The following is a 72,089-nucleotide window of genomic DNA, read 5'->3' as shown; positions in this document are numbered from 1 at the left end:
CCATTTGAGCAAGATCAACGTGATGCCCCTTCAATTGTGGAAGCAGACCCAAGTAATCACAGTGCTACCTGGAAGCTGACTGACCACTCTGGGACATGGTGCCATATTGGGGACTCAGTGTTGGTCTCTGCTGCTGGCAGATTGAATAGTGAGCAGTGGCTGTAGTGAGATGGACCTGGTAAATGAAAGTTCATGTTGCCAAACCCACAAATAATCTTTATCTCAGCCACCATAATCATGATGCACCATTACTGCTTAGAAGATAGAGGGGTGCACCCAAGGAGGTATGGAGGTGTCTCAGGTAGCTTAGAGTGGCCTCAGCCAAGACCGCAAGTATACGGCTACCTCAGTTCCACAACTTTAAGAAGTTAGACCTGCCTGTAACCCAAATGAGCTTGAAAACAGTTTCTCTCTGAGTCCTCAGTCAGCAGCCTGGTTAATACCTTAAGTTTGATTTCGTGAGATCCTAAGCAGAGAAGCCAATCCAGGCTGCATGGATTTCTGATCTACAGAACTGCTTATATATTTGTGTTGTTTTAAGCTGCTAAATTGGGGATAATTTGTTTTGCAGCATTAACAAACTAATACATGTTGTGCCTGCGTATTCTGAAGTAACAAATGAAAATCAGGCATGATGTTCTTGTATTTTCTAGTCAACTGGTCACAGGAAACTCCACATGAGACCACATGTGCAGGATCAGAGAAGTTTCTCTGTTTCTGGGCCCCGATCCATGCTAGCAGGGTTTCAGTCACTTGTCAATGGGTCATGGTACTGCACAACATTGAGGTATACGCGAAAACAAGCATCTATTACACAATGCGTTTTTGCGTTCCTTATTTAGTGGTAAGAAAGGCAAGATGTAAGAACTTGCTGTTCACCTTATAAGCACCATCTTGACATGCCAGACTACTAGATTGTTAAACGTTTCACTCAGTTAGAAGGCCCCTGATTTTGTGTGGGAATTATTTATCACAGAATGTCTTGCAAGTGTGTTGCTAATGCGACTGGATTAGTTGCTATCTCCCGCTCAGTCAGCATAGTGTCATCCGTGCAAAGATGGTGTCACATCTGGTATAAGGGAACAGTGGTCAAGGTCCCTTAAGGACTCGTTTAGGATATAAGCCTAAAGCATTGATATAAGCTTGAAATAGGAGGCCATAGTACATTGCTGACCTTTCCAGCCGAACCCAAACTTGTCTGTGATAATGACTGAAAGAGAAAAAAACATTCACCTAATTGATATTATGTATCAGGTTCCCAGGGATGTCACAGTTACCAAAGCAACAAAACCACCTGGAGCACAGCAGCTGCAGTACCTCCCAGGTCCAAGCAATTCTCCTGCCTCAACCTCCTGAGCAGCTGGGACTGTAGTTGTGCACCATCACACCTTGCTAATTGTTTGTATTTTTTAGTAGAGACAGGGATTCACCATGTTGGCCAGGCTGGTCTTGAACTCCTGACCTCAAGTGATCCACCTGCCTCGGCTTCCCAAAGTGCTGGGATTATAGGCGTGAGCCACCGTGCCTGGCCACAAATCCATATATTTCTGCACAGGACAAACAGTTCAGTTGAAAGGGATGGCTGAAGAATCACCAGCCTGTGTCCTTCAAATGCTTGGTGTTACCACCAGTTACTGCAGTCCCTCCAGGAAAGTAGTGTTGCTTGTGGATTATGATTTTTATAATTAGGGCAGTTCTAGTGGCTTCAACTTGGCCTCTCCATCCATAGCATCCCTCACTCCACAGGTCAGGGAACCAATGTGGGGATTCTGCCAGTCACCGTGTATGTCCCCAACTATGCATTCTGAAGCTGGGAGACAACCAGAGGGTGGATTCATGGACCAACTTAGTCCACTGTACATTGGACCTGATGTAAAGCCACATGGATTACCTGATGAAAAACCACATGACTAACAGAACAGCTCTTATTGGAAGAGCATAGTGACATTTTGGATATCCTGGAATTAGTACCAGTTCAGAACTTTTATCAAGTAATCCCTGAGAATTCTGATTACTTTTTCCACCATGCACTACCACAGTAAGAATTGGGCGCAGATCTGTTGAGGAAGGTCGGGACAACGATTAACAGCATAGTTATTAGGCAGTGCGGCGTGATCTTTCCTCAAGGGCAAGCCTGCAGTAATGTCTGACTAAAGAAGAGAGCCACCACAAACTCCTCACAGATTTCTGGGCTCCGTATCCAAAGTAATTTCTTGCAGCCTTGGTGAAAATCACGTCCTCTGGACCTACCAGCATGGCTGAGCAGTTCTTCCAGGATAAATTCACTCTAACATTCCAGTGTCCTTAAGCCTTTGGAGTACACCAAGGAAGTCCTTGAATTTCTCCTTAATTAAGGATAGTCAACATTTGCTTCCTTATTTTAGTCAACCAACCAAGCAAACTGCTAGAGCCATCCTTATCCTCTCAAAGAAAAACACTGAATCCAGAACCTTGGCTTAATGACTCTATATTGATAAATTTGGTGTGTATCAATTTAGTTTTTTCTACCTTCATACCCCACCCTCGAGAAGCATTTTCACACAATGTCCCTAGGTTTCTGCCTATTAGCATTGGAAAAAAATATCAGTAGTTGTTACAGTAAATTCTACCCCTACTAATGGGTCACACTATGCACCCTCTAGTTTGGGGCTGGTGGAAACTTGAGTCTTACAGGGTTTTAAAGGAAGTAAAGGTGGTAGGTGCAGTTTCTCAGGAGGATTAACAGTGTCCTGCAAGGCCACTACTTCAGACGAGACTATTGCAGGTTCTTCAGGCAGAGGAGAAATAAACTCCTCAGGCGGGAGTGAAGGTGCTTTTTTACTTTTTTACACCTTTCTTCAGGTGTCTGAAAGACATATCTCACAGAATTTAGGGGTTCAAAGTACCCAGCTTCATCAAAGTCTGCATATATATGTCACATTAAAATGTTCAAGATCCCATTCATTCCCAATCAGTGCTCTAACGTGAACAGAAGAGACCTTGAGAGATTAGGAATTGCATTCGTGTTGTAATTCAGCCAACTGCAAGATTCAGCTTTGGATATGGTTTTCCCAAATATCAGATCTGTGGCTATGGGAGATAATGGGTTCTTTCATGGATGCTTTCTAGTTCTTTATGTGGATCTTGGTATGGATAAGGCTTTAAGGACCTAAGGTCATAATTTTCTTTTCCTATGTTCTCCAGCACATTTAGAGGAAACCAGTCATCTCCATTATACTCCTCATTTTCACTGCAATGTTATTTTTTTAACTTTATTTACTTATCCATTTATTTAAATTTTGAGAAAAGGTGTCTCTCTGTTGCCCAGGCTGGAGTGCAGTGACATGATCCCGGCCCACTGCAACCTCCGCCTCTTGAGCTGTGGGCGGCAAGCCACCCAGGTGCCGAGGCAAGAGACCAAAGGCACAAGCTGTTTCAGTATAATAAAGGAAATATATACAGTAAGAATATTCTAGAAATAGATTATAGATATGATTACATAGGAATATTACTAATCATTAGTTTTTAGCATTACTCTTTATTCCAATATTATAATAATCTTTGTTCTACAATGATAACCTAGGAAAACCCAGGCCATACAGAGATAGGAGTTGAAGGGACCCGGTGAGAAGTGACCAGAAGACGAGTGTGAGCCCTCTGTTACACCTGGATAGGGCCACTAGAGGGCTCCCTGGTCTAGCGGTAACCCAGTGCCTGGGCCTTACCCTGCCCCCTTACCTTGTATCCAATAAATAATAGCGCAGCCAGGCATTCCGGGCCACTACCGGTCTCCGCGTCTGAGTGGTAGTGGTACCCCGGGACCAGCTGTCTTTTCTTCTCTTTGTCTTGTGTCTTTATTTCTACGATCTCTCGTCTCCGCAAACGAGGAGAAAAACCCACAGGCCCAGTAGGGCTGGACCCTACACTAAGCCCAAGTGACCTTCCCACCTCAGCCCCTAGAGTAGCTGGGACTATAGGCCTGCGCCACCATACTAGGCTTTTTTTGTACTTTTTTAAATTTCTATTTTATTTTACGTTCTGGGATACTTCTTTACAGAAATCACCTACTTGATCACCTAGACCCTGGCATTCTTATAGGTGCTTGAGTGCAAGTCACTAAAAGTGATAATTTAAGAAAATCCCTTGCCACTTCTTGCTGTAGACTACCAGTGCACTTTTACCATTAGAAACAGGGCCATGAAGGCCTTTAAATCAAATTAGATAAAAGAGAGAACTCCAGAAACCCAGAATAATTTCAGAGAATTTCTTCTTAAAATTCTGTTCCTCTGAAATCACACTTAATACCAAAATCTATATCAATCAAACTTCAACCAGCAAAGCAGAAGCAGTAGGTGATAATATCTGTGTGTACAGATTTTTCATAATGAAAGGGCCTTCTGCAATGGTAGGAGCTCATTAAGCAGTCTCTGTAAGATTGCTGTCTCCTCATCTGGTGCTGGAGCAGGGCAGACATGCAGAAGAAAAGATTACATGCAGACGGCACCCAAAGATATGAGCTGGAAACCCTTAGGAAGACTTACTAAAATCCGTGTCCCTCCTTTTTCTCTGACCTTGGAGGAGAGGGGACTCTGTCTCAGGTTAGATGTCTCTTTCTCAGAGAGGCCTTCCTTGACTACCAAGTTCAAAGTACCATCCACTTTTGTACCATCTCTTCACCTGATTTCTGCTTTTGGCGAATAACACGTTCTGTAGTTGCTCTGGTTGTTTAGTGCATTTGCCCTCCACTGGAATGTAAGATCCACAAGAACAGTTTAGTTCACTGTTTTTTTTTTCATGCCAATATTAGTGCCTGGCACTTAGAGGGTTTTTAGTCAATATAGAATAAATGAATTAATTCTTTTACTGTTTGCAACAATCCTAGGGAATAGCTGCTGTTATCATCCTCTGTTTACAGAAGAGGATATGGAAACACAGAGAGGTTAAGTAAGTAGTGCCAGATCATAGGCACATAAGTGCATAGCTGTAGCAGCACCTCATCTCCAGCTCTGTCTTGAACCCAAAGCACTTTCCACTCATCCAATGCAGCCTCATCATACTCTCCAGCTTTAGGCTCCTCCTGACCCACAGCCTCCCATTGTGTTCTACTCATGACATGACGCTGACTCCAGAACTTTCTCTACTCACTTGTCGTCTCTTACGGGGTCTCTCAGGAGAATGAGGGCTTAGTTCCCATCTTCTGCTTCTGCCTCTGCCTCAGCCTGTCAGCTCTGAGTACTCCTAGGAAGCTCCCTCCTGTCAGGGCCCAATTACCCTCACTCAGCTTATTGCTGGCCTTCCGGGCTAGTCTTCACTCTGTGTACCCCAGAACAGATCACTGAAAATCAGCAAATGACCCACCTTGAACTTCGCTCTGCCCCAGAGCTGCAACATCTACTAGGTACTTGGCCATGTCCGCTTCCCGTATGCCGTACCAACCCAGGAAGGACATCGCATGAGCAATGAAAACATGCTGGGCATTGCCTATGACTTCTTACATTCATGCTCACCTTCAGTCCCCACACAACCTTTTGAGACAGGAACTATGGTTTCTACATAACCCCTGAGGAGACTAAGCCTTAAGAGATTAAGTCACTTGCCCAAGGTCAGACAACTAGCTGGTAGCTAAACCCAGATTCAAACCCAGGTGTTTCTAACTCCACTGCCAATGCTCTAAGAACTCTACTGCAATGTGACTGCACTACACAAAAGGGCGACTAGATTCCTCAGTAAACTGAGATCCCCAAACTAAAATGTGCGAAGATTTTGCCTTGCCAAGTGGAGAAGTCCATGGCAAAATCCCCTTTCATCTTAAAATATGATGCAACTCTGTATCAGGTTTAAGAGCCCATAATACAAGGCTAAGTGGCCCTTGGCAGACACTTGATATTCCTGCAACGTGGAGCTTGTATAAAAAGGGACGTCCTTTCTTTTGAAAACCTGCACCTAGAACAACGTCTCTTTTCTTGGAGAGATACTCAGAAAATCAATTCACACTAGACAGTGGAGATTTTGCTTAAAGCTCATGCAGAACATCTTAAATCGGGCTATCTTCCTCCCTCCAAATTGCATGTTTCCCTGTCCACAGGTTGTGCTCCATGGCGGACATCTTGGTACCTTTTCAGTTTCTCCTGGGGGTTAGGGGTCACCAGAGTCTGTCTCCCTGTAGGTGTCACGCAGCACCGATGAGCCCAGCCAGTATCATTCATCCTTGCCCTCATTGTTAGCCCACACATTTTCTGACTATGCCCTGGCATGCTACAGACACTTGCAATGTTACACCTCTTTCACTCCTGTTGAGGATTCCAGGGAGTAGAAATTGCTCACCTCATTTTACTGGTGAGGACGTTCAGGCCACAGAAGATGAGGGGACGACCCAAGTCCCACTGTCAGTAAATGGCAAATCCAAATCTTGACGGTTGAGGACATCCAGACAGGGCCACCGGAGCCAGCCAATGTTTTTAGGGGCCTTGGTGAGGGGGGAATGACAATAACTTGTGTTCTAATGTCCCTGCCCCTGCTGCCATGCCAAAGACAACCTAAGGATTCCCAAAAGAGCTTTTGCTTTAAAGTAGGTCTTCTCTGATGGTGGAAAAGCATGGTTCCCACAAGGTTTTGCCCACAGATGTGTAGGGGGTCCATGAATATACTTGATATTCTGCTTAAACCTGACTTTCACAAGTGTGATATCCAATGTATGTAATGCATTAGTCTCAGAACCAGAATGAAGAAGTTTCTGAACAAGTTGTTACAGAACATAAAATTATGTATACAGAGATCTTTCCGTTTGAGAAAGTTCCAAGTGCTCTGCAAGTCTTGTGAGGGAGATTAGTAAAAGTGATTCCCAAGGAAATGTAAAAAGGGGAATATAGATATTCGCCTTTTCCCAGTGTCTGCTATGCATCAGAACTCAGCTTAGCCCCTGTGGGTTTTCTCTGAACTGGGAAGGAAGGACTTAGGATGGACTGGTGCTCCTGGGACACGGGAATCTGTTATCTACAAGGCCAGAGCTTGCTAGCAGGTCCTGGAGCCTCAACGTTGCAGTTTCCAAGGGGAGAGCCTAGAGCCCAACAAGCAGGCTTACTGGAAGAATCTAATCCAGTTGGTGCCCCTTGGGCAATCTCTTTAAGAAACAAGGAAGAAAAGGAGATACAAAGAGGAGGTTTGGGCCTCCTATGGAAAAATATGTGCAAGGTTTTGTAAATTGTGGAATTTGGAAAAATACATGGAAGGTTCTGTAGACTCCAGGTTTTACAGGGTCCAGGAGTGCTTTTCAAGGAAACTGAGCAGAGGTGCAGTCCCACGAAGCTGGACCATGTCTAGGTAAAAGGGCTTTAAGGAATTCTGTGAACACAGGCTGAGGCCTCATCCCCTGTGCATCAGCTAGGAGGTTGGCAGCAAGACCAATCCCAGGCTGTGGCTGCTGAAGGAACTGGAGGAATAAGGGGCTTCTGCCTTGGCCAGCCCCAACTCCACGATGGGCAGGGAGGATATTGTGGATGGAGGCCAAAAAACAAAAACCAAAACCCAAATCATATTCTTAGACTTTTCATCCAAGAAAGACTGATGATGCAATCACAGAAGGGGCAGTTGGAAGAGTTTTGCATCATGAGGCCCCTGCTTCATATTCCCAACCACACTTGGTGCCACCCACCTGTCCCTGTCCCATCCATCCCTGTGCTGAAGTGACTCCAGCCTCTTTGCTGTTCCTCAAACATGACAGGCATGTGTCTATTACTGAGCCTTTGTAGTTGCTCTTTCCTCTGCCCAAATAACTGTTTCCCATTTTGTTATTTTTCTTTATCTTATGTTATTTTTAATTTTTTTTTGTAGAGAAGGAGTCTTTCTATTTTGCCTAGGCTGGTCTTGAACTCCTGGTCTCAAGTAGTGCTCCTGTCTCAGCCTCCCGAAGTGTTGGGGTTACGGATGTGAGCCACTGCTTCTGGTCATCTTTTCCATCTCTCCTTAAATGCCACTGTCTCGGAGAGACCTTTTGTCATCCAGTCTAAAGTAAGACCCTCAGTAATATCAGCCCCTTGTTTTAATCATAGTACTACAACTTGCAGACAGTCTATCTGTGTCATGGTTCAGTGTCTCATTTGTGGGAAGGCATTGCTACCCGACTACCTACTATCCATTCCCCGTTCTTCCTCTTTTGTAACCCTGATTTTGTTTTGGGCAGCCTTTTAAAAAAATATTTTCCGTCTTGGACTCTGTTTCAGTAAGGGTGGTCCTCTGACCCAGTTGTTGACAGTGAGATGTCAGCTGAGATGGTGTTGAAAAACCTCTGCTTTCAGAGCCACCCCTACCTTCTTCCACTTCTCTCTTTTTTATATTCCAGGAAGAGTCACTCACAATGCCTGGATGTGGGGAGCCCTAATCCCCCGCCCTTACTTAGTGCTGTGCAGTCACACTGGAGCCCAAGGCACGGGGGAAATGTGCACCTCAATAAACATATTTTCATAAATTTTTAAACAATTAGTGTTTCCAGAACATTAAAGTTGTTGCAAATGTATTGAAGAATTGGAAAGTAGGTGTACAAACCTTACAATATTATTTTTTAATTTATTTTTGTTATTAACTATATATACACACATACATATACACACACACCTATATGTGTGTGTGTGTGTGTGTATATATATATATACACTTCCTTCCACTTTCTGTAAGCAAAGATAGTTTTGCTTTTTTATATGTACAGTTATGTGTGTTTTTCTTGAGACAGGGTCTTGCTCTGTTGCCTAGGATGGAGTGCAGTGGCACAATCACGGCTCACTGCAGTATCGACCTCTTGAGCTCAAGCGATCTTTCCCCATCAGCCTCTCTAGTAGCTGGTGGGACGACAGGTGTATGCCAACACACTTGACCAGTTTTTATTTTGTTTTGCAGAGACAGGGTTTCACCATATTGGCCAGGCTGTTCTCGATCCCACCCACCTCAGCACCACTCCTGTCCTAGATATGGTTTTTTTTTTTAATTGTAGAGCTTTATTAAATTTTTCTACTTGGTTGAAAATATTATTAAACCAAAATGTTGCAGAAATATTTGTAATCTACATGTGAAAAGACACTTTCTACTTGGCATAATGTTTTATGTTATTTCATACTGTGTCTTTTTTTTTTTTTTATTTTGAGAGGGATTCTCTCTCTGTTGCCCAGGGTGGAGTGCAGTGGCGTGATCTCGGCTCAATGCAATCTTCGCCTCCCGGGTTCACGCCATTCTCCTGCCTCAGACTCCTGAGTAGCTGGGACTACAGGCACCCGCCACCACGCCCGGCTAATTTTTTGTATTTTTAGTAGAGACGGGGTTTCACCGTGTTAGCCAGGATGGTCTCGATCTCCTGACCTCATGATCTGCCCGCCTTGACCTCCCAAAGTGTTGGGATTACAGGCGTGAGCCACCGCACCCGGCCATGTCTTTTAATATTTGATAACCGTCTTTAATTAGTTTCTAGTTTCTTGATTGCATGTTATCTTGAAGCCCAGTATGTCTCCATGTAAATATATAATTTTCCAGATATATTTTGATGTATTATTTTGAACAGATATAAGAACTTCCGTATACTCATTGAATTCACACAAAAAAATGAACCCAATGAGTCTCATGTTTGGCATAATGATTTTTGATTAAATTCTGGCAGGTATGTACCCTTGTATACACCTGCCACAGATGCTCTGAGGGGAGGGAGAGCATTAGGACAAATACCTAATGCATGTGGGGCTTAAAACCTAGATCACAGGTTGATAGGTGTAGCAAACCACCATGGCACATGTATACCTACGTAACAAACCCGCACATTCTGCACATGTATCCCAGTAAATAAAGTAAAATTTAAAAAAGTCAGAATACACAGTTTGCTTGTGTGGTTTTCAAAGGATTTGACATGATTTCCCAGAAGCATTAAGTATTTGTTCTGAATTTTTAAGACCAATCAGACACATGACCATTGCTCTATTGTTAACCATAACATCATTATAAACACCTGTAAGTTCACCTAAATTTAGAAATATTAAAGCATTTGGACTTTCAATAATTTCCTGTTATCTTTTATGAGGTAAATTATTTCACATACAAATGTGTCGATATCTAATCACATTGATGCTGAATGGTTCACTGACGGAAGTATTTTATGGAAAATGGAAAAAGAAGGGCAGGATAATGTGGATAGTCTACAGCAAACAATAGACGCCCAGGCACTGCCACCTAATGCCTCAGCACAAAAAGCAGAGCTAATTCTCCTCACTAGGGCCCTGGCTGTAGGTCAGGGAAAGATACTAAACATATTTATTGACTCCAAGGATGCCTGCTTTGTCCTTCATGCACATGTTGCTATCTGTAAAGGATGGGGTCTTCTAAATGCAAGGAATGCCCCCGTTGAACATAGTAAAGAAATACTGCAGCTTTTAGAGGCTGTGAATGACCCTAGGCAAGTGGCGGTCATTCACTGTGAGAGAAATCAAAAAGGAAACTCCTCAGTCTCATTGGACAATGCAAGGGCTGGCAGGCAAGATATCAGGGCAACTATGGAAGCTGTAGCCCCGCTGGCCTTATTCCTCTCTGCCCATTCTCTTTATCTTATTTTTTTTTTTTTTGGAGACTGAGTCTTGCTCTGTCACCCAGGCTGAAGTGCAGTGGTGTGATCTGGGCTCACTGCATCCTCTGCCTCCTGGGCTCAAGCAATTTTCTTGCCTCAGCCTGCCGAGTAGCTGGGACTACAGGCATGTGCCATCACACCACTAATTTTTGTACTTTAGTAGAGAAGGGGTTTGCCATGTTGTCCAGGCTGGTCTCAAACTCCTGGCCTCAGTTGATCCGCCCACCTCAGCCTCCCAAAATGCTGGATAATAGGTATGAGCCACCATGCCCATCCCATTCTCTTGATATAAATCCATCCTATACTATAGAAGAAAGAGCATGGGTTAAAGAAAATCGAAGACCGTAACACCTGAGGGTTGGTGACTCATACGCCAAAAGCCATTGCTTCCTCAGTCCCACCGTGGCAAATTGTTAAAAGTTTACATAATTTCCTCCATATGGGCAGGACGCTATGACCCGCCTGGATGAAGCATGTTTTTACAGGTAAAGGCCTGGCAACCACAATAAAAAAGGTCACTCGGGCTTGTGAACTTTGCTCTCAAAATTACCTTGGGGGCAAACAAAACAAACAAACAAACAAAAAACAAGGGTCTCCTCCTTTATTAACCTCAGTTTCCAGTGGTGAGGAACCTATCCTGGTGAGGAATCGCAAATTCACTGCACCCAAATGCCCTCCTTTCTGGTTTTTAAATACCTTTTAGTTTTTGTAGACACCTTTATTGAATGGGAAGCTTTCCCCACCAGAACAGAGAAAGCTACAGAAATGGCCAAGGCACTGCCATGAGAGGTCATACCAGGATTTGGCCTCCCCTGCTCCTTGCAGAGTGACAAAGGCCCCTGTTTTCTTGCAACTGTAACCAATAGATAGCCCAAGCTTTGGAAATTAAATTTCATCTCCACTCCTCATGGAGGCCACAATCCTCCCGCAAGGTTAATAGGACTAATCGAACTTTAAGGCAGACCCTGGTGAAACTGTGCCAGGAAACTTCTGAGTCTTGGTACACTCTGTTGCCTGTAGCCCTCATGAGAATACAAGTGGCACCCAAAGAAAAGACAAAATTTAGTCCGTTTGAGATGACTTCTGGGAGACCCTTCCTTTGCTTAGACCTGTTAATCAAACTAGAAACCCAGTCTACTATACAATACAATCGAAACCTGAGCCAGGGGCCAAGTGCGGTGATTCACATCTGTACTTTCGTCACCTTGGGAGACTGAGGCAGGTGGATCACTTGAGGTCAGGAGTTGAAGACCAGCCAGGGCAATATGGTGAAACCCCCCAAATACAAAAGTGAGCCGGGCACGGTGGCCATCCTATAATCCCAGCTACTCGGGTGGCTGAGGCAGGAGAATCGCGGAGGTTGTAGTGAGCCGAGCCCGCATCACTAGACTCCAGCCTGGGCGACAGAGCAACAGTCTGATGTCAAAAACAAACAAATAAATAAACAAACAAAACAAAAAACTAACCTGGGTACAGCAAGCTATCCAGGAGTATGGCAATGCAGTGCTGCCCTCACCTGGACAAGTGAAAAACATTCCCCAAATCCTACCTGCAGACAGGGTCCTATTAAAAACTTGGAAGGAAGGTCCCCCGGCAGATCCACTTCTTCCTAAATGGAAGGGACCTTAGCAAGTACTACTAACCACCCCAGTGGCTGTCGAGCTGCAAGAAATAGCCAGTCGGGTTCACATGATCAGAATTCAACTTTGCAATAAATCTTTACAGGAACCAGAGGAAGCTACTAATTATACCTGCCAGCCCATAGAGGCTCTAAACTTTCTATTCAAGAACACAATTCCAGATAAAGCCCATCTGGAAGATAGGTAACGTCTTCATTTTCTTGGTACTTGCCTGCCATACTGTAATGACTTTTAGAGACACTGGCCTGTCTGCTGGGGAAGTAATTAACCATACTGTTAGTCTATTAAACTTAACTCAGGCCTGGGCCTGGTGGTTCATGCCTGTAATCTTAACACTTTGGGAGGCCGAGGCAAGTGGATCCACTGAGGTCAGGAGTTCGACACCAGCCTGACCAACATGGTGAATCCTGTCTCTACTAAAAATACAAAATTAGCCAGGCATAGTGTCGCATGCCTGTATCTCAGCTACTTGGGAAGCTGAGGCGGGAGAATTGCTTGAACTCGGGAGGCAGAGTTTGCAGTGAGGCGAGTTTGTGCCATTGCACTCCAGCCTGGGCAACAAGAGTGAAACTCCGTCTCAAACAAAACAAAAAAAAACAAAACACAACAAAACAAACAAACACACACACACAAACCAAAACCAAAACAAAACAAAAACTTAACCTTGTTGATTTTGCATAACTACCAAAGGTTGGGGATATGCCAGACCTGGGCCCTTAGAAGACTGGCCTGGCATCCCAGCACATCTCCAGAGACAAACTCACTGGCCCACAGCGTGGGGATATCAGGCCCAACAGTCAATACAAAGGGATTTTATTAGGTCAGGTCCTGGGTTTCTTAAGCTCCTCCTCCTAATTATCAACAGTAGTTCAAATATCTCAAAAGGAAAAAATGCTTTCTTACATACCTTTTATCCAGAGCTGTAGGGACCAGCCCCACAGGGTCGGTGGGTCTCTCCCTGTGTGTGGCGACAAGAGAGTGTAGGAATAAAGACATAAGACAAAGAGATAAAAGAAAAGGCAGCTGGGCCCGGGGGACCACTACCACCAATGCGCGGAGACCGGTAGTGGCCCCGAATGTCTGGCTTTGCTGTTATTTATTGTATACAAAGCAAAAGGGGCAGGGAAAGAATGTGAGTCTTCTCCAATGATAGGTAAGGTCACGTGGGTCACGTGTCCACTGGACAGGGGGCCCTTCCCTGCCTGGCAGCCGAGGCAGAGAGAGAGAGAAGACAAAGAGAAAGCCAGCTTACGCCATTATTTCTACATATCAGAGACTTTTAGTACTTTCACTAATTTACTACTGCTATCTAGAAGGCAGGGCCAGGTGTACAGGATGGAACATGAAGGTGGACTAAGAGCGTGACCACTGAAGCACAGCATCACAGGGAGACGGTTAGGCCTCCGGATAACTGCGGGAAAGCCCGACTGGTGTCAGGCCCTCCACAAGAGGTGGAGGAGCAGAGTCTTCTCTAAACTCCCCCTGGGAAAAGGTGACTCCCTTTCCCTGTCTGCTAAGTAGTGGGTGTTGTCCCTTGACACCTTTTGCTACCACTAGACCATGGTCTGCCTGGCAACGGGCATCTTGCCAGATGCTGGCGTCACCACTAGACCAAGGAGCCCTCTGGTGGCCCTGTCCAGGCATAACAGAAGGTTCGCACTCCTGTCTTCTGGTCACACCTCACTATGTCCCCTCAGCTCGTATCTCTGTATGGCCTGGTTTTTCCTAGGTTATGATTATAGAGCAGGGATTATTATAATATTGGGATAAAGAGTAATTACTACGAACTAATGATTAATGATATTCATATATAATCATATCTAAGATCTATATCTGGTATGACTATTCTTGTTTTATATTTTATTATACTGGAACAGCTCGTGTCCTCGGTCTCTTGCCTCGGCGCCTGAGTGGCTTGCCGCCCACACAGAGCAATTCCCCTTCTGCCTTTACATTAATCATGGCAGTTCTGCCACTTTTGTAGAACTCCAAGAGAGTCAGTGTAGCTGACCCTTTATCACTGGGTCACATATTTTAGTCAATACCTCTACGGGAATCAAACTAATAATAAATGGACACCTCATCCGGACAACCAATTTTTTGCTCTATTATGTCCTCGGACTGGCACCACCTCTATTTCCTATCAGCCAAACTGCAACCTCTAGTTTTTGCTGAGGCCATCCTCTCACGGGAAGCCCTTATTCACCTTATCTCAATACATCCCCCAAGGACTGTCAACATATTCTATCACAAGATAACTATGTCCTGTGGTGGAACCCTAAAGGGGGAACTTTATTTAAAGAACTTATTAATGCCACCATCCAACTCTACCATTCATTAATAGACCCAGTAACCACTGCCAACTTATCTGCACAAAACCTTTCACTTATAGGCCAGAAAATAGGAGACCCCTTTTAGAGAACCTCCACTGCATTCACCACTTTAATGCAAAATACTTTTGCAGCAGAAATTTCACCATCACAAAAAATTTTGGGGTTTTGTGGATCTTCAGCATATCTACAATTACCTCCACTGTGGAAGAGGCAAGGCTCCATCGCTTACATTTCCCCTTATCTAACTTTCGCGTGGGCTAACACATCTCTCCCTTTCCCCATGTACCAACATAGCAAGATTCACCTCTGAGCAAGGCCCCATATTCCCCTGTGTTTAGTATTGCCCTCTCTATTAGGATTATCAGGGTCAGCTACAGGAGGTGGAGCCTTGGGAGTACAGCATAAACTGTTTTAGGAGATCACGGTGGCTCTCCAACAAATGGAAGAGGGCCTCAGTGGACTTCAACAACAGCTGGACTCCCTGGCCAGTATAATCCTACAAAACTGAAAAACCTTAAATCTTCTCACAGCTGGACAAAGAGAAACATGTTTGTATTTGAAAGAGGAATGCTCTTTTTACATTAATCAGTCTGGTTTAGTCCAAGAAAATATTAAAAATATCATTACTCAGGCAAATGAAATTAACACTTTAGGAACTTCCATGGGAATTAGGAAGCAGTAGCTATTGTCTGCCTTGCTCCCTTTAATAGTGCCGGTCATTAACATACTTTATTTAACCTTTGGTCCAACTTTGTTTATAATGCTGATTTCTTACTCTCCTGCTTACAGCAATTTCAAGTCCACATGATGGTTTCACAAGGCTTTCAACCTTGAGCTGCTGATGAGCTATCTCATGTTTTCCCCACCAGTCCCGTGAACAACAAGGTTTACACTGCATTAGATCAGGCAGGAAGAGACTTTAGGGCCCAGGCTAGGTAGGGACAATGCCCCACTCAGCAGGAAGCAGCTTCAGAAGAAATGACCTAGCCCCTCAACCTCCCATATGATTATAGGCCCTAAGATCTCTTAGGGGGGAATTGAGGCAGGGTAGGCCGTCAAGGAAGTGACCATGCCCTTGGCACGCAGCAACTGTGGGGACCGTACAGCCAACACAATAAGCCTCAGCATTCACGTTGTAGTTAAGCTCATTCAAGCAAAGCTGTCTTCAGTAGGGAATTTCCTCTGTAGAGAGCACGTGCACTTTGATTTTACCTGTCCACAAACTGACCCTTTGCTCATTGTGATAGTAAAAAACACACCCCTGGGTGGAGATTTAAAATGCTAATGAGACATGTGATGTACGAACAAGCATGGATGGGCATGTACACCCAGAGGACCACCCAGAACGTGTTTGCTAGTAACACATCTTCCCACCTCCTTATGAATAATCATGTAAGACTCCCATAAGGGGAGTTTCCCCAGTAATAATCAATGCTGTCTCATCCTTACAAGCAGCCAGCCCTGAATCCTCTCTGTCTCTCTCAGGGTGTATTCTGCATTTAACTTTCAAAATATTCATTTTCCCTTGCAATAAATTTCTCTATTCTGCATCTCCTTTGCTGTATGCCCCTTATTTAAATTCTTTTAAACGAAGAAAACAAGAACCAATGTCTCAGAACAGCCGTCAGCAACACTCCAAAATATTCTACCACTTTTGTTGATTTAATCACCTTCTGCAAACCATTGTTTATTAAGCTATGAGTCTGTATATACATACCATAATACACTTCTATTTTGGAAAAGCATCGTGCTGGAACAGGAAATTCTCATGTTTCCAAGTTCTATTTCAATTCTTCCAATCTGTGAACCCCCTTTTTTTGAGTTTCATACATCTGATTCTGTCACATTACTGCTAAAAAGTATTTGCAGAGAGCCAGATAAAGACAAACATTATTTGGAATAAATGATCCAGTCAGGATGAATCCACTCTCTGTTAGTTGTTAGCATATTTTCTCATATACATTTTTTTTTTTTTAAGAGAGGGATTCACTCTGTTGCCCAGGCTGGAATGCACTAGTAGGATGACAGCTCACTGCAGCCTTGATCTCCTGAGTTCAAACGGTCCTCCTACCTCAGCCTCCTGAGTAGCTAGGATCACAGGTGTGCACCACCACACGCATCTAATTTTTGTATCCTTTGTAGAGATGGGGTCTTGCTATGTTGCCCAGGCTGGTCTCATACTCCTGGGTTCAAGTGATCCTCCTGCCTCAGCTTCCCAAAGTGCTGGGGTTACAGGCATGAGACACCGTACCCAGCCATACACCCATCTTTTTAAAAATCTCCAGTCATCATATGAATACACCAGAATCTGCATGTTGTTCTTGGTCTTGTCCATATTCTGTCTAGTAAAGCCCCTTTTGCTTTATTAGCCCAAACCCATGACTATGTGTTTCTGAAATATCTAACACTCCCCTTCAATTTCTTCTTACCATTTCAAAAAGTTTCCTTAGTTTTCAGTGGATTTGAGGGTAACTGTATTCTAATAATGTCAATGATAGGAAATCATTTTTCAGCAGCTGCAATACTTTTTCAAGTCAACCTCATAATTGAATGACTCCCATAATTTTGATAAATTTCCACATGCATTTTACTTCTTTCTTGAACATTACACCACTTACCTTTGGTGCCTTAACTGTCTAAATAATTTTAGTATAATTTACAAATATATTTACTTTTAATTAATACAATCTATTTAGAGTAAATGTGTTAATACATAATCAAGTAATTTATATTAATTATGGATACTTGTGTGATTTACAATATGTAGTCATTACACAGGTGTCCATAAAAAATTATATAAAGATAAAAAATAGTTATTAAGAGTAAAAAATTTCACACCAGGCTTCTTATCAAATCTGACTGTCAAAAATTCTTGAAAATTAATTTTTTAAAAATAAAGTGAACACCAGTGTAATTTTCATAACTGTCTTCAGTGAAGAAAGTATAAAGGTTTTTTGATAATTGCTATTTCCCTAGGAAAGAATACCATTTCAGAAAATGTTTGATATTTGATGAAATTCCATTTCAGAAAAGTCAAATATTTTACTGAATAAAATTTGCATGACCTGCTTGAGAGTTCTTTAGAATATTTTCAAAAATTGCACAGACATATTTATAATTAAATCAAACTATTTTTTTTCCACCCTGTGGCACTATGGATTGCATGAGCATAGAAAGAGAACAATTGCCAGCTTCCCTCAGAAGGAAGCAGTGGTCATCACAGAAAATTGCAAGTGAGACGTTTTTAAGCCACAGGCCTGTGGCACCCACATGTCCCCTCCACGTGCATGACTCTCAGGGCTCTGCAAGTGCAAGCGCAAATCCTGCCTTTATTTTAAATTTCGATACTGTGTTCATTGTGGAAGTTTTCTATTAATTTTGATTTTTAAAAAATTATGGGCCGAGTGCGTTGGCACATGCCTGTAATCCCAGGACTCTCGGAGTCCAAGGCGGGAGGATCACCTGAGGTCAGGAGTTCGAGACCAGCTCGAAGTCTTTGAATGAAGGAATTACAGAAACACACCACTCTTGTGGCCAGGGATAGCAATCTACCCAGACAGGACTATCAAGGCCACAAGGAACATCAGAGATCAGTTATCCCAGGATTGTCATTTTCCAGAGATACGAACGAGGCCTCAAGAAGGAAAAGACCCATCCCAGGTCGTATGCAGCTAGGGTTGGAACAGAGTCTAAGAAGCCAAATATCCAGCCTGCCTGCTGCACAGGGCTGCTCCGTGCCCAGACCCAGGAGCCTCAGGTATCTGGGGTGAGAGCCTCTCTGCTTACTAAGGGCAGTATTTCAGGGGACGCACCCTCAGTGGGTGCTTCCACTCTTGTTCAAGCACAAAATATGGTTTGGCAAGTCCAGAAATGTTTGTCCACTTATCCAGTATTATATGTGAGATAAGAGCCTTATAGAGACGGAATAGTCATGTAAAAATACTATATCGGACCAATTCGACATGGCAACTCCCTTTTATGTAGACAGATGCTTAAAATTAGATAGGTATTTAACATTATATATGCATATATACACACATATATCTATATGTGTGTGTGTGTCAGATCATGCGAATGCCTTTTACTCTATACATGTTTTTTAAAGATCATGAGGAACTGTTTGCTTTCAGCTGGTAAGGCCAGCAAAACCCCTTTTCCTTCCTACCTCAGTCTTATATCAACTCTCTAAGTGATAGAGGCAGGAGGCAGAGAAACTCTAGGCAGAAAAGGGTGGTTCCTTGGTGAAACCACACCTTCAAGCTGAAAAGCCTGAAGTGAGAACTTCTATCCCAGTTTGGCCGCTCTGTCAATTTGTTCTTTCTGAATAATGTCTTTTTACCAATGGAATGTTGCCTTTTCCATAACTACCTACAGCCTGCCCTGACCCCGGTCCCATGCCTATAAAGATTCCAGATTCAGCCAGTAGAGAGGAGAAGTAGCTGGACATCAGGGAGAGGTGACTTGACTTCAGAGACGATGGCTGCACGTCCGGAAGAAGCAACTTGACTTCGGAGGAGAGAGGCAGAGAGGCGACTTGACTTCAGGGGAGAGCGACCTGCCCTTCCCATACGCTTTCCAGCTCCCCTCTCTGCTGAGAGCTGCTTTTATTGCACAATAAAATTCTCTGCACTCACCATCCTTCAATTCGTCTGTGTGGCCTCATTCTTCTTGGGCACCAGACAAGAATTTGGGACCCACCATGTGTGGGTACCCAAAAAGGCTGTCGCACTGGCCCTTTGCCCTTGCTGACAGAGGGCAGCCACCCCAAGCAACGAGGCAAAGGTCCCACTGAGCTCATAACACACTGCTGTCCGTGGATGGTGGAGCTAGGAAAGCATTGTAACACACACTCTGGGGCCTTGGGGTGGCGGGCATTCCTACCTGGATGCTGCCACAGAGCCTGGATGGAGTTTGCTCCTGCCGGTGCCAAAGCAGCTGGCCAGTTCCCACACTCACTTGCCTACGTATTCCCTCCCATGAGGGGTGGTGTGCGGTGGGCCCGAGGAAAAGGAGTTTGCTCCTGCTGGTGCCAAAGTGGCTGGGCACCCCTGTCACGAGTTCTGTGAAGGGGTCAAGAAAGTATCCTGCATCATAAACATGTCCCAGACTAGTCCTTAGGGATCTTGATCTCCTTTCCCTCCAACCATGTGACACCATTACTTTGCACTGATGACATTAAGCTGATTGGGCAGGACCTAGCAACTACTGTAGACACACTGGTAACATACTGACATGACAACCTAAGTATCAATTTGCACAAAAAATCAGGGGCCTTTAAACTTAGTGAAATATTTAATGGTCAAGCACTCAGAGGCATGTCAACATCGTACTTATCAGGTGAACAGCAAGTTGGTACATCTCACCCTTCCTACCACTCAAAGGGGACACAAAAAATAGTGAGCCTCTTTAGGATCTGATGATGGTAACATGTACCTCATTGGCGTGTGCTGCTGTGACTTATCTGCTAATGACTGGAAAATCTGCTACTTCTGAGTTTGGCTTAGTACAAGAAAAAGCTCTCTGGTCCCACACCTATGGCTCCAAGGGGGGTTCCTTATGAACAGAGTTGTCTAAAAAAGAAACAATCAAAAAATCCCTAGGCCTGGCTTACTTACTATTCTTTCTTTATAATGGGCTGGCAGCACGTGTATTCGTTTTCTATTGCCACATAACAAATTACCCCAAATGGAGCAGCTTAAAACAACACACATTTATTACCTACAGCTCTGCAAATCAAGACCGGGAAGGCTCAACCGGCCTCTCTGCTGAGTGTCTCCCAAGGCCAACTCAAAATGTCAGGCCGGCTGGGTGCTGATATGGAGACTGTGGAATAATCCACTTCTAAGCTTATTCAGGTTATTGCCCATTTAGATCTAGTTCCTTGAGGTGGTAGGAATGTGGTTCCCATTTGTTTTTCTGGCTGTCATTCAGAGACTGCTCTAAACGCCTAGAGCCACCCTATATACCTTCTCTGGAGCACGGCATTATCCTCAAAGCGGGCCTGCTGTGTCACATCCTTCTTGTGCTTTGACTCTCTTACCTCTTCTTCTGCTCCTTGGTAAGAAAAATGCTCTGCTTTTCAAGGATTCCCCTGCCAGGTCTGGCCCACCCACACCACCTCCATGTCTCAAGGTCAACTGACTTGAGAGTTTAATTATCCAGCAAAATCCCACCGTAGCAGTATTTGGATTAGTGCTTGATTGAGGATACAAGAGATGGGAATCTGGGGAATCAGACTACAGCTGTCTCAGCTCGAGCTGCTATCACAGAATACCACAGACTGGGTGGCTTCATCACCAGACATTTCTTTCTCACGCTTCTGGAGGCAGAAGTCCAAGATCAGGGTGCCAGCATGCTCAAATTCTGGTGAGTGTCCTCTTCCTAACTTGTAGTCAGCCACCTTGCTGTATCCTCACATGTTGAAGAAGCGTGGAAGAACAAATTCTCTTTTCTCTAATTATAAGGGCACTAATCTCATCATAGGGACCCAAACACCATGACCACATCTAAACCTAATTACTTCCCAAAGGCTCCACCTCCAAATATCATCCCATTGGGAGTCAGGGTTTCATCGTACGACTTCTCAGAGGACACACATGTTCAGTCGGTCCATAATGCCTGCCTACCACAAAAGCCAAAAGTGGACAGCTGCATAGTCCTGAAGGACAGTGGTGAAGGGAAATTCTCCCAGAGGCAAGAACTTTGAGCAGTGCTCCTGTGTGGAGGAGAGATGGCCAGGCCTATGAGATATTTGGGTCTCATGAGAGTTCTCAGCAAAGGGTAACCTCAGCAGAGCAGAATTTTAATAATCTGAAGGGTAAGTTACCTATTATCTAGATATTAATCAGCCTCTTTCCCCAACACTTGTGTCACAACCTCATGGGCTCACAAAGTGGCCAAGGTGACCAGGGATAGAGATTATGCTTCAGTAGCATGGACTTCCACTCACCAGGGCCAACCTGGCTACAGTTGATAAAGACATGAGACAGCAAAGGATTCCCGGAGAAACCTGCCTTCAAGCCTAAAACGGCCTGAAGGTTGAAAAACCGGACTGCTGGTCTCGAATGTAACCTGCGATCCAGAGGGAGTACCGTCACTGTTTGCTCGCCCTTTCCCAACTGATTCTTTCTTTTTTCTTTCTTTTTTTTTTTTGAGACAGAGTCTCGCTCTGTCGCCCAGGCTGGAGTGCAGTGGCGCAATCTCGGCTCACTGCAAGCTCCGCCTCCGGGGTTCACGCCATTCTCCTGCCTCAGCCTCTCCGAGTAGCTGGGACTACAGGCGCCCGCCACCACGCCCAGCTAACTGTTTTGTATTTTTAGTAGAGATGGGGTTTCACCGTGGTCTCGATCTCCTGACCTCATGATCCGCCCGCCTCAGCCTCCCAAAGTGCTGGGATTACAAGCGTAAGCCACCGCACCCGGCCCCAACTGATTCTTTCTTAATAATGGCGACATGTGTACTGGGGAAAGGATGTGGAGCCATGGGAAGTTTGCACCTTGTGCAGGGGTGGCGGTGGGGAGCCTGGTCTCTTCGGTTCCTGTGTGGTGGCCCAGAATCAATATGTGAGATGGGGTCCTGTTAGCAGGACCCCCTCTTGCTTTGCCGGGAGAGTTTTTTTCCTTCCTATTTTTTCTTTTCAACCAATAAATTCCGCTCCTCACCCTTCAATGCATCCGCGAACCTAATCTTTCCCGGTCGTGTGACAAGAACTTGGTTTTTGCTTATCTAAGAAGCAAAATTCTGCAACATAGTCATTGCTGAGTGTACAATCTGCCAGAAACAGACAGCAACACTGAGCCTCTTATATGACACCTGCCTGCAGAGTTATCAGCCGGCTACCAGATGGCAGGTGATTACACTGGACCACTTCCACTATGGAAGGGACAGGGCTGTGTTCTTCCTCAAATAGACACTTACTTTGATTATGGATCTTCCTTCCCACCCACAGTACTTTGAGAAAAGCAACATTTGTGCACTTAGAAAAATGCCTTATTTACCATCATGGTATTCCACACAGCATCACCTCGAAAAAAGGCACTCACTTCACGGAATATAAAAAGTGCAGTGATGGGCCCATGCTCATAGAAATTCACTGTTCTTATTACGTATATCCCCATATCCCCCATCATTTTCTCAAGAGATGGTAGTGTCTTGCCCACTTGGTCTGGGACTCCACATCAGCCTCCCAAAGTGCCCTCCATTATCTTAAAATGACTGGATCAACAGAACAGTGGAATGGCCTTGTGGAACTCAGTTATAGTGCTAGCTAGGCGGCAATACCTTGCAGGTCAGAGAAATTACTTTTAGGAAGCAGTGTTTGCTGTATATCTGCGTCCAATATACTTTGCTTTCTCTCCCATAGTTAGGATTCATGGGTCCTAGAATCAAGAAGTAAAACTGGGAGTGTCTCTATTCACTATTCACCCCGGTGATCGACTAGCAAAAATGCTTCTTATCCTTCTGACTTTAGGCTCTGCTGAACTAGAAGTCTTAGGTCCAAAGGAAGAAATGCTTTCACCAAGCGACACAACAGTGATTCTATTGAGAACAGATTGATACTGTCAGCTGGCCATTTTGGTCTCTTCGTCAATTTCCATCTAGAGTCAAAGGAGGGGTCATCTACTAGCTGGGGGTGATGAACCTGATGATGAAAGGGGGATTAATTGCACCACACCAGGGGCTAAAAAAAAGAGTATGTCTGATATGTCTAGAGAGCTGCTTAGACCTCCCATTTTGTTTGTTTGTTTGTTTTGAGATGAAGTCTCACTGTGTCGCCCAGGCTGGAGTGCAGTAGCGTGATCTCGGCTCACTGCAACCTCCACCTCCCAGGTTCAAGCAATTCTCCTGCCTCAGCCTCCTGATTAGCTGGGATTACAGCCGCGGGCCACCATGCCCGGCTAATTTTTTGTTTTTTTTTTTAGTAGAGACGGGGTTTCACCATGCTGGCCAGGCTGGTCCCGAACTCCTGAGCTTGTGATTTGCCCACCTCAGTCTCCCAAAGTGCTGGGATTACAGGCGGGTGCCACTGTGCCCGGCCCCTCCCATGTTTTTTGATTACACTTAATGGAAAATTACAGCAACCCAATCCAGGCAGGATATCGAATGGTCCAGAATGTTCAGTAATGAAGGTTTGAGTCATCCTGCGAGGCCAAGCACCATGACCGGCTGACATGCTATCTCAGGGCAAAGGGAATGAGAAATGGGTAGTGAAAGAAGGCAGTTATAAGTACCAGCTACAGCAATGTGAGCTGCTGGAGAAACCAGGACTGTAATACTAAATATCTTGGTGAGTTATTAACTCATATCCCTCCTCAGGTGGAAGAAGAAACCAACAAACAAGAAAAGTGCAGCTTTTGCTAACAGAGATTTATTAAATTTAAACAGCTCCCTTTTTCGTAGCTTCTGGAAGGGAATTCTCTTCACTTCAGGATTATAGGGAGCTTCAGCAATAACCTGTTCCATCCTACAGCATATGTCCTTGTTTCTCCTTGGTCTTTGCACTAACACAATTATTTTTTTCTCATGTGCTTAACTTTTCTGAGATGGCAGTGGGAATCTATTTCTTTAAGCGCCTTCTCGAGTTGCTGAATTAAGACAACTTTTTTAAACCTGAAATTAAAGAGGTATTCCATTCACCAGAGGATACCTACAGCATCTATGAGATGTAAGAGGTAGAGTGGATACAAAATAGAGTTTACCATCTACATGCAAGTAGAAAATGCATCCTCATGGAAAGATGTAAACTAGAAAAACACAAAGCGAGTCAACTGAGGGCCCACGCACACTCCCAGATTTTGATAAATTTGGAAGGCTCCATGGTATTGGAAGAAAGTGTTAGAATAAGATAGTATCAACCTAAATGTCTGTGGAAATAGCATGAACTATGATTGAGGGCCAGGGATTAGGAGGAACAAAGCATGATTTGTTCCTGCCCCGCCCCAAATTGGGCGCAAGTGCTTAAAACAATAGCACAGTTCCTTTTTGCACTCACCTTGCTGCTTCCTTGATGGTAAATTCAACAAATTGTCTCTTGACTTTCATAGATCCTTGTACCTCTTCAAGCAAAATGAAAATTCTTTCATAATCTGAAGATATTTAAAAAATTAGTATTTCTACAATTACGAAAATGAAATATACCTCAATCTTAGCGCATCCACTACCACAGTATACATTTTCCATGGGCTACAATGTTACATAGTGTTTGTGTTTTGAGTGCTTTAATCACGACATCTGTATATTACTAAGGAAACTATTGTGAACACTAACAAAGGAAAACAAAACACTTAAGCAGACATATTAGCAATTTTCAGTGAAATTAAAGTAAAGCCATGCTAAATTATATACAGATCCAATTCAGCCAAACAATGAGCTCAAGAGGCAGCTCAATTCTGTTCTAAATCATAGAATGAGACACTTCTCATGCTTTCACTGATAGACATTCTTGCAGTACTTACTTCGCCCAAACCTTCGAACTTCTTTCACTAATTGATATTTTATATCGTCATTAATTTTCTTTGCCATGGCAGGAGATATTTGTGGTGTATTTGGCACAGTTTCCACTGAAGACATTGTTGTGACTGGTGGGTCACCTGCAGAGACACTGTAGTTTTTGGTGCCTACCGCAAATTCATTACTATCAGGTTTGTAAAGCAGCTCATCTTTGCTGAGACTTGTGAAGTCGTAAGAGAAAGAATCCAATGCATTGGGTGGCGTACGATGTCCTGTCATATTTATAAGCTCTGGTGAATCAGAATTCGACAGGAAGCCATCAGGAGGGGTTTGACCATTTTCCATCTCCTCCTCCTGGATATCGTGAATGACAGTAGCATCTGGAATCCAAATGAAAAAGTTGAGCTGTGAGATAAGTGCATTATGTCACCCCCACAGTATATCCCTCTGATGCCCAGTTTCTAGGGAGTTATCTCATGAAGCAAGAGGATACACCAGGTGGCGATCCAAGACCCCTCAAACTAAGTTCAACTAAGATAATACAACAAAACCACCTTCTTCCCTGCAGGACACTATGCATGCATGTGGAAACCAATCAGGACAGTGCAACCAGTACACAAACATACACAGATCCCTGGTACTCCTGCATGAAATACCAGCTCCTGACAGATTAATACACCCTGGTGGAACCGTTAACAAGGAGTTATCAGGTGCCTGTTGGCCATTTGTCATCTTCTCCTCATGGACATTGTGAGTGGCGGTGACATCTGGAAACAAAATGAAGAGGTCGAGCTGTGAGGTAAGTGCATAATGACAATCCCACAGGGATATCTTGCTGATGCTCAGTTTCTAGGACATTATCCCATAAAGCAGGAGGATATACCAGGTGGCAATCAGAGACCCTGAAATTGAGGCAAGCAAAAGTAATACCGCAAAACCACCTTCTTCCCTTGGTGACACTACGCATGCATACGGAAATCAAGTAGGAAAGTACGACTTACAAGAAAACATACACAGATCCCTGGTACTCATGGCTGGAATGTTAGCTCCTGCTATATTAATAAGCCCTGATGGAGGGGTTAACAAGAAGTTATGAGATGCTGGTTGGCCGTTTTTTATCTTCTCTCCACGGACACGGTGAGTGACGGTTGCATTTGGAAACCAAATGAAGAGATTGAGCCGTGAGGTAAGTGCATTATGTCAACCCCATAGGTATATCTCTCAGATGCTCAGTTTCTAGGAAGTTATCAATGAAAGAAGGCAAGGATATGCCAGGTGGACATATGATACCCCTCAAACTGAGGCTAGGAAAGAATATACAACAAAATTACCTTCTACCATTCATGAAAATATGCCTGTTTAGGGAAACCAAGTAGGACAGCACAACTAATAAGCAGACATACACAGATCCCTGGTAATCGTGGATGAAATTCCAGCCGCTGCCATATGACGAAGCCATGGAGGAGCAGTTGACAAGATGTTACCAGGTGCTGGTTGGCTGTTATTTTTCTTCTCTTCATGGATGTTGTGAGTGACTGCAGCATCTGGAAACCAAAAGAAGAGGTTGGGCTGTGAGGTAAGTGCATTATGTCAACCGCACAGGCATATCCTTCTGATGCTCAGTATCCAGGAAATTATCTCATTAAGAAGGAGGATATACCAGGTAGCAATCTGAGAACCCTAAAATTGAGGCCTGAAAAGATAATACAACAAAACTACATTCTTCCCTCATGACACTATGCATGCATATGGAAACCAAGTACGACAGTACAACAAGTGAACAAACTTACACTGATCCCTGTAACTCATGGATAAAACACCAGTTGCTGCCATATTAATAAGTGCTGGTGGAACAGTTGAGAAGACATTATCGGATGCTGCTTGGCCATCTTTAATCTTCTCTTCATGGACATTGTGAGTGACAGTAGCATCTGGAACAGAAATAAAGAGGTTAAGTTGTGAGTTAAGTGCATTATGTCAACCCCACAGGTATATCCTCCTGATGCTCGGCTTCTAGAAAAGTATTTCATAAAGCCGGAGAGGATATGCCAGATGGCGACCTGAGAACACTCAAATTGAACTCATGAAAGATAATACAACAAAACCACCTTCTCCTATTCCTGACACTAGGCATGCATATGAAAACCAAGTAGGACAGTACAACTGAATAAGCAAACATACACTGATCCCTGGTACTCATGGCTGGAATAGCAGCTGCTGTCAAATAAGTAAATAATGGTAGAACAGTTGACAAGTCATAACTAGGTTGTGGTTGGTTATTTTCCATCCTCTCTTCACGGACATTTTGAGTGACGGTAGCATCTGGAAACCAAATAAAGAGGTCGACTTGTGACGTAAGTGCATTTTGTCAACATCACAGGTATATCCCTCTGATGTTCAGTTTGTAAGAAATTGTTCCATAACACAGGAGGCTATATCAGGTGGTGATCTGAGACCCCTCAAATTTAGTCCAGAAACGATAATGCAACAAAACCACCTTCTTCCCTGCATGACACTGCATGCGTATGGAAGTCAAGTAGGACAGTACGACTAGAAAACAAACATACACTGATCCCTGGTACTCAGGGATGGAATACCAGCCCCTGTGAAATGCATAAGCCCTGCCGTAACAGTTGACAATAATGTATCAGGTGCTCTTTGCTAATTTTTAATCTTTTCCTCACAGTCATTGAGAGTGATGGTAAAACCTGGAAACCACATGAAGAGGTTGAGCTGTGAGGTAGGTGTATTATGTCAGCCCTACAGATATATCCCTCTGATGCCCAGTTTCAAATTGAGCCAGGAAAGATAATTCACAAAACAACCTGCTTCCCTTCATGACACTATGCATGCATATGGAAATCAAGGAGGACGGTATAACTAAAAAACACACATACACAGATCCCTGGAACTCATTGCTGGAATACTAGCTCCTGGCATATTAATAAGCCCGGATAGAACATTTGACAAGACGTTATCCTGTGTTCGTTGGCCGTTTTCCATCCTCGCTTCGTGGACACGGTGATTGACGGTAGCATCTAGAAACCAAATAAAGAGGTCGAGCTGTGAGTTCAGTGCATTATGCCAAGCACACATGTATATACCCCTCTGATGCTCAGTTTCTAGGAATTTATCACATAAAGCAGGAGGATATACCAGGCAGCGATCTGAGACCCCACAAATTCAGCTCACGAAAGACAATACAAGAAAACCACATTCTTCCATTTATGATACTGCATTCATATGGAAACCAAGTAGGATAGTACAACAAGTAAACAAACATACACTGATCCCTGCTACTCATGGGTGGAATACCAGCTCCCGCCAAGTTAATAAGCCCTGGTGTAACCGCTGACAAGACGTTATCAGGGGCTGGTTGGCTGTTGTCTTTCTTCTCTTCACGGACATTGTGAACGATGGTAGCATCTGGAAACCAAATGTAGTTGATGAGCTGTCAGGTAAGTGCAGTATGTCAGTCCCACAGGAATACCCCCTCTGATGCTCACTATCTAGGAATTTATCTCCTAAGGAATTAGGATATACCAGGGAGCAATCGAAAACCCTAAAATTGAGGCTAGAAAACATAATACAACAATACCGCCTTCTTCCCTTGATGACAATATGCATGCATGTGGAAACCAGGTAGGACATCACAACAAGTAAACAAACTTACGCTGATCCCTGGTACTCAGGGGTGGAATACCAGCCCCTGTGAAATGCATAGGCCCTGCTGTAACAGTTGACAATAATGTATCAGGTGCTCTTTGCTAATTTTTAATCTTTTCTTCACAGTCGTTGTGAGTGATGGTAAAATCTGGAAACCACATGAAGAGGTTGAGCTGTGAGGTAGGTGCATTATGTCAGCCCTACAGATATATCACCCTGATGCCCAGTTTCTAGGAAATTATCTAAGAAAGCAGGGGAGGATATGCCCTGTGGACAACTGAGATCCCTCAAATTGACGTTAGGGAAGAATATACTATAAAACCACATCTACCCTTCATGAAAATATGCATGCATATGTAAACCAAGCATGACAGTACAACTAATTAATGGACACACACAGATCCTTGGTACTCATGGATGGAACACCACCCGCAGCCATATGACCAAGCCGTGGTGCAACATTTGATACGACCTTATCAGTTCGGGGTTTGCCACTTTCCATCTTCTCTTCACGAACACTGTGAGTAATGGTAGCATCTGGAAACCAAAGGGAGAGGCCAAGCTGTGAGGTACGTGCATTACGTCAACCCCACCGATATATCCCACTGACGATGAGTTTTTAGAAAATTATCCCGTAAAGCAGGATAATAGATCATATGATGATCTGAGGCCCCTCAAATTGAGTCCAGGAAGGATAATTCACAAAACAACCTTCTTCCCTTCATGACACTATGCATGCATATGGAAATCAAGGAGGACGGTATAACTAAAAAACACACATACACAGATCCCTGGAACTCATTGCTGGAATACTAGCTCCTGGCATATTAATAAGCCCGGATAGAACATTTGACAAGACGTTATCCTGTGTTCGTTGGCCGTTTTCCATCCTCGCTTCGTGGACACGGTGATTGACGGTAGCACCTAGAAACCAAATAAAGAGGTCGAGCTGTGAGTTCAGTGCATTATGCCAAGCACACATGTATATACCCCTCTGATGCTCAGTTTCTAGGAATTTATCACATAAAGCAGGAGGATATACCAGGCAGCGATCTGAGACCCCACAAATTCAGCTCACGAAAGACAATACAAGAAAACCACATTCTTCCATTTATGATACTGCATTCATATGGAAACCAAGTAGGATAGTACAACAAGTAAACAAACATACACTGATCCCTGCTACTCATGGGTGGAATACCAGCTCCCGCCAAGTTAATAAGCCCTGGTGTAACCGCTGACAAGACGTTATCAGGGGCTGGTTGGCTGTTGTCTTTCTTCTCTTCACGGACATTGTGAACGATGGTAGCATCTGGAAACCAAATGTAGTTGATGAGCTGTCAGGTAAGTGCAGTATGTCAGTCCCACAGGAATACCCCCTCTGATGCTCACTATCTAGGAATTTATCTCCTAAGGAATTAGGATATACCAGGGAGCAATCGAAAACCCTCAAATTGAGGCTAGAAAACATAATACAACAATACCGCCTTCTTCCCTTGATGACAATATGCATGCATGTGGAAACCAGGTAGGACATCACAACAAGTAAACAAACTTACGCTGATCCCTGGTACTCAGGGGTGGAATACCAGCCCCTGTGAAATGCATAGGCCCTGCTGTAACAGTTGACAATAATGTATCAGGTGCTCTTTGCTAATTTTTAATCTTTTCTTCACAGTCGTTGTGAGTGATGGTAAAATCTGGAAACCACATGAAGAGGTTGAGCTGTGAGGTAGGTGCATTATGTCAGCCCTACAGATATATCACCCTGATGCCCAGTTTCTAGGAAATTATCTAAGAAAGCAGGGGAGGATATGCCCTGTGGACAACTGAGATCCCTCAAATTGACGTTAGGGAAGAATATACTATAAAACCACATCTACCCTTCATGAAAATATGCATGCATATGTAAACCAAGCATGACAGTACAACTAATTAATGGACATACACAGATCCTTGGTACTCATGGATGGAACACCACCCGCAGCCATATGACCAAGCCGTGGTGCAACATTTGATACGACCTTATCAGTTCGGGGTTTGCCACTTTCCATCTTCTCTTCACGAACACTGTGAGTAATGGTAGCATCTGGAAACCAAAGGGAGAGGCCAAGCTGTGAGGTACGTGCATTACGTCAACCCCACCGATATATCCCACTGACGATGAGTTTTTAGAAAATTATCCCGTAAAGCAGGATAATAGATCATATGATGATCTGAGGCCCCTCAAATTGAGGCCAGGAAAGATAATTCACAAAACAACCTTCTTCCCTTCATGACACTATGCATGCATATGGAAATCAAGGAGGACGGTATAACTAAAAAACACACATACACAGATCCCTGGAACTCATTGCTGGAATACTAGCTCCTGGCATATTAATAAGCCCGGATAGAACATTTGACAAGACGTTATCCTGTGTTCGTTGGCCGTTTTCCATCCTCGCTTCGTGGACACGGTGATTGACGGTAGCACCTAGAAACCAAATAAAGAGGTCGAGCTGTGAGTTCAGTGCATTATGCCAAGCACACATGTAGATACCCCTCTGATGCTCAGTTTCTAGGAATTTATCACATAAAGCAGGAGGATATACCAGGCAGCGATCTGAGACCCCACAAATTCAGCTCACGAAAGACAATACAAGAAAACCACATTCTTCCATTTATGATACTGCATTCATATGGAAACCAAGTAGGATAGTACAACAAGTAAACAAACATACACTGATCCCTGCTACTCATGGGTGGAATACCAGCTCCCGCCAAGTTAATAAGCCCTGGTGTAACCGCTGACAAGACGTTATCAGGGGCTGGTTGGCTGTTGTCTTTCTTCTCTTCACGGACATTGTGAACGATGGTAGCATCTGGAAACCAAATGTAGTTGATGAGCTGTCAGGTAAGTGCAGTATGTCAGTCCCACAGGAATACCCCCTCTGATGCTCACTATCTAGGAATTTATCTCCTAAGGAATTAGGATATACCAGGGAGCAATCGAAAACCCTAAAATTGAGGCTAGAAAACATAATACAACAATACCGCCTTCTTCCCTTGATGACAATATGCATGCATGTGGAAACCAGGTAGGACATCACAACAAGTAAACAAACTTACGCTGATCCCTGGTACTCAGGGGTGGAATACCAGCCCCTGTGAAATGCATAGGCCCTGCTGTAACAGTTGACAATAATGTATCAGGTGCTCTTTGCTAATTTTTAATCTTTTCTTCACAGTCGTTGTGAGTGATGGTAAAATCTGGAAACCACATGAAGAGGTTGAGCTGTGAGGTAGGTGCATTATGTCAGCCCTACAGATATATCACCCTGATGCCCAGTTTCTAGGAAATTATCTAAGAAAGCAGGGGAGGATATGCCCTGTGGACAACTGAGATCCCTCAAATTGACGTTAGGGAAGAATATACTATAAAACCACATCTACCCTTCATGAAAATATGCATGCATATGTAAACCAAGCATGACAGTACAACTAATTAATGGACATACACAGATCCTTGGTACTCATGGATGGAACACCACCCGCAGCCATATGACCAAGCCGTGGTGCAACATTTGATACGACCTTATCAGTTCGGGGTTTGCCACTTTCCATCTTCTCTTCACGAACACTGTGAGTAATGGTAGCATCTGGAAACCAAAGGGAGAGGCCAAGCTGTGAGGTACGTGCATTACGTCAACCCCACCGATATATCCCACTGACGATGAGTTTTTAGAAAATTATCCCGTAAAGCAGGATAATAGATCATATGATGATCTGAGGCCCCTCAAATTGAGGCCAGGAAAGATAATTCACAAAACAACCTTCTTCCCTTCATGACACTATGCATGCATATGGAAATCAAGGAGGACGGTATAACTAAAAAACACACATACACAGATCCCTGGAACTCATTGCTGGAATACTAGCTCCTGGCATATTAATAAGCCCGGATAGAACATTTGACAAGACGTTATCCTGTGTTCGTTGGCCGTTTTCCATCCTCGCTTCGTGGACACGGTGATTGACGGTAGCACCTAGAAACCAAATAAAGAGGTCGAGCTGTGAGTTCAGTGCATTATGCCAAGCACACATGTATATACCCCTCTGATGCTCAGTTTCTAGGAATTTATCACATAAAGCAGGAGGATATACCAGGCAGCGATCTGAGACCCCACAAATTCAGCTCACGAAAGACAATACAAGAAAACCACATTCTTCCATTTATGATACTGCATTCATATGGAAACCAAGTAGGATAGTACAACAAGTAAACAAACATACACTGATCCCTGCTACTCATGGGTGGAATACCAGCTCCCGCCAAGTTAATAAGCCCTGGTGTAACCGCTGACAAGACGTTATCAGGGGCTGGTTGGCTGTTGTCTTTCTTCTCTTCACGGACATTGTGAACGATGGTAGCATCTGGAAACCAAATGTAGTTGATGAGCTGTCAGGTAAGTGCAGTATGTCAGTCCCACAGGAATACCCCCTCTGATGCTCACTATCTAGGAATTTATCTCCTAAGGAATTAGGATATACCAGGGAGCAATCGAAAACCCTAAAATTGAGGCTAGAAAACATAATACAACAATACCGCCTTCTTCCCTTGATGACAATATGCATGCATGTGGAAACCAGGTAGGACATCACAACAAGTAAACAAACTTACGCTGATCCCTGGTACTCAGGGGTGGAATACCAGCCCCTGTGAAATGCATAGGCCCTGCTGTAACAGTTGACAATAATGTATCAGGTGCTCTTTGCTAATTTTTAATCTTTTCTTCACAGTCGTTGTGAGTGATGGTAAAATCTGGAAACCACATGAAGAGGTTGAGCTGTGAGGTAGGTGCATTATGTCAGCCCTACAGATATATCACCCTGATGCCCAGTTTCTAGGAAATTATCTAAGAAAGCAGGGGAGGATATGCCCTGTGGACAACTGAGATCCCTCAAATTGACGTTAGGGAAGAATATACTATAAAACCACATCTACCCTTCATGAAAATATGCATGCATATGTAAACCAAGCATGACAGTACAACTAATTAATGGACACACACAGATCCTTGGTACTCATGGATGGAACACCACCCGCAGCCATATGACCAAGCCGTGGTGCAACATTTGATACGACCTTATCAGTTCGGGGTTTGCCACTTTCCATCTTCTCTTCACGAACACTGTGAGTAATGGTAGCATCTGGAAACCAAAGGGAGAGGCCAAGCTGTGAGGTACGTGCATTACGTCAACCCCACCGATATATCCCACTGACGATGAGTTTTTAGAAAATTATCCCGTAAAGCAGGATAATAGATCATATGATGATCTGAGGCCCCTCAAATTGAGGCCAGGAAAGATAATTCACAAAACAACCTGCTTCCCTTCATGACACTATGCATGCATATGGAAATCAAGGAGGACGGTATAACTAAAAAACACACATACACAGATCCCTGGAACTCATTGCTGGAATACTAGCTCCTGGCATATTAATAAGCCCGGATAGAACATCTGACAAGACGTTATCCTGTGTTCGTTGGCCGTTTTCCATCCTCGCTTCGTGGACACGGTGATTGACGGTAGCATCTAGAAACCAAATAAAGAGGTCGAGCTGTGAGTTCAGTGCATTATGCCAAGCACACATGTAGATACCCCTCTGATGCTCAGTTTCTAGGAATTTATCACATAAAGCAGGAGGATATACCAGGCAGCGATCTGAGACCCCACAAATTCAGCTCACGAAAGACAATACAAGAAAACCACATTCTTCCATTTATGATACTGCATTCATATGGAAACCAAGTAGGATAGTACAACAAGTAAACAAACATACACTGATCCCTGCTACTCATGGGTGGAATACCAGCTCCCGCCAAGTTAATAAGCCCTGGTGTAACCGCTGACAAGACGTTATCAGGGGCTGGTTGGCTGTTGTCTTTCTTCTCTTCACGGACATTGTGAACGATGGTAGCATCTGGAAACCAAATGTAGTTGATGAGCTGTCAGGTAAGTGCAGTATGTCAGTCCCACAGGAATACCCCCTCTGATGCTCACTATCTAGGAATTTATCTCCTAAGGAATTAGGATATACCAGGGAGCAATCGAAAACCCTAAAATTGAGGCTAGAAAACATAATACAACAATACCGCCTTCTTCCCTTGATGACAATATGCATGCATGTGGAAACCAGGTAGGACATCACAACAAGTAAACAAACTTACGCTGATCCCTGGTACTCAGGGGTGGAATACCAGCCCCTGTGAAATGCATAGGCCCTGCTGTAACAGTTGACAATAATGTATCAGGTGCTCTTTGCTAATTTTTAATCTTTTCTTCACAGTCGTTGTGAGTGATGGTAAAATCTGGAAACCACATGAAGAGGTTGAGCTGTGAGGTAGGTGCATTATGTCAGCCCTACAGATATATCACCCTGATGCCCAGTTTCTAGGAAATTATCTAAGAAAGCAGGGGAGGATATGCCCTGTGGACAACTGAGATCCCTCAAATTGACGTTAGGGAAGAATATACTATAAAACCACATCTACCCTTCATGAAAATATGCATGCATATGTAAACCAAGCATGACAGTACAACTAATTAATGGACACACACAGATCCTTGGTACTCATGGATGGAACACCACCCGCAGCCATATGACCAAGCCGTGGTGCAACATTTGATACGACCTTATCAGTTCGGGGTTTGCCACTTTCCATCTTCTCTTCACGAACACTGTGAGTAATGGTAGCATCTGGAAACCAAAGGGAGAGGCCAAGCTGTGAGGTACGTGCATTACGTCAACCCCACCGATATATCCCACTGACGATGAGTTTTTAGAAAATTATCCCGTAAAGCAGGATAATAGATCATATGATGATCTGAGGCCCCTCAAATTGAGGCCAGGAAAGATAATTCACAAAACAACCTTCTTCCCTTCATGACACTATGCATGCATATGGAAATCAAGGAGGACGGTATAACTAAAAAACACACATACACAGATCCCTGGAACTCATTGCTGGAATACTAGCTCCTGGCATATTAATAAGCCCGGATAGAACATCTGACAAGACGTTATCCTGTGTTCGTTGGCCGTTTTCCATCCTCGCTTCGTGGACACGGTGATTGACGGTAGCACCTAGAAACCAAATAAAGAGGTCGAGCTGTGAGTTCAGTGCATTATGCCAAGCACACATGTATATACCCCTCTGATGCTCAGTTTCTAGGAATTTATCACATAAAGCAGGAGGATATACCAGGCAGCGATCTGAGACCCCACAAATTCAGCTCACGAAAGACAATACAAGAAAACCACATTCTTCCATTTATGATACTGCATTCACATGGAAACCAAGTAGGATAGTACAACAAGTAAACAAACATACACTGATCCCTGCTACTCATGGGTGGAATACCAGCTCCCGCCAAGTTAATAAGCCCTGGTGTAACCGCTGACAAGACGTTATCAGGGGCTGGTTGGCTGTTGTCTTTCTTCTCTTCACGGACATTGTGAACGATGGTAGCATCTGGAAACCAAATGTAGTTGATGAGCTGTCAGGTAAGTGCAGTATGTCAGTCCCACAGGAATACCCCCTCTGATGCTCACTATCTAGGAATTTATCTCCTAAGGAATTAGGATATACCAGGGAGCAATCGAAAACCCTAAAATTGAGGCTAGAAAACATAATACAACAATACCGCCTTCTTCCCTTGATGACAATATGCATGCATGTGGAAACCAGGTAGGACATCACAACAAGTAAACAAACTTACGCTGATCCCTGGTACTCAGGGGTGGAATACCAGCCCCTGTGAAATGCATAGGCCCTGCTGTAACAGTTGACAATAATGTATCAGGTGCTCTTTGCTAATTTTTAATCTTTTCTTCACAGTCGTTGTGAGTGATGGTAAAATCTGGAAACCACATGAAGAGGTTGAGCTGTGAGGTAGGTGCATTATGTCAGCCCTACAGATATATCACCCTGATGCCCAGTTTCTAGGAAATTATCTAAGAAAGCAGGGGAGGATATGCCCTGTGGACAACTGAGATCCCTCAAATTGACGTTAGGGAAGAATATACTATAAAACCACATCTACCCTTCATGAAAATATGCATGCATATGTAAACCAAGCATGACAGTACAACTAATTAATGGACACACACAGATCCTTGGTACTCATGGATGGAACACCACCCGCAGCCATATGACCAAGCCGTGGTGCAACATTTGATACGACCTTATCAGTTCGGGGTTTGCCACTTTCCATCTTCTCTTCACGAACACTGTGAGTAATGGTAGCATCTGGAAACCAAAGGGAGAGGCCAAGCTGTGAGGTACGTGCATTACGTCAACCCCACCGATATATCCCACTGACGATGAGTTTTTAGAAAATTATCCCGTAAAGCAGGATAATAGATCATATGATGATCTGAGGCCCCTCAAATTGAGGCCAGGAAAGATAATTCACAAAACAACCTGCTTCCCTTCATGACACTATGCATGCATATGGAAATCAAGGAGGACGGTATAACTAAAAAACACACATACACAGATCCCTGGAACTCATTGCTGGAATACTAGCTCCTGGCATATTAATAAGCCCGGATAGAACATCTGACAAGACGTTATCCTGTGTTCGTTGGCCGTTTTCCATCCTCGCTTCGTGGACACGGTGATTGACGGTAGCATCTAGAAACCAAATAAAGAGGCCGAGCTGTGAGTTCAGTGCATTATGCCAAGCACACATGTAGATACCCCTCAGATGCTCAGTTTCTAGGAATTTATCACATAAAGCAGGAGGATATACCAGGCAGCGATCTGAGACCCCACAAATTCAGCTCACGAAAGACAATACAAGAAAACCACATTCTTCCATTTATGATACTGCATTCATATGGAAACCAAGTAGGATAGTACAACAAGTAAACAAACATACACTGATCCCTGCTACTCATGGGTGGAATACCAGCTCCCGCCAAGTTAATAAGCCCTGGTGTAACCGCTGACAAGACGTTATCAGGGGCTGGTTGGCTGTTGTCTTTCTTCTCTTCACGGACATTGTGAACGATGGTAGCATCTGGAAACCAAATGTAGTTGATGAGCTGTCAGGTAAGTGCAGTATGTCAGTCCCACAGGAATACCCCCTCTGATGCTCACTATCTAGGAATTTATCTCCTAAGGAATTAGGATATACCAGGGAGCAATCGAAAACCCTAAAATTGAGGCTAGAAAACATAATACAACAATACCGCCTTCTTCCCTTGATGACAATATGCATGCATGTGGAAACCAGGTAGGACATCACAACAAGTAAACAAACTTACGCTGATCCCTGGTACTCAGGGGTGGAATACCAGCCCCTGTGAAATGCATAGGCCCTGCTGTAACAGCTGACAATAATGTATCAGGTGCTCTTTGCTAATTTTTAATCTTTTCTTCACAGTCGTTGTGAGTGATGGTAAAATCTGGAAACCACATGAAGAGGTTGAGCTGTGAGGTAGGTGCATTATGTCAGCCCTACAGATATATCACCCTGATGCCCAGTTTCTAGGAAATTATCTAAGAAAGCAGGGGAGGATATGCCCTGTGGACAACTGAGATCCCTCAAATTGACGTTAGGGAAGAATATACTATAAAACCACATCTACCCTTCATGAAAATATGCATGCATATGTAAAACAAGCATGACAGTACAACTAATTAATGGACACACACAGATCCTTGGTACTCATGGATGGAACACCACCCGCAGCCATATGACCAAGCCGTGGTGCAACATTTGATACGACCTTATCAGTTCGGGGTTTGCCACTTTCCATCTTCTCTTCACGAACACTGTGAGTAATGGTAGCATCTGGAAACCAAAGGGAGAGGCCAAGCTGTGAGGTACGTGCATTACGTCAACCCCACCGATATATCCCACTGACGATGAGTTTTTAGAAAATTATCCCGTAAAGCAGGATAATAGATCATATGATGATCTGAGGCCCCTCAAATTGAGGCCAGGAAAGATAATTCACAAAACAACCTTCTTCCCTTCATGACACTATGCATGCATATGGAAATCAAGGAGGACGGTATAACTAAAAAACACACATACACAGATCCCTGGAACTCATTGCTGGAATACTAGCTCCTGGCATATTAATAAGCCCGGATAGAACATCTGACAAGACGTTATCCTGTGTTCGTTGGCCGTTTTCCATCCTCGCTTCGTGGACACGGTGATTGACGGTAGCACCTAGAAACCAAATAAAGAGGTCGAGCTGTGAGTTCAGTGCATTATGCCAAGCACACATGTATATACCCCTCTGATGCTCAGTTTCTAGGAATTTATCACATAAAGCAGGAGGATATACCAGGCAGCGATCTGAGACCCCACAAATTCAGCTCACGAAAGACAATACAAGAAAACCACATTCTTCCATTTATGATACTGCATTCACATGGAAACCAAGTAGGATAGTACAACAAGTAAACAAACATACACTGATCCCTGCTACTCATGGGTGGAATACCAGCTCCCGCCAAGTTAATAAGCCCTGGTGTAACCGCTGACAAGACGTTATCAGGGGCTGGTTGGCTGTTGTCTTTCTTCTCTTCACGGACATTGTGAACGATGGTAGCATCTGGAAACCAAATGTAGTTGATGAGCTGTCAGGTAAGTGCAGTATGTCAGTCCCACAGGAATACCCCCTCTGATGCTCACTATCTAGGAATTTATCTCCTAAGGAATTAGGATATACCAGGGAGCAATCGAAAACCCTAAAATTGAGGCTAGAAAACATAATACAACAATACCGCCTTCTTCCCTTGATGACAATATGCATGCATGTGGAAACCAGGTAGGACATCACAACAAGTAAACAAACTTACGCTGATCCCTGGTACTCAGGGGTGGAATACCAGCCCCTGTGAAATGCATAGGCCCTGCTGTAACAGTTGACAATAATGTATCAGGTGCTCTTTGCTAATTTTTAATCTTTTCTTCACAGTCGTTGTGAGTGATGGTAAAATCTGGAAACCACATGAAGAGGTTGAGCTGTGAGGTAGGTGCATTATGTCAGCCCTACAGATATATCACCCTGATGCCCAGTTTCTAGGAAATTATCTAAGAAAGCAGGGGAGGATATGCCCTGTGGACAACTGAGATCCCTCAAATTGACGTTAGGGAAGAATATACTATAAAACCACATCTACCCTTCATGAAAATATGCATGCATATGTAAACCAAGCATGACAGTACAACTAATTAATGGACACACACAGATCCTTGGTACTCATGGATGGAACACCACCCGCAGCCATATGACCAAGCCGTGGTGCAACATTTGATACGACCTTATCAGTTCGGGGTTTGCCACTTTCCATCTTCTCTTCACGAACACTGTGAGTAATGGTAGCATCTGGAAACCAAAGGGAGAGGCCAAGCTGTGAGGTACGTGCATTACGTCAACCCCACCGATATATCCCACTGACGATGAGTTTTTAGAAAATTATCCCGTAAAGCAGGATAATAGATCATATGATGATCTGAGGCCCCTCAAATTGAGGCCAGGAAAGATAATTCACAAAACAACCTTCTTCCCTTCATGACACTATGCATGCATATGGAAATCAAGGAGGACGGTATAACTAAAAAACACACATACACAGATCCCTGGAACTCATTGCTGGAATACTAGCTCCTGGCATATTAATAAGCCCGGATAGAACATCTGACAAGACGTTATCCTGTGTTCGTTGGCCGTTTTCCATCCTCGCTTCGTGGACACGGTGATTGACGGTAGCACCTAGAAACCAAATAAAGAGGTCGAGCTGTGAGTTCAGTGCATTATGCCAAGCACACATGTATATACCCCTCTGATGCTCAGTTTCTAGGAATTTATCACATAAAGCAGGAGGATATACCAGGCAGCGATCTGAGACCCCACAAATTCAGCTCACGAAAGACAATACAAGAAAACCACATTCTTCCATTTATGATACTGCATTCACATGGAAACCAAGTAGGATAGTACAACAAGTAAACAAACATACACTGATCCCTGCTACTCATGGGTGGAATACCAGCTCCCGCCAAGTTAATAAGCCCTGGTGTAACCGCTGACAAGACGTTATCAGGGGCTGGTTGGCTGTTGTCTTTCTTCTCTTCACGGACATTGTGAACGATGGTAGCATCTGGAAACCAAATGTAGTTGATGAGCTGTCAGGTAAGTGCAGTATGTCAGTCCCACAGGAATACCCCCTCTGATGCTCACTATCTAGGAATTTATCTCCTAAGGAATTAGGATATACCAGGGAGCAATCGAAAACCCTAAAATTGAGGCTAGAAAACATAATACAACAATACCGCCTTCTTCCCTTGATGACAATATGCATGCATGTGGAAACCAGGTAGGACATCACAACAAGTAAACAAACTTACGCTGATCCCTGGTACTCAGGGGTGGAATACCAGCCCCTGTGAAATGCATAGGCCCTGCTGTAACAGTTGACAATAATGTATCAGGTGCTCTTTGCTAATTTTTAATCTTTTCTTCACAGTCGTTGTGAGTGATGGTAAAATCTGGAAACCACATGAAGAGGTTGAGCTGTGAGGTAGGTGCATTATGTCAGCCCTATAGATATATCACCCTGATGCCCAGTTTCTAGGAAATTATCTAAGAAAGCAGGGGAGGATATGCCCTGTGGACAACTGAGATCCCTCAAATTGACGTTAGGGAAGAATATACTATAAAACCACATCTACCCTTCATGAAAATATGCATGCATATGTAAACCAAGCATGACAGTACAACTAATTAATGGACACACACAGATCCTTGGTACTCATGGATGGAACACCACCCGCAGCCATATGACCAAGCCGTGGTGCAACATTTGATACGACCTTATCAGTTCGGGGTTTGCCACTTTCCATCTTCTCTTCACGAACACTGTGAGTAATGGTAGCATCTGGAAACCAAAGGGAGAGGCCAAGCTGTGAGGTACGTGCATTACGTCAACCCCACCGATATATCCCACTGACGATGAGTTTTTAGAAAATTATCCCGTAAAGCAGGATAATAGATCATATGATGATCTGAGGCCCCTCAAATTGAGGCCAGGAAAGATAATTCACAAAACAACCTTCTTCCCTTCATGACACTATGCATGCATATGGAAATCAAGGAGGACGGTATAACTAAAAGACACACATACACAGATCCCTGGAACTCATTGCTGGAATACTAGCTCCTGGAATATTAATAAGCCCGGATAGAACATCTGACAAGACGTTATCCTGTGTTCGTTGGCCGTTTTCCATCCTCGCTTCGTGGACACGGTGATTGACGGTAGCATCTAGAAACCAAATAAAGAGGTCGAGCTGTGAGTTCAGTGCATTATGCCAAGCACACATGTATATACCCCTCTGATGCTCAGTTTCTAGGAATTTATCACATAAAGCAGGAGGATATACCAGGCAGCGATCTGAGACCCCACAAATTCAGCTCACGAAAGACAATACAAGAAAACCACATTCTTCCATTTATGATACTGCATTCATATGGAAACCAAGTAGGATAGTACAACAAGTAAACAAACATACACTGATCCCTGCTACTCATGGGTGGAATACCAGCTCCCGCCAAGTTAATAAGCCCTGGTGTAACCGCTGACAAGACGTTATCAGGGGCTGGTTGGCTGTTGTCTTTCTTCTCTTCACGGACATTGTGAACGATGGTAGCATCTGGAAACCAAATGTAGTTGATGAGCTGTCAGGTAAGTGCAGTATGTCAGTCCCACAGGAATACCCCCTCTGATGCTCACTATCTAGGAATTTATCTCCTAAGGAATTAGGATATACCAGGGAGCAATCGAAAACCCTAAAATTGAGGCTAGAAAACATAATACAACAATACCGCCTTCTTCCCTTGATGACAATATGCATGCATGTGGAAACCAGGTAGGACATCACAACAAGTAAACAAACTTACGCTGATCCCTGGTACTCAGGGGTGGAATACCAGCCCCTGTGAAATGCATAGGCCCTGCTGTAACAGTTGACAATAATGTATCAGGTGCTCTTTGCTAATTTTTAATCTTTTCTTCACAGTCGTTGTGAGTGATGGTAAAATCTGGAAACCACATGAAGAGGTTGAGCTGTGAGGTAGGTGCATTATGTCAGCCCTACAGATATATCACCCTGATGCCCAGTTTCTAGGAAATTATCTAAGAAAGCAGGGGAGGATATGCCCTGTGGACAACTGAGATCCCTCAAATTGACGTTAGGGAAGAATATACTATAAAACCACATCTACCCTTCATGAAAATATGCATGCATATGTAAACCAAGCATGACAGTACAACTAATTAATGGACACACACAGATCCTTGGTACTCATGGATGGAACACCACCCGCAGCCATATGACCAAGCCGTGGTGCAACATTTGATACGACCTTATCAGTTCGGGGTTTGCCACTTTCCATCTTCTCTTCACGAACACTGTGAGTAATGGTAGCATCTGGAAACCAAAGGGAGAGGCCAAGCTGTGAGGTACGTGCATTACGTCAACCCCACCGATATATCCCACTGACGATGAGTTTTTAGAAAATTATCCCGTAAAGCAGGATAATAGATCATATGATGATCTGAGGCCCCTCAAATTGAGGCCAGGAAAGATAATTCACAAAACAACCTTCTTCCCTTCATGACACTATGCATGCATATGGAAATCAAGGAGGACGGTATAACTAAAAGACACACATACACAGATCCCTGGAACTCATTGCTGGAATACTAGCTCCTGGCATATTAATAAGCCCGGATAGAACATTTGACAAGACGTTATCCTGTGTTCGTTGGCCGTTTTCCATCCTCGCTTCGTGGACACGGTGATTGACGGTAGCATCTAGAAACCAAATAAAGAGGTCGAGCTGTGAGTTCAGTGCATTATGCCAAGCACACATGTATATACCCCTCTGATGCTCAGTTTCTAGGAATTTATCACATAAAGCAGGAGGATATACCAGGCAGCGATCTGAGACCCCACAAATTCAGCTCACGAAAGACAATACAAGAAAACCACATTCTTCCATTTATGATACTGCATTCATATGGAAACCAAGTAGGATAGTACAACAAGTAAACAAACATACACTGATCCCTGCTACTCATGGGTGGAATACCAGCTCCCGCCAAGTTAATAAGCCCTGGTGTAACCGCTGACAAGACGTTATCAGGGGCTGGTTGGCTGTTGTCTTTCTTCTCTTCACGGACATTGTGAACGATGGTAGCATCTGGAAACCAAATGTAGTTGATGAGCTGTCAGGTAAGTGCAGTATGTCAGTCCCACAGGAATACCCCCTCTGATGCTCACTATCTAGGAATTTATCTCCTAAGGAATTAGGATATACCAGGGAGCAATCGAAAACCCTAAAATTGAGGCTAGAAAACATAATACAACAATACCGCCTTCTTCCCTTGATGACAATATGCATGCATGTGGAAACCAGGTAGGACATCACAACAAGTAAACAAACTTACGCTGATCCCTGGTACTCAGGGGTGGAATACCAGCCCCTGTGAAATGCATAGGCCCTGCTGTAACAGTTGACAATAATGTATCAGGTGCTCTTTGCTAATTTTTAATCTTTTCTTCACAGTCGTTGTGAGTGATGGTAAAATCTGGAAACCACATGAAGAGGTTGAGCTGTGAGGTAGGTGCATTATGTCAGCCCTACAGATATATCACCCTGATGCCCAGTTTCTAGGAAATTATCTAAGAAAGCAGGGGAGGATATGCCCTGTGGACAACTGAGATCCCTCAAATTGACGTTAGGGAAGAATATACTATAAAACCACATCTACCCTTCATGAAAATATGCATGCATATGTAAACCAAGCATGACAGTACAACTAATTAATGGACATACACAGATCCTTGGTACTCATGGATGGAACACCACCCGCAGCCATATGACCAAGCCGTGGTGCAACATTTGATACGACCTTATCAGTTCGGGGTTTGCCACTTTCCATCTTCTCTTCACGAACACTGTGAGTAATGGTAGCATCTGGAAACCAAAGGGAGAGGCCAAGCTGTGAGGTACGTGCATTACGTCAACCCCACCGATATATCCCACTGACGATGAGTTTTTAGAAAATTATCCCGTAAAGCAGGATAATAGATCATATGATGATCTGAGGCCCCTCAAATTGAGGCCAGGAAAGATAATTCACAAAACAACCTTCTTCCCTTCATGACACTATGCATGCATATGGAAATCAAGGAGGACGGTATAACTAAAAAACACACATACACAGATCCCTGGAACTCATTGCTGGAATACTAGCTCCTGGCATATTAATAAGCCCGGATAGAACATTTGACAAGACGTTATCCTGTGTTCGTTGGCCGTTTTCCATCCTCGCTTCGTGGACACGGTGATTGACGGTAGCATCTAGAAACCAAATAAAGAGGTCGAGCTGTGAGTTCAGTGCATTATGCCAAGCACACATGTATATACCCCTCTGATGCTCAGTTTCTAGGAATTTATCACATAAAGCAGGAGGATATACCAGGCAGCGATCTGAGACCCCACAAATTCAGCTCACGAAAGACAATACAAGAAAACCACATTCTTCCATTTATGATACTGCATTCATATGGAAACCAAGTAGGATAGTACAACAAGTAAACAAACATACACTGATCCCTGCTACTCATGGGTGGAATACCAGCTCCCGCCAAGTTAATAAGCCCTGGTGTAACCGCTGACAAGACGTTATCAGGGGCTGGTTGGCTGTTGTCTTTCTTCTCTTCACGGACATTGTGAACGATGGTAGCATCTGGAAACCAAATGTAGTTGATGAGCTGTCAGGTAAGTGCAGTATGTCAGTCCCACAGGAATACCCCCTCTGATGCTCACTATCTAGGAATTTATCTCCTAAGGAATTAGGATATACCAGGGAGCAATCGAAAACCCTAAAATTGAGGCTAGAAAACATAATACAACAATACCGCCTTCTTCCCTTGATGACAATATGCATGCATGTGGAAACCAGGTAGGACATCACAACAAGTAAACAAACTTACGCTGATCCCTGGTACTCAGGGGTGGAATACCAGCCCCTGTGAAATGCATAGGCCCTGCTGTAACAGTTGACAATAATGTATCAGGTGCTCTTTGCTAATTATTAATCTTTTCTTCACAGTCGTTGTGAGTGATGGTAAAATCTGGAAACCACATGAAGAGGTTGAGCTGTGAGGTAGGTGCATTATGTCAGCCCTACAGATATATCACCCTGATGCCCACTTTCTAGGAAATTATCTAAGAAAGCAGGGGAGGATATGCCCTGTGGACAACTGAGATCCCTCAAATTGACGTTAGGGAAGAATATACTATAAAACCACATCTACCCTTCATGAAAATATGCATGCATATGTAAACCAAGCATGACAGTACAACTAATTAATGGACATACACAGATCCTTGGTACTCATGGATGGAACACCACCCGCAGCCATATGACCAAGCCGTGGTGCAACATTTGATACGACCTTATCAGTTCGGGGTTTGCCACTTTCCATCTTCTCTTCACGAACACTGTGAGTAATGGTAGCATCTGGAAACCAAAGGGAGAGGCCAAGCTGTGAGGTACGTGCATTACGTCAACCCCACCGATATATCCCACTGACGATGAGTTTTTAGAAAATTATCCCGTAAAGCAGGATAATAGATCATATGATGATCTGAGGCCCCTCAAATTGAGGCCAGGAAAGATAATTCACAAAACAACCTTCTTCCCTTCATGACACTATGCATGCATATGGAAATCAAGGAGGACGGTATAACTAAAAGACACACATACACAGATCCCTGGAACTCATTGCTGGAATACTAGCTCCTGGCATATTAATAAGCCCGGATAGAACATCTGACAAGACGTTATCCTGTGTTCGTTGGCCGTTTTCCATCCTCGCTTCGTGGACACGGTGATTGACGGTAGCATCTAGAAACCAAATAAAGAGGTCGAGCTGTGAGTTCAGTGCATTATGCCAAGCACACATGTATATACCCCTCTGATGCTCAGTTTCTAGGAATTTATCACATAAAGCAGGAGGATATACCAGGCAGCGATCTGAGACCCCACAAATTCAGCTCACGAAAGACAATACAAGAAAACCACATTCTTCCATTTATGATACTGCATTCATATGGAAACCAAGTAGGATAGTACAACAAGTAAACAAACATACACTGATCCCTGCTACTCATGGGTGGAATACCAGCTCCCGCCAAGTTAATAAGCCCTGGTGTAACCGCTGACAAGACGTTATCAGGGGCTGGTTGGCTGTTGTCTTTCTTCTCTTCACGGACATTGTGAACGATGGTAGCATCTGGAAACCAAATGTAGTTGATGAGCTGTCAGGTAAGTGCAGTATGTCAGTCCCACAGGAATACCCCCTCTGATGCTCACTATCTAGGAATTTATCTCCTAAGGAATTAGGATATACCAGGGAGCAATCGAAAACCCTAAAATTGAGGCTAGAAAACATAATACAACAATACCGCCTTCTTCCCTTGATGACAATATGCATGCATGTGGAAACCAGGTAGGACATCACAACAAGTAAACAAACTTACGCTGATCCCTGGTACTCAGGGGTGGAATACCAGCCCCTGTGAAATGCATAGGCCCTGCTGTAACAGTTGACAATAATGTATCAGGTGCTCTTTGCTAATTTTTAATCTTTTCTTCACAGTCGTTGTGAGTGATGGTAAAATCTGGAAACCACATGAAGAGGTTGAGCTGTGAGGTAGGTGCATTATGTCAGCCCTACAGATATATCACCCTGATGCCCAGTTTCTAGGAAATTATCTAAGAAAGCAGGGGAGGATATGCCCTGTGGACAACTGAGATCCCTCAAATTGACGTTAGGGAAGAATATACTATAAAACCACATCTACCCTTCATGAAAATATGCATGCATATGTAAACCAAGCATGACAGTACAACTAATTAATGGACATACACAGATCCTTGGTACTCATGGATGGAACACCACCCGCAGCCATATGACCAAGCCGTGGTGCAACATTTGATACGACCTTATCAGTTCGGGGTTTGCCACTTTCCATCTTCTCTTCACGAACACTGTGAGTAATGGTAGCATCTGGAAACCAAAGGGAGAGGCCAAGCTGTGAGGTACGTGCATTACGTCAACCCCACCGATATATCCCACTGACGATGAGTTTTTAGAAAATTATCCCGTAAAGCAGGATAATAGATCATATGATGATCTGAGGCCCCTCAAATTGAGGCCAGGAAAGATAATTCACAAAACAACCTTCTTCCCTTCATGACACTATGCATGCATATGGAAATCAAGGAGGACGGTATAACTAAAAAACACACATACACAGATCCCTGGAACTCATTGCTGGAATACTAGCTCCTGGCATATTAATAAGCCCGGATAGAACATTTGACAAGACGTTATCCTGTGTTCGTTGGCCGTTTTCCATCCTCGCTTCGTGGACACGGTGATTGACGGTAGCATCTAGAAACCAAATAAAGAGGTCGAGCTGTGAGTTCAGTGCATTATGCCAAGCACACATGTAGATACCCCTCTGATGCTCAGTTTCTAGGAATTTATCACATAAAGCAGGAGGATATACCAGGCAGCGATCTGAGACCCCACAAATTCAGCTCACGAAAGACAATACAAGAAAACCACATTCTTCCATTTATGATACTGAATTCATATGGAAACCAAGTAGGATAGTACAACAAGTAAACAAACATACACTGATCCCTGCTACTCATGGGTGGAATACCAGCTCCCGCCAAGTTAATAAGCCCTGGTGTAACCGCTGACAAGACGTTATCAGGGGCTGGTTGGCTGTTGTCTTTCTTCTCTTCACGGACATTGTGAACGATGGTAGCATCTGGAAACCAAATGTAGTTGATGAGCTGTCAGGTAAGTGCAGTATGTCAGTCCCACAGGAATACCCCCTCTGATGCTCACTATCTAGGAATTTATCTCCTAAGGAATTAGGATATACCAGGGAGCAATCGAAAACCCTAAAATTGAGGCTAGAAAACATAATACAACAATACCGCCTTCTTCCCTTGATGACAATATGCATGCATGTGGAAACCAGGTAGGACATCACAACAAGTAAACAAACTTACGCTGATCCCTGGTACTCAGGGGTGGAATACCAGCCCCTGTGAAATGCATAGGCCCTGCTGTAACAGTTGACAATAATGTATCAGGTGCTCTTTGCTAATTTTTAATCTTTTCTTCACAGTCGTTGTGAGTGATGGTAAAATCTGGAAACCACATGAAGAGGTTGAGCTGTGAGGCAGGTGCATTATGTCAGCCCTACAGATATATCACCCTGATGCCCAGTTTCTAGGAAATTATCTAAGAAAGCAGGGGAGGATATGCCCTGTGGACAACTGAGATCCCTCAAATTGACATTAGGGAAGAATATACTATAAAACCACATCTACCCTTCATGAAAATATGCATGCATATGTAAACCAAGCATGACAGTACAACTAATTAATGGACATACACAGATCCTTGGTACTCATGGATGGAACACCACCCGCAGCCATATGACCAAGCCGTGGTGCAACATTTGATACGACCTTATCAGTTCGGGGTTTGCCACTTTCCATCTTCTCTTCACGAACACTGTGAGTAATGGTAGCATCTGGAAACCAAAGGGAGAGGCCAAGCTGTGAGGTACGTGCATTACGTCAACCCCACCGATATATCCCACTGACGATGAGTTTTTAGAAAATTATCCCGTAAAGCAGGATAATAGATCATATGATGATCTGAGGCCCCTCAAATTGAGGCCAGGAAAGATAATTCACAAAACAACCTTCTTCCCTTCATGACACTATGCATGCATATGGAAATCAAGGAGGACGGTATAACTAAAAAACACACATACACAGATCCCTGGAACTCATTGCTGGAATACTAGCTCCTGGCATATTAATAAGCCCGGATAGAACATCTGACAAGACGTTATCCTGTGTTCGTTGGCCGTTTTCCATCCTCGCTTCGTGGACACGGTGATTGACGGTAGCATCTAGAAACCAAATAAAGAGGTCGAGCTGTGAGTTCAGTGCATTATGCCAAGCACACATGTATATACCCCTCTGATGCTCAGTTTCTAGGAATTTATCACATAAAGCAGGAGGATATACCAGGCAGCGATCTGAGACCCCACAAATTCAGCTCACGAAAGACAATACAAGAAAACCACATTCTTCCATTTATGATACTGCATTCATATGGAAACCAAGTAGGATAGTACAACAAGTAAACAAACATACACTGATCCCTGCTACTCATGGGTGGAATACCAGCTCCCGCCAAGTTAATAAGCCCTGGTGTAACCGCTGACAAGACGTTATCAGGGGCTGGTTGGCTGTTGTCTTTCTTCTCTTCACGGACATTGTGAACGATGGTAGCATCTGGAAACCAAATGTAGTTGATGAGCTGTCAGGTAAGTGCAGTATGTCAGTCCCACAGGAATACCCCCTCTGATGCTCACTATCTAGGAATTTATCTCCTAAGGAATTAGGATATACTAGGGAGCAATCGAAAACCCTAAAATTGAGGCTAGAAAACATAATACAACAATACCGCCTTCTTCCCTTGATGACAATATGCATGCATGTGGAAACCAGGTAGGACATCACAACAAGTAAACAAACTTACGCTGATCCCTGGTACTCAGGGGTGGAATACCAGCCCCTGTGAAATGCATAGGCCCTGCTGTAACAGTTGACAATAATGTATCAGGTGCTCTTTGCTAATTTTTAATCTTTTCTTCACAGTCGTTGTGAGTGATGGTAAAATCTGGAAACCACATGAAGAGGTTGAGCTGTGAGGTAGGTGCATTATGTCAGCCCTACAGATATATCACCCTGATGCCCAGTTTCTAGGAAATTATCTAAGAAAGCAGGGGAGGATATGCCCTGTGGACAACTGAGATCCCTCAAATTGACGTTAGGGAAGAATATACTATAAAACCACATCTACCCTTCATGAAAATATGCATGCATATGTAAACCAAGCATGACAGTACAACTAATTAATGGACATACACAGATCCTTGGTACTCATGGATGGAACACCACCCGCAGCCATATGACCAAGCCGTGGTGCAACATTTGATACGACCTTATCAGTTCGGGGTTTGCCACTTTCCATCTTCTCTTCACGAACACTGTGAGTAATGGTAGCATCTGGAAACCAAAGGGAGAGGCCAAGCTGTGAGGTACGTGCATTACGTCAACCCCACCGATATATCCCACTGACGATGAGTTTTTAGAAAATTATCCCGTAAAGCAGGATAATAGATCATATGATGATCTGAGGCCCCTCAAATTGAGGCCAGGAAAGATAATTCACAAAACAACCTTCTTCCCTTCATGACACTATGCATGCATATGGAAATCAAGGAGGACGGTATAACTAAAAAACACACATACACAGATCCCTGGAACTCATTGCTGGAATACTAGCTCCTGGCATATTAATAAGCCCGGATAGAACATTTGACAAGACGTTATCCTGTGTTCGTTGGCCGTTTTCCATCCTCGCTTCGTGGACACGGTGATTGACGGTAGCATCTAGAAACCAAATAAAGAGGTCGAGCTGTGAGTTCAGTGCATTATGCCAAGCACACATGTATATACCCCTCTGATGCTCAGTTTCTAGGAATTTATCACATAAAGCAGGAGGATATACCAGGCAGCGATCTGAGACCCCACAAATTCAGCTCACGAAAGACAATACAAGAAAACCACATTCTTCCATTTATGATACTGCATTCATATGGAAACCAAGTAGGATAGTACAACAAGTAAACAAACATACACTGATCCCTGCTACTCATGGGTGGAATACCAGCTCCCGCCAAGTTAATAAGCCCTGGTGTAATCGCTGACAAGACGTTATCAGGGGCTGGTTGGCTGTTGTCTTTCTTCTTTTCACGGACATTGTGAACGATGGTAGCATCTGGAAACCAAATGTAGTTGATGAGCTGTCAGGTAAGTGCAGTATGTCAGTCCCACAGGAATACCCCCTCTGATGCTCACTATCTAGGAATTTATCTCCTAAGGAATTAGGATATACCAGGGAGCAATCGAAAACCCTAAAATTGAGGCTAGAAAACATAATACAACAATACCGCCTTCTTCCCTTGATGACAATATGCATGCATGTGGAAACCAGGTAGGACATCACAACAAGTAAACAAACTTACGCTGATCCCTGGTACTCAGGGGTGGAATACCAGCCCCTGTGAAATGCATAGGCCCTGCTGTAACAGTTGACAATAATGTATCAGGTGCTCTTTGCTAATTTTTAATCTTTTCTTCACAGTCGTTGTGAGTGATGGTAAAATCTGGAAACCACATGAAGAGGTTGAGCTGTGAGGCAGGTGCATTATGTCAGCCCTACAGATATATCACCCTGATGCCCAGTTTCTAGGAAATTATCTAAGAAAGCAGGGGAGGATATGCCCTGTGGACAACTGAGATCCCTCAAATTGACGTTAGGGAAGAATATACTATAAAACCACATCTACCCTTCATGAAAATATGCATGCATATGTAAACCAAGCATGACAGTACAACTAATTAATGGACATACACAGATCCTTGGTACTCATGGATGGAACACCACCCGCAGCCATATGACCAAGCCGTGGTGCAACATTTGATACGACCTTATCAGTTCGGGGTTTGCCACTTTCCATCTTCTCTTCACGAACACTGTGAGTAATGGTAGCATCTGGAAACCAAAGGGAGAGGCCAAGCTGTGAGGTACGTGCATTACGTCAACCCCACCGATATATCCCACTGACGATGAGTTTTTAGAAAATTATCCCGTAAAGCAGGATAATAGATCATATGATGATCTGAGGCCCCTCAAATTGAGGCCAGGAAAGATAATTCACAAAACAACCTTCTTCCCTTCATGACACTATGCATGCATATGGAAATCAAGGAGGACGGTATAACTAAAAAACACACATACACAGATCCCTGGAACTCATTGCTGGAATACTAGCTCCTGGCATATTAATAAGCCCGGATAGAACATTTGACAAGACGTTATCCTGTGTTCGTTGGCCGTTTTCCATCCTCGCTTCGTGGACACGGTGATTGACGGTAGCATCTAGAAACCAAATAAAGAGGTCGAGCTGTGAGTTCAGTGCATTATGCCAAGCACACATGTATATACCCCTCTGATGCTCAGTTTCTAGGAATTTATCACATAAAGCAGGAGGATATACCAGGCAGCGATCTGAGACCCCACAAATTCAGCTCACGAAAGACAATACAAGAAAACCACATTCTTCCATTTATGATACTGCATTCATATGGAAACCAAGTAGGATAGTACAACAAGTAAACAAACATACACTGATCCCTGCTACTCATGGGTGGAATACCAGCTCCCGCCAAGTTAATAAGCCCTGGTGTAACCGCTGACAAGACGTTATCAGGGGCTGGTTGGCTGTTGTCTTTCTTCTCTTCACGGACATTGTGAACGATGGTAGCATCTGGAAACCAAATGTAGTTCATGAGCTGTCAGGTAAGTGCAGTATGTCAGTCCCACAGGAATACCCCCTCTGATGCTCACTATCTAGGAATTTATCTCCTAAGGAATTAGGATATACCAGGGAGCAATCGAAAACCCTAAAATTGAGGCTAGAAAACATAATACAACAATACCGCCTTCTTCCCTTGATGACAATATGCATGCATGTGGAAACCAGGTAGGACATCACAACAAGTAAACAAACTTACGCTGATCCCTGGTACTCAGGGGTGGAATACCAGCCCCTGTGAAATGCATAGGCCCTGCTGTAACAGTTGACAATAATGTATCAGGTGCTCTTTGCTAATTTTTAATCTTTTCTTCACAGTCGTTGTGAGTGATGGTAAAATCTGGAAACCACATGAAGAGGTTGAGCTGTGAGGCAGGTGCATTATGTCAGCCCTACAGATATATCACCCTGATGCCCAGTTTCTAGGAAATTATCTAAGAAAGCAGGGGAGGATATGCCCTGTGGACAACTGAGATCCCTCAAATTGACGTTAGGGAAGAATATACTATAAAACCACATCTACCCTTCATGAAAATATGCATGCATATGTAAACCAAGCATGACAGTACAACTAATTAATGGACATACACAGATCCTTGGTACTCATGGATGGAACACCACCCGCAGCCATATGACCAAGCCGTGGTGCAACATTTGATACGACCTTATCAGTTCGGGGTTTGCCACTTTCCATCTTCTCTTCACGAACACTGTGAGTAATGGTAGCATCTGGAAACCAAAGGGAGAGGCCAAGCTGTGAGGTACGTGCATTACGTCAACCCCACCGATATATCCCACTGACGATGAGTTTTTAGAAAATTATCCCGTAAAGCAGGATAATAGATCATATGATGATCTGAGGCCCCTCAAATTGAGGCCAGGAAAGATAATTCACAAAACAACCTTCTTCCCTTCATGACACTATGCATGCATATGGAAATCAAGGAGGACGGTATAACTAAAAAACACACATACACAGATCCCTGGAACTCATTGCTGGAATACTAGCTCCTGGCATATTAATAAGCCCGGATAGAACATTTGACAAGACGTTATCCTGTGTTCGTTGGCCGTTTTCCATCCTCGCTTCGTGGACACGGTGATTGACGGTAGCATCTAGAAACCAAATAAAGAGGTCGAGCTGTGAGTTCAGTGCATTATGCCAAGCACACATGTATATACCCCTCTGATGCTCAGTTTCTAGGAATTTATCACATAAAGCAGGAGGATATACCAGGCAGCGATCTGAGACCCCACAAATTCAGCTCACGAAAGACAATACAAGAAAACCACATTCTTCCATTTATGATACTGCATTCATATGGAAACCAAGTAGGATAGTACAACAAGTAAACAAACATACACTGATCCCTGCTACTCATGGGTGGAATACCAGCTCCCGCCAAGTTAATAAGCCCTGGTGTAACCGCTGACAAGACGTTATCAGGGGCTGGTTGGCTGTTGTCTTTCTTCTCTTCACGGACATTGTGAACGATGGTAGCATCTGGAAACCAAATGTAGTTGATGAGCTGTCAGGTAAGTGCAGTATGTCAGTCCCACAGGAATACCCCCTCTGATGCTCACTATCTAGGAATTTATCTCCTAAGGAATTAGGATATACCAGGGAGCAATCGAAAACCCTAAAATTGAGGCTAGAAAACATAATACAACAATACCGCCTTCTTCCCTTGATGACAATATGCATGCATGTGGAAACCAGGTAGGACATCACAACAAGTAAACAAACTTACGCTGATCCCTGGTACTCAGGGGTGGAATACCAGCCCCTGTGAAATGCATAGGCCCTGCTGTAACAGTTGACAATAATGTATCAGGTGCTCTTTGCTAATTTTTAATCTTTTCTTCACAGTCGTTGTGAGTGATGGTAAAATCTGGAAACCACATGAAGAGGTTGAGCTGTGAGGTAGGTGCATTATGTCAGCCCTACAGATATATCACCCTGATGCCCAGTTTCTAGGAAATTATCTAAGAAAGCAGGGGAGGATATGCCCTGTGGACAACTGAGATCCCTCAAATTGACGTTAGGGAAGAATATACTATAAAACCACATCTACCCTTCATGAAAATATGCATGCATATGTAAACCAAGCATGACAGTACAACTAATTAATGGACACACACAGATCCTTGGTACTCATGGATGGAACACCACCCGCAGCCATATGACCAAGCCGTGGTGCAACATTTGATACGACCTTATCAGTTCGGGGTTTGCCACTTTCCATCTTCTCTTCACGAACACTGTGAGTAATGGTAGCATCTGGAAACCAAAGGGAGAGGCCAAGCTGTGAGGTACGTGCATTACGTCAACCCCACCGATATATCCCACTGACGATGAGTTTTTAGAAAATTATCCCGTAAAGCAGGATAATAGATCATATGATGATCTGAGGCCCCTCAAATTGAGGCCAGGAAAGATAATTCACAAAACAACCTTCTTCCCTTCATGACACTATGCATGCATATGGAAATCAAGGAGGACGGTATAACTAAAAGACACACATACACAGATCCCTGGAACTCATTGCTGGAATACTAGCTCCTGGCATATTAATAAGCCCGGATAGAACATTTGACAAGACGTTATCCTGTGTTCGTTGGCCGTTTTCCATCCTCGCTTCGTGGACACGGTGATTGACGGTAGCATCTAGAAACCAAATAAAGAGGTCGAGCTGTGAGTTCAGTGCATTATGCCAAGCACACATGTATATACCCCTCTGATGCTCAGTTTCTAGGAATTTATCACATAAAGCAGGAGGATATACCAGGCAGCGATCTGAGACCCCACAAATTCAGCTCACGAAAGACAATACAAGAAAACCACATTCTTCCATTTATGATACTGCATTCATATGGAAACCAAGTAGGATAGTACAACAAGTAAACAAACATACACTGATCCCTGCTACTCATGGGTGGAATACCAGCTCCCGCCAAGTTAATAAGCCCTGGTGTAACCGCTGACAAGACGTTATCAGGGGCTGGTTGGCTGTTGTCTTTCTTCTCTTCACGGACATTGTGAACGATGGTAGCATCTGGAAACCAAATGTAGTTGATGAGCTGTCAGGTAAGTGCAGTATGTCAGTCCCACAGGAATACCCCCTCTGATGCTCACTATCTAGGAATTTATCTCCTAAGGAATTAGGATATACCAGGGAGCAATCGAAAACCCTAAAATTGAGGCTAGAAAACATAATACAACAATACCGCCTTCTTCCCTTGATGACAATATGCATGCATGTGGAAACCAGGTAGGACATCACAACAAGTAAACAAACTTACGCTGATCCCTGGTACTCAGGGGTGGAATACCAGCCCCTGTGAAATGCATAGGCCCTGCTGTAACAGTTGACAATAATGTATCAGGTGCTCTTTGCTAATTTTTAATCTTTTCTTCACAGTCGTTGTGAGTGATGGTAAAATCTGGAAACCACATGAAGAGGTTGAGCTGTGAGGTAGGTGCATTATGTCAGCCCTACAGATATATCACCCTGATGCCCAGTTTCTAGGAAATTATCTAAGAAAGCAGGGGAGGATATGCCCTGTGGACAACTGAGATCCCTCAAATTGACGTTAGGGAAGAATATACTATAAAACCACATCTACCCTTCATGAAAATATGCATGCATATGTAAACCAAGCATGACAGTACAACTAATTAATGGACACACACAGATCCTTGGTACTCATGGATGGAACACCACCCGCAGCCATATGACCAAGCCGTGGTGCAACATTTGATACGACCTTATCAGTTCGGGGTTTGCCACTTTCCATCTTCTCTTCACGAACACTGTGAGTAATGGTAGCATCTGGAAACCAAAGGGAGAGGCCAAGCTGTGAGGTACGTGCATTACGTCAACCCCACCGATATATCCCACTGACGATGAGTTTTTAGAAAATTATCCCGTAAAGCAGGATAATAGATCATATGATGATCTGAGGCCCCTCAAATTGAGGCCAGGAAAGATAATTCACAAAACAACCTTCTTCCCTTCATGACACTATGCATGCATATGGAAATCAAGGAGGACGGTATAACTAAAAGACACACATACACAGATCCCTGGAACTCATTGCTGGAATACTAGCTCCTGGCATATTAATAAGCCCGGATAGAACATTTGACAAGACGTTATCCTGTGTTCGTTGGCCGTTTTCCATCCTCGCTTCGTGGACACGGTGATTGACGGTAGCATCTAGAAACCAAATAAAGAGGTCGAGCTGTGAGTTCAGTGCATTATGCCAAGCACACATGTATATACCCCTCTGATGCTCAGTTTCTAGGAATTTATCACATAAAGCAGGAGGATATACCAGGCAGCGATCTGAGACCCCACAAATTCAGCTCACGAAAGACAATACAAGAAAACCACATTCTTCCATTTATGATACTGCATTCATATGGAAACCAAGTAGGATAGTACAACAAGTAAACAAACATACACTGATCCCTGCTACTCATGGGTGGAATACCAGCTCCCGCCAAGTTAATAAGCCCTGGTGTAACCGCTGACAAGACGTTATCAGGGGCTGGTTGGCTGTTGTCTTTCTTCTCTTCACGGACATTGTGAACGATGGTAGCATCTGGAAACCAAATGTAGTTGATGAGCTGTCAGGTAAGTGCAGTATGTCAGTCCCACAGGAATACCCCCTCTGATGCTCACTATCTAGGAATTTATCTCCTAAGGAATTAGGATATACCAGGGAGCAATCGAAAACCCTAAAATTGAGGCTAGAAAACATAATACAACAATACCGCCTTCTTCCCTTGATGACAATATGCATGCATGTGGAAACCAGGTAGGACATCACAACAAGTAAACAAACTTACGCTGATCCCTGGTACTCAGGGGTGGAATACCAGCCCCTGTGAAATGCATAGGCCCTGCTGTAACAGTTGACAATAATGTATCAGGTGCTCTTTGCTAATTTTTAATCTTTTCTTCACAGTCGTTGTGAGTGATGGTAAAATCTGGAAACCACATGAAGAGGTTGAGCTGTGAGGTAGGTGCATTATGTCAGCCCTACAGATATATCACCCTGATGCCCAGTTTCTAGGAAATTATCTAAGAAAGCAGGGGAGGATATGCCCTGTGGACAACTGAGATCCCTCAAATTGACGTTAGGGAAGAATATACTATAAAACCACATCTACCCTTCATGAAAATATGCATGCATATGTAAACCAAGCATGACAGTACAACTAATTAATGGACACACACAGATCCTTGGTACTCATGGATGGAACACCACCCGCAGCCATATGACCAAGCCGTGGTGCAACATTTGATACGACCTTATCAGTTCGGGGTTTGCCACTTTCCATCTTCTCTTCACGAACACTGTGAGTAATGGTAGCATCTGGAAACCAAAGGGAGAGGCCAAGCTGTGAGGTACGTGCATTACGTCAACCCCACCGATATATCCCACTGACGATGAGTTTTTAGAAAATTATCCCGTAAAGCAGGATAATAGATCATATGATGATCTGAGGCCCCTCAAATTGAGGCCAGGAAAGATAATTCACAAAACAACCTTCTTCCCTTCATGACACTATGCATGCATATGGAAATCAAGGAGGACGGTATAACTAAAAGACACACATACACAGATCCCTGGAACTCATTGCTGGAATACTAGCTCCTGGCATATTAATAAGCCCGGATAGAACATTTGACAAGACGTTATCCTGTGTTCGTTGGCCGTTTTCCATCCTCGCTTCGTGGACACGGTGATTGACGGTAGCATCTAGAAACCAAATAAAGAGGTCGAGCTGTGAGTTCAGTGCATTATGCCAAGCACACATGTATATACCCCTCTGATGCTCAGTTTCTAGGAATTTATCACATAAAGCAGGAGGATATACCAGGCAGCGATCTGAGACCCCACAAATTCAGCTCACGAAAGACAATACAAGAAAACCACATTCTTCCATTTATGATACTGCATTCATATGGAAACCAAGTAGGATAGTACAACAAGTAAACAAACATACACTGATCCCTGCTACTCATGGGTGGAATACCAGCTCCCGCCAAGTTAATAAGCCCTGGTGTAACCGCTGACAAGACGTTATCAGGGGCTGGTTGGCTGTTGTCTTTCTTCTCTTCACGGACATTGTGAACGATGGTAGCATCTGGAAACCAAATGTAGTTGATGAGCTGTCAGGTAAGTGCAGTATGTCAGTCCCACAGGAATACCCCCTCTGATGCTCACTATCTAGGAATTTATCTCCTAAGGAATTAGGATATACCAGGGAGCAATCGAAAACCCTAAAATTGAGGCTAGAAAACATAATACAACAATACCGCCTTCTTCCCTTGATGACAATATGCATGCATGTGGAAACCAGGTAGGACATCACAACAAGTAAACAAACTTACGCTGATCCCTGGTACTCAGGGGTGGAATACCAGCCCCTGTGAAATGCATAGGCCCTGCTGTAACAGTTGACAATAATGTATCAGGTGCTCTTTGCTAATTTTTAATCTTTTCTTCACAGTCGTTGTGAGTGATGGTAAAATCTGGAAACCACATGAAGAGGTTGAGCTGTGAGGTAGGTGCATTATGTCAGCCCTACAGATATATCACCCTGATGCCCAGTTTCTAGGAAATTATCTAAGAAAGCAGGGGAGGATATGCCCTGTGGACAACTGAGATCCCTCAAATTGACGTTAGGGAAGAATATACTATAAAACCACATCTACCCTTCATGAAAATATGCATGCATATGTAAACCAAGCATGACAGTACAACTAATTAATGGACACACACAGATCCTTGGTACTCATGGATGGAACACCACCCGCAGCCATATGACCAAGCCGTGGTGCAACATTTGATACGACCTTATCAGTTCGGGGTTTGCCACTTTCCATCTTCTCTTCACGAACACTGTGAGTAATGGTAGCATCTGGAAACCAAAGGGAGAGGCCAAGCTGTGAGGTACGTGCATTACGTCAACCCCACCGATATATCCCACTGACGATGAGTTTTTAGAAAATTATCCCGTAAAGCAGGATAATAGATCATATGATGATCTGAGGCCCCTCAAATTGAGGCCAGGAAAGATAATTCACAAAACAACCTGCTTCCCTTCATGACACTATGCATGCATATGGAAATCAAGGAGGACGGTATAACTAAAAAACACACATACACAGATCCCTGGAACTCATTGCTGGAATACTAGCTCCTGGCATATTAATAAGCCCGGATAGAACATCTGACAAGACGTTATCCTGTGTTCGTTGGCCGTTTTCCATCCTCGCTTCGTGGACACGGTGATTGACGGTAGCATCTAGAAACCAAATAAAGAGGTCGAGCTGTGAGTTCAGTGCATTATGCCAAGCACACATGTATATACCCCTCTGATGCTCAGTTTCTAGGAATTTATCACATAAAGCAGGAGGATATACCAGGCAGCGATCTGAGACCCCACAAATTCAGCTCACGAAAGACAATACAAGAAAACCACATTCTTCCATTTATGATACTGCATTCATATGGAAACCAAGTAGGATAGTACAACAAGTAAACAAACATACACTGATCCCTGCTACTCATGGGTGGAATACCAGCTCCCGCCAAGTTAATAAGCCCTGGTGTAACCGCTGACAAGACGTTATCAGGGGCTGGTTGGCTGTTGTCTTTCTTCTCTTCACGGACATTGTGAACGATGGTAGCATCTGGAAACCAAATGTAGTTGATGAGCTGTCAGGTAAGTGCAGTATGTCAGTCCCACAGGAATACCCCCTCTGATGCTCACTATCTAGGAATTTATCTCCTAAGGAATTAGGATATACCAGGGAGCAATCGAAAACCCTAAAATTGAGGCTAGAAAACATAATACAACAATACCGCCTTCTTCCCTTGATGACAATATGCATGCATGTGGAAACCAGGTAGGACATCACAACAAGTAAACAAACTTACGCTGATCCCTGGTACTCAGGGGTGGAATACCAGCCCCTGTGAAATGCATAGGCCCTGCTGTAACAGTTGACAATAATGTATCAGGTGCTCTTTGCTAATTTTTAATCTTTTCTTCACAGTCGTTGTGAGTGATGGTAAAATCTGGAAACCACATGAAGAGGTTGAGCTGTGAGGTAGGTGCATTATGTCAGCCCTACAGATATATCACCCTGATGCCCAGTTTCTAGGAAATTATCTAAGAAAGCAGGGGAGGATATGCCCTGTGGACAACTGAGATCCCTCAAATTGACGTTAGGGAAGAATATACTATAAAACCACATCTACCCTTCATGAAAATATGCATGCATATGTAAACCAAGCATGACAGTACAACTAATTAATGGACACACACAGATCCTTGGTACTCATGGATGGAACACCACCCGCAGCCATATGACCAAGCCGTGGTGCAACATTTGATACGACCTTATCAGTTCGGGGTTTGCCACTTTCCATCTTCTCTTCACGAACACTGTGAGTAATGGTAGCATCTGGAAACCAAAGGGAGAGGCCAAGCTGTGAGGTACGTGCATTACGTCAACCCCACCGATATATCCCACTGACGATGAGTTTTTAGAAAATTATCCCGTAAAGCAGGATAATAGATCATATGATGATCTGAGGCCCCTCAAATTGAGGCCAGGAAAGATAATTCACAAAACAACCTGCTTCCCTTCATGACACTATGCATGCATATGGAAATCAAGGAGGACGGTATAACTAAAAAACACACATACACAGATCCCTGGAACTCATTGCTGGAATACTAGCTCCTGGCATATTAATAAGCCCGGATAGAACATCTGACAAGACGTTATCCTGTGTTCGTTGGCCGTTTTCCATCCTCGCTTCGTGGACACGGTGATTGACGGTAGCATCTAGAAACCAAATAAAGAGGTCGAGCTGTGAGTTCAGTGCATTATGCCAAGCACACATGTATATACCCCTCTGATGCTCAGTTTCTAGGAATTTATCACATAAAGCAGGAGGATATACCAGGCAGCGATCTGAGACCCCACAAATTCAGCTCACGAAAGACAATACAAGAAAACCACATTCTTCCATTTATGATACTGCATTCATATGGAAACCAAGTAGGATAGTACAACAAGTAAACAAACATACACTGATCCCTGCTACTCATGGGTGGAATACCAGCTCCCGCCAAGTTAATAAGCCCTGGTGTAACCGCTGACAAGACGTTATCAGGGGCTGGTTGGCTGTTGTCTTTCTTCTCTTCACGGACATTGTGAACGATGGTAGCATCTGGAAACCAAATGTAGTTGATGAGCTGTCAGGTAAGTGCAGTATGTCAGTCCCACAGGAATACCCCCTCTGATGCTCACTATCTAGGAATTTATCTCCTAAGGAATTAGGATATACCAGGGAGCAATCGAAAACCCTAAAATTGAGGCTAGAAAACATAATACAACAATACCGCCTTCTTCCCTTGATGACAATATGCATGCATGTGGAAACCAGGTAGGACATCACAACAAGTAAACAAACTTACGCTGATCCCTGGTACTCAGGGGTGGAATACCAGCCCCTGTGAAATGCATAGGCCCTGCTGTAACAGTTGACAATAATGTATCAGGTGCTCTTTGCTAATTTTTAATCTTTTCTTCACAGTCGTTGTGAGTGATGGTAAAATCTGGAAACCACATGAAGAGGTTGAGCTGTGAGGTAGGTGCATTATGTCAGCCCTACAGATATATCACCCTGATGCCCAGTTTCTAGGAAATTATCTAAGAAAGCAGGGGAGGATATGCCCTGTGGACAACTGAGATCCCTCAAATTGACGTTAGGGAAGAATATACTATAAAACCACATCTACCCTTCATGAAAATATGCATGCATATGTAAACCAAGCATGACAGTACAACTAATTAATGGACATACACAGATCCTTGGTACTCATGGATGGAACACCACCCGCAGCCATATGACCAAGCCGTGGTGCAACATTTGATACGACCTTATCAGTTCGGGGTTTGCCACTTTCCATCTTCTCTTCACGAACACTGTGAGTAATGGTAGCATCTGGAAACCAAAGGGAGAGGCCAAGCTGTGAGGTACGTGCATTACGTCAACCCCACCGATATATCCCACTGACGATGAGTTTTTAGAAAATTATCCCGTAAAGCAGGATAATAGATCATATGATGATCTGAGGCCCCTCAAATTGAGGCCAGGAAAGATAATTCACAAAACAACCTTCTTCCCTTCATGACACTATGCATGCATATGGAAATCAAGGAGGACGGTATAACTAAAAGACACACATACACAGATCCCTGGAACTCATTGCTGGAATACTAGCTCCTGGCATATTAATAAGCCCGGATAGAACATCTGACAAGACGTTATCCTGTGTTCGTTGGCCGTTTTCCATCCTCGCTTCGTGGACACGGTGATTGACGGTAGCATCTAGAAACCAAATAAAGAGGTCGAGCTGTGAGTTCAGTGCATTATGCCAAGCACACATGTATATACCCCTCTGATGCTCAGTTTCTAGGAATTTATCACATAAAGCAGGAGGATATACCAGGCAGCGATCTGAGACCCCACAAATTCAGCTCACGAAAGACAATACAAGAAAACCACATTCTTCCATTTATGATACTGCATTCATATGGAAACCAAGTAGGATAGTACAACAAGTAAACAAACATACACTGATCCCTGCTACTCATGGGTGGAATACCAGCTCCCGCCAAGTTAATAAGCCCTGGTGTAACCGCTGACAAGACGTTATCAGGGGCTGGTTGGCTGTTGTCTTTCTTCTCTTCACGGACATTGTGAACGATGGTAGCATCTGGAAACCAAATGTAGTTGATGAGCTGTCAGGTAAGTGCAGTATGTCAGTCCCACAGGAATACCCCCTCTGATGCTCACTATCTAGGAATTTATCTCCTAAGGAATTAGGATATACCAGGGAGCAATCGAAAACCCTAAAATTGAGGCTAGAAAACATAATACAACAATACCGCCTTCTTCCCTTGATGACAATATGCATGCATGTGGAAACCAGGTAGGACATCACAACAAGTAAACAAACTTACGCTGATCCCTGGTACTCAGGGGTGGAATACCAGCCCCTGTGAAATGCATAGGCCCTGCTGTAACAGTTGACAATAATGTATCAGGTGCTCTTTGCTAATTTTTAATCTTTTCTTCACAGTCGTTGTGAGTGATGGTAAAATCTGGAAACCACATGAAGAGGTTGAGCTGTGAGGTAGGTGCATTATGTCAGCCCTACAGATATATCACCCTGATGCCCAGTTTCTAGGAAATTATCTAAGAAAGCAGGGGAGGATATGCCCTGTGGACAACTGAGATCCCTCAAATTGACGTTAGGGAAGAATATACTATAAAACCACATCTACCCTTCATGAAAATATGCATGCATATGTAAACCAAGCATGACAGTACAACTAATTAATGGACATACACAGATCCTTGGTACTCATGGATGGAACACCACCCGCAGCCATATGACCAAGCCGTGGTGCAACATTTGATACGACCTTATCAGTTCGGGGTTTGCCACTTTCCATCTTCTCTTCACGAACACTGTGAGTAATGGTAGCATCTGGAAACCAAAGGGAGAGGCCAAGCTGTGAGGTACGTGCATTACGTCAACCCCACCGATATATCCCACTGACGATGAGTTTTTAGAAAATTATCCCGTAAAGCAGGATAATAGATCATATGATGATCTGAGGCCCCTCAAATTGAGGCCAGGAAAGATAATTCACAAAACAACCTTCTTCCCTTCATGACACTATGCATGCATATGGAAATCAAGGAGGACGGTATAACTAAAAGACACACATACACAGATCCCTGGAACTCATTGCTGGAATACTAGCTCCTGGCATATTAATAAGCCCGGATAGAACATTTGACAAGACGTTATCCTGTGTTCGTTGGCCGTTTTCCATCCTCGCTTCGTGGACACGGTGATTGACGGTAGCATCTAGAAACCAAATAAAGAGGTCGAGCTGTGAGTTCAGTGCATTATGCCAAGCACACATGTAGATACCCCTCTGATGCTCAGTTTCTAGGAATTTATCACATAAAGCAGGAGGATATACCAGGCAGCGATCTGAGACCCCACAAATTCAGCTCACGAAAGACAATACAAGAAAACCACATTCTTCCATTTATGATACTGCATTCATATGGAAACCAAGTAGGATAGTACAACAAGTAAACAAACATACACTGATCCCTGCTACTCATGGGTGGAATACCAGCTCCCGCCAAGTTAATAAGCCCTGGTGTAACCGCTGACAAGACGTTATCAGGGGCTGGTTGGCTGTTGTCTTTCTTCTCTTCACGGACATTGTGAACGATGGTAGCATCTGGAAACCAAATGTAGTTGATGAGCTGTCAGGTAAGTGCAGTATGTCAGTCCCACAGGAATACCCCCTCTGATGCTCACTATCTAGGAATTTATCTCCTAAGGAATTAGGATATACCAGGGAGCAATCGAAAACCCTAAAATTGAGGCTAGAAAACATAATACAACAATACCGCCTTCTTCCCTTGATGACAATATGCATGCATGTGGAAACCAGGTAGGACATCACAACAAGTAAACAAACTTACGCTGATCCCTGGTACTCAGGGGTGGAATACCAGCCCCTGTGAAATGCATAGGCCCTGCTGTAACAGTTGACAATAATGTATCAGGTGCTCTTTGCTAATTTTTAATCTTTTCTTCACAGTCGTTGTGAGTGATGGTAAAATCTGGAAACCACATGAAGAGGTTGAGCTGTGAGGTAGGTGCATTATGTCAGCCCTACAGATATATCACCCTGATGCCCAGTTTCTAGGAAATTATCTAAGAAAGCAGGGGAGGATATGCCCTGTGGACAACTGAGATCCCTCAAATTGACGTTAGGGAAGAATATACTATAAAACCACATCTACCCTTCATGAAAATATGCATGCATATGTAAACCAAGCATGACAGTACAACTAATTAATGGACACACACAGATCCTTGGTACTCATGGATGGAACACCACCCGCAGCCATATGACCAAGCCGTGGTGCAACATTTGATACGACCTTATCAGTTCGGGGTTTGCCACTTTCCATCTTCTCTTCACGAACACTGTGAGTAATGGTAGCATCTGGAAACCAAAGGGAGAGGCCAAGCTGTGAGGTACGTGCATTACGTCAACCCCACCGATATATCCCACTGACGATGAGTTTTTAGAAAATTATCCCGTAAAGCAGGATAATAGATCATATGATGATCTGAGGCCCCTCAAATTGAGGCCAGGAAAGATAATTCACAAAACAACCTGCTTCCCTTCATGACACTATGCATGCATATGGAAATCAAGGAGGACGGTATAACTAAAAAACACACATACACAGATCCCTGGAACTCATTGCTGGAATACTAGCTCCTGGCATATTAATAAGCCCGGATAGAACATCTGACAAGACGTTATCCTGTGTTCGTTGGCCGTTTTCCATCCTCGCTTCGTGGACACGGTGATTGACGGTAGCATCTAGAAACCAAATAAAGAGGTCGAGCTGTGAGTTCAGTGCATTATGCCAAGCACACATGTAGATACCCCTCTGATGCTCAGTTTCTAGGAATTTATCACATAAAGCAGGAGGATATACCAGGCAGCGATCTGAGACCCCACAAATTCAGCTCACGAAAGACAATACAAGAAAACCACATTCTTCCATTTATGATACTGCATTCATATGGAAACCAAGTAGGATAGTACAACAAGTAAACAAACATACACTGATCCCTGCTACTCATGGGTGGAATACCAGCTCCCGCCAAGTTAATAAGCCCTGGTGTAACCGCTGACAAGACGTTATCAGGGGCTGGTTGGCTGTTGTCTTTCTTCTCTTCACGGACATTGTGAACGATGGTAGCATCTGGAAACCAAATGTAGTTGATGAGCTGTCAGGTAAGTGCAGTATGTCAGTCCCACAGGAATACCCCCTCTGATGCTCACTATCTAGGAATTTATCTCCTAAGGAATTAGGATATACCAGGGAGCAATCGAAAACCCTAAAATTGAGGCTAGAAAACATAATACAACAATACCGCCTTCTTCCCTTGATGACAATATGCATGCATGTGGAAACCAGGTAGGACATCACAACAAGTAAACAAACTTACGCTGATCCCTGGTACTCAGGGGTGGAATACCAGCCCCTGTGAAATGCATAGGCCCTGCTGTAACAGTTGACAATAATGTATCAGGTGCTCTTTGCTAATTTTTAATCTTTTCTTCACAGTCGTTGTGAGTGATGGTAAAATCTGGAAACCACATGAAGAGGTTGAGCTGTGAGGTAGGTGCATTATGTCAGCCCTACAGATATATCACCCTGATGCCCAGTTTCTAGGAAATTATCTAAGAAAGCAGGGGAGGATATGCCCTGTGGACAACTGAGATCCCTCAAATTGACGTTAGGGAAGAATATACTATAAAACCACATCTACCCTTCATGAAAATATGCATGCATATGTAAACCAAGCATGACAGTACAACTAATTAATGGACACACACAGATCCTTGGTACTCATGGATGGAACACCACCCGCAGCCATATGACCAAGCCGTGGTGCAACATTTGATACGACCTTATCAGTTCGGGGTTTGCCACTTTCCATCTTCTCTTCACGAACACTGTGAGTAATGGTAGCATCTGGAAACCAAAGGGAGAGGCCAAGCTGTGAGGTACGTGCATTACGTCAACCCCACCGATATATCCCACTGACGATGAGTTTTTAGAAAATTATCCCGTAAAGCAGGATAATAGATCATATGATGATCTGAGGCCCCTCAAATTGAGGCCAGGAAAGATAATTCACAAAACAACCTTCTTCCCTTCATGACACTATGCATGCATATGGAAATCAAGGAGGACGGTATAACTAAAAGACACACATACACAGATCCCTGGAACTCATTGCTGGAATACTAGCTCCTGGCATATTAATAAGCCCGGATAGAACATCTGACAAGACGTTATCCTGTGTTCGTTGGCCGTTTTCCATCCTCGCTTCGTGGACACGGTGATTGACGGTAGCATCTAGAAACCAAATAAAGAGGTCGAGCTGTGAGTTCAGTGCATTATGCCAAGCACACATGTATATACCCCTCTGATGCTCAGTTTCTAGGAATTTATCACATAAAGCAGGAGGATATACCAGGCAGCGATCTGAGACCCCACAAATTCAGCTCACGAAAGACAATACAAGAAAACCACATTCTTCCATTTATGATACTGCATTCATATGGAAACCAAGTAGGATAGTACAACAAGTAAACAAACATACACTGATCCCTGCTACTCATGGGTGGAATACCAGCTCCCGCCAAGTTAATAAGCCCTGGTGTAACCGCTGACAAGACGTTATCAGGGGCTGGTTGGCTGTTGTCTTTCTTCTCTTCACGGACATTGTGAACGATGGTAGCATCTGGAAACCAAATGTAGTTGATGAGCTGTCAGGTAAGTGCAGTATGTCAGTCCCACAGGAATACCCCCTCTGATGCTCACTATCTAGGAATTTATCTCCTAAGGAATTAGGATATACCAGGGAGCAATCGAAAACCCTAAAATTGAGGCTAGAAAACATAATACAACAATACCGCCTTCTTCCCTTGATGACAATATGCATGCATGTGGAAACCAGGTAGGACATCACAACAAGTAAACAAACTTACGCTGATCCCTGGTACTCAGGGTTGGAATACCAGCCCCTGTGAAATGCATAGGCCCTGCTGTAACAGTTGACAATAATGTATCAGGTGCTCTTTGCTAATTTTTAATCTTTTCTTCACAGTCGTTGTGAGTGATGGTAAAATCTGGAAACCACATGAAGAGGTTGAGCTGTGAGGTAGGTGCATTATGTCAGCCCTACAGATATATCACCCTGATGCCCAGTTTCTAGGAAATTATCTAAGAAAGCAGGGGAGGATATGCCCTGTGGACAACTGAGATCCCTCAAATTGACGTTAGGGAAGAATATACTATAAAACCACATCTACCCTTCATGAAAATATGCATGCATATGTAAACCAAGCATGACAGTACAACTAATTAATGGACACACACAGATCCTTGGTACTCATGGATGGAACACCACCCGCAGCCATATGACCAAGCCGTGGTGCAACATTTGATACGACCTTATCAGTTCGGGGTTTGCCACTTTCCATCTTCTCTTCACGAACACTGTGAGTAATGGTAGCATCTGGAAACCAAAGGGAGAGGCCAAGCTGTGAGGTACGTGCATTACGTCAACCCCACCGATATATCCCACTGACGATGAGTTTTTAGAAAATTATCCCGTAAAGCAGGATAATAGATCATATGATGATCTGAGGCCCCTCAAATTGAGGCCAGGAAAGATAATTCACAAAACAACCTTCTTCCCTTCATGACACTATGCATGCATATGGAAATCAAGGAGGACGGTATAACTAAAAGACACACATACACAGATCCCTGGAACTCATTGCTGGAATACTAGCTCCTGGCATATTAATAAGCCCGGATAGAACATTTGACAAGACGTTATCCTGTGTTCGTTGGCCGTTTTCCATCCTCGCTTCGTGGACACGGTGATTGACGGTAGCATCTAGAAACCAAATAAAGAGGTCGAGCTGTGAGTTCAGTGCATTATGCCAAGCACACATGTATATACCCCTCTGATGCTCAGTTTCTAGGAATTTATCACATAAAGCAGGAGGATATACCAGGCAGCGATCTGAGACCCCACAAATTCAGCTCACGAAAGACAATACAAGAAAACCACATTCTTCCATTTATGATACTGCATTCATATGGAAACCAAGTAGGATAGTACAACAAGTAAACAAACATACACTGATCCCTGCTACTCATGGGTGGAATACCAGCTCCCGCCAAGTTAATAAGCCCTGGTGTAACCGCTGACAAGACGTTATCAGGGGCTGGTTGGCTGTTGTCTTTCTTCTCTTCACGGACATTGTGAACGATGGTAGCATCTGGAAACCAAATGTAGTTGATGAGCTGTCAGGTAAGTGCAGTATGTCAGTCCCACAGGAATACCCCCTCTGATGCTCACTATCTAGGAATTTATCTCCTAAGGAATTAGGATATACCAGGGAGCAATCGAAAACCCTAAAATTGAGGCTAGAAAACATAATACAACAATACCGCCTTCTTCCCTTGATGACAATATGCATGCATGTGGAAACCAGGTAGGACATCACAACAAGTAAACAAACTTACGCTGATCCCTGGTACTCAGGGTTGGAATACCAGCCCCTGTGAAATGCATAGGCCCTGCTGTAACAGTTGACAATAATGTATCAGGTGCTCTTTGCTAATTTTTAATCTTTTCTTCACAGTCGTTGTGAGTGATGGTAAAATCTGGAAACCACATGAAGAGGTTGAGCTGTGAGGTAGGTGCATTATGTCAGCCCTACAGATATATCACCCTGATGCCCAGTTTCTAGGAAATTATCTAAGAAAGCAGGGGAGGATATGCCCTGTGGACAACTGAGATCCCTCAAATTGACGTTAGGGAAGAATATACTATAAAACCACATCTACCCTTCATGAAAATATGCATGCATATGTAAACCAAGCATGACAGTACAACTAATTAATGGACACACACAGATCCTTGGTACTCATGGATGGAACACCACCCGCAGCCATATGACCAAGCCGTGGTGCAACATTTGATACGACCTTATCAGTTCGGGGTTTGCCACTTTCCATCTTCTCTTCACGAACACTGTGAGTAATGGTAGCATCTGGAAACCAAAGGGAGAGGCCAAGCTGTGAGGTACGTGCATTACGTCAACCCCACCGATATATCCCACTGACGATGAGTTTTTAGAAAATTATCCCGTAAAGCAGGATAATAGATCATATGATGATCTGAGGCCCCTCAAATTGAGGCCAGGAATGATAATTCACAAAACAACCTGCTTCCCTTCATGACACTATGCATGCATATGGAAATCAAGGAGGACGGTATAACTAAAAAACACACATACACAGATCCCTGGAACTCATTGCTGGAATACTAGCTCCTGGCATATTAATAAGCCCGGATAGAACATCTGACAAGACGTTATCCTGTGTTCGTTGGCCGTTTTCCATCCTCGCTTCGTGGACACGGTGATTGACGGTAGCATCTAGAAACCAAATAAAGAGGTCGAGCTGTGAGTTCAGTGCATTATGCCAAGCACACATGTAGATACCCCTCTGATGCTCAGTTTCTAGGAATTTATCACATAAAGCAGGAGGATATACCAGGCAGCGATCTGAGACCCCACAAATTCAGCTCACGAAAGACAATACAAGAAAACCACATTCTTCCATTTATGATACTGCATTCATATGGAAACCAAGTAGGATAGTACAACAAGTAAACAAACATACACTGATCCCTGCTACTCATGGGTGGAATACCAGCTCCCGCCAAGTTAATAAGCCCTGGTGTAACCGCTGACAAGACGTTATCAGGGGCTGGTTGGCTGTTGTCTTTCTTCTCTTCACGGACATTGTGAACGATGGTAGCATCTGGAAACCAAATGTAGTTGATGAGCTGTCAGGTAAGTGCAGTATGTCAGTCCCACAGGAATACCCCCTCTGATGCTCACTATCTAGGAATTTATCTCCTAAGGAATTAGGATATACCAGGGAGCAATCGAAAACCCTAAAATTGAGGCTAGAAAACATAATACAACAATACCGCCTTCTTCCCTTGATGACAATATGCATGCATGTGGAAA

The 72,089-nt window shown here is 43.7% G+C and overlaps 1 protein-coding gene across 1 annotated transcript; it reads right to left on the bottom strand.

Annotated features, from left to right (window-relative positions):
- Positions 1-23,951: 23,951 nt before the first annotated feature.
- On the bottom strand, positions 23,952-45,698 carry SAGE1 (sarcoma antigen 1). The gene is given in 39 exon segments (XM_063634600.1): positions 23,952-24,155; positions 24,538-24,631; positions 25,001-25,375; positions 25,622-25,762; positions 26,399-26,539; positions 26,786-26,926; positions 27,177-27,317; positions 29,058-29,198; positions 29,445-29,585; positions 29,833-29,973; positions 30,221-30,361; positions 30,610-30,750; positions 30,997-31,137; positions 31,385-31,525; positions 31,773-31,913; positions 32,162-32,302; positions 32,967-33,102; positions 33,790-33,854; positions 34,101-34,241; positions 34,519-34,654; positions 35,342-35,406; positions 35,653-35,793; positions 36,071-36,206; positions 36,894-36,958; positions 37,623-37,758; positions 38,446-38,510; positions 38,757-38,897; positions 39,175-39,310; positions 39,998-40,062; positions 40,309-40,449; positions 40,727-40,862; positions 41,550-41,614; positions 41,861-42,001; positions 42,279-42,414; positions 43,102-43,166; positions 43,831-43,966; positions 44,654-44,718; positions 45,383-45,518; positions 45,666-45,698. Coding segments are annotated over 39 exon segments (4,884 nt in total). The 3' UTR covers positions 23,952-24,055.
- Between the last annotated feature and the right edge of the window lie 26,391 nt (positions 45,699-72,089).

This window comes from Symphalangus syndactylus, chromosome X (genome assembly GCF_028878055.3).
Source record: "Symphalangus syndactylus isolate Jambi chromosome X, NHGRI_mSymSyn1-v2.1_pri, whole genome shotgun sequence".
In the NCBI taxonomy this organism is placed as follows: Eukaryota; Metazoa; Chordata; class Mammalia; order Primates; family Hylobatidae; genus Symphalangus; species Symphalangus syndactylus.
This window is presented reverse-complemented; position numbering and strand designations above follow the sequence as displayed.